The 72,089-nt window shown below is 46.2% G+C and overlaps 1 non-coding gene across 1 annotated transcript; it reads right to left on the bottom strand.

The window, feature by feature from the left end:
- Window positions 1-44,364: 44,364 nt before the first annotated feature.
- Window positions 44,365-44,487, bottom strand: LOC145540061 (small nucleolar RNA SNORA40). The gene has a single exon (XR_014078187.1). It is a non-coding gene; the product is annotated as a small nucleolar RNA SNORA40 (small nucleolar RNA).
- Between the last annotated feature and the right edge of the window lie 27,602 nt (window positions 44,488-72,089).

Genomic DNA, 72,089 nt, shown 5'->3' with positions numbered 1-72,089 from the left:
ACCAAGAAATCTGATAATGTAAATGGGAGGTTGATTAACCATGTATATACATTTTATCTAACTTAGCTTGTAAATTTATGGAAGGCACCATATCTCACTGGAGAAGGAAATGGCAACCCACTCCCATATTCTTGCCTGAAAATCCCATGGACAGAGGAGTCTGGCAGGCGACAGTCCATAGGGTCGAAAAGAGTCTGACACGACTGAGCAACTTCACTTCACCTTATCTCATTGTCCTATAGAATGGTGCTTTGCAAATAATGACAAGCCATGTTTGTGGATGGTGATGAGGATGCTCCCATATCATTTTCAAGGCCAGGTATCCAAGAGGCTGGGTGTCTGAGGACTGTCTTCTCTATGAGCACATGTGTGCACAGTTCCACATTCACACAAGCATGCATTTCTCATTTCTGAGACACCATTTGCAAGAGGCCATTTGGGTAGTGTCATGGGCTCACTGAAACCGGAAGAGATTCAAGGCCATGGGCCAGCAACACCACGGAAACCCCACATTCAGCCAAACATTCTTATTGGCAAATCAAACCTGAAAGCTGTCACCAAATTCTGCTCCCTGGCAGTCCCAGTGCAACAATGAGCCGAGAGACAAAAGAAGTAGAAACCCAAGAGAGATCCCCAATGTGTTTTTTCGAACAATCAGCAGACTGCACAGAGGGTCAGCACAGACACCGGCAGAGAAGAACATTCTTCTGGCAGGACTCCATCTCCAAATTAGACACCATTTCAGAGAATCTCAGCCTCGTACCTTATGGGATTTATTTTTTAAAAGATCTAACATTTGTTCTTAGTTATTCTTAATAAAACTCTTTCTGAGTGTATCATCATTTCTTTACTCACTCACTAACTTGTTCATATTTTGCTTCATTCAATGAAACCCTTATCATCTGTCTGCTGGGCCCTTTCTCTGGCCCATTTGATGATAAGAGCCCCAGAAAGCAGGTAAAATCTTCTCCACTGTGCATGTGAAAGATGAAGAAACCCAATTAGTTAGAGCCGTCTCCCACAGCTCATTGATACCAAAACTGAGACTAAGATTCAGATGTTCTAACTCTTTTTAAAATAGAAGTGTAGTTGATTTACAATGTTGTTTTAGCTTCTGGTGCACAGCAAAGTGATTTGATTATATGTATACATGTGTTTGTGCATGCTAAGTTTGATTATATGTATACGTGTGCGTGCGTGCTAAGTTGCTTCAGTCGAGTCCAACTCTTTGTGACTCCACGGACTGTAGCCCGCCAGGCTCCTCTGTTCATGGGGATTCTCCAGGCAAGAATACTGGAGTGGGTTGCCATTTCCTCCTTCAGGGGATCTTCCCAACCCAGGGATCGAACCAGAGTCTCTTATGTTTCCTGCATTGGCAGGCAGGTTCTTTACCACTAGCAACACCTGGTATATATTCTTTTTCATATTCTTTTTCATTATCATTTATTGCAGGATATTGAATATATTTTCCTGTGCTATACAGTAGAACCTTGTTATTTATGTGTTTTATATATAGAAGTATTTCTGTTTATCCCAAACTCTTAATTAATGTAATTTATCCCTCCTCCTTCCCTTTTGATAACCGTTAAGTTTGTTTCCTAAGTCTGAGTCTGCTTCTGTTTTTTAAATAAGTTCATTTGTATCATTTTTTGTTTGTTTTTAGATTCCACATATAAGTGATATCATAAGACATCTGTCTTTCTCAGTCTGACTTATTTCGTTGAGTGTGATAATCTCTAGGTCCATCCATTTTTGTTGCAAATGGCATTATTTCCTTCTATTTCATGGCTATTGTGTATGTATGTACCACTTCAGCTAGTCTATTACTAACTCTCAATTATGAGTAGTAGCTCCTGGACAAATAATTATTGAGAAATACTGACAGGGAAAAGTACTCTTACCTGGCAGATAATGTTATTTTAGTTTGTAACTCTCAAGATGCTGTTTCAGACGTATGTAGTGATTTTACAGGATGGCTTTGAGTTACCTCATGGTGTTACCAATAATTCCAAAATTCTCAAAAAAAAAAATACATTTTTGTTTGAATTCTGTAACATATCATGTAACTGGATTTCCTCCAGTTAGGATGTGAAACTGTAGTAGAGGACATTGTCTCAGCATCGTGGGCATGCAGGTAGGGTGCACGGCTACAGAGTTCCTGACTGGGGCCTGCACAAGAGGAGAGGTTTGATAACTTGGGGTGGACAGAGCTCAGAACCACCATTAGGAGAGCTTATTCCACAGAAAAAGAGAAACTTGGGTAATAAAGGGGGGGCGGTTATCTTAAGTGGGAAGTTACCAGAGAAGGTTCCAGGTTGAAAGGTGGATTTCCCAATTCGAATGATCATCAGAATCCCTTGGGGTTCCTTTTACAGCTATAGATTCCCAGGTCCTCTTCCTTAACGATTTTATTCAGTGAGTCCAGGTTGAGGCCAAGGAATCTGCATTTTTAGCAGAACTCCCCAGTGATCTTTTTCTACTCAAGGAAGATTTAGGTAGACCCTGGGGTTTGAAGGTGTTGCCTCTCAAACTGAAAAAGCAACTTGACAAAGCCAGGTCTCAGAGAGAGGGGTCTGCCCCAAAAGGCAGGAACCAAGACAATGTGAACCTGTTAGAAAACAGGAATTGGCAAAAAGCAGCTGTAGTCCACATTTCATGATCTCCCATAAGTTTCAGAAATAGCCGAGTCTGCAGTTCCCTGTTCTCAGGCAGGATGAGTGGTCTGTGTGCTCCAGGCCATCGCAGTACCCACATTATTATCAAGGTCACCAAAATCCCAGGCTGGGTTTTTCTTGGACTCTCCCTTCTCAGGGACCGACAGTCTGCAAGAGCTGCTGCTTACCCTCCCTCTCTCTTTCATTCAAGTCCCAGCTCTACAGACTTCCTCTGGATTAAATGACTGCATTTCCCTGTCTCGAGTCCTCCTGGAGACCTGGCTCTGGGCCTTCTGTGGGGAAGCCAGAGGCTTGAGCTTGTCTGGGATGACAGAAGCTTAATCTCCATCCTCATCCTGACCACACCCCAAAGCAGCTAATCCCTCTGTAGGTGTGAGGACCACCAGCCTGGAAAATTCCCAGGTTTAGTGCCGACTGGTGTGCCCAGGAAGGGAACTGGCTGCTTTGGGAAGCAGCTAAACCCAGATAATCCCAGAAGTAAACAATGAAATGGCTGAAATCCTTTAGAGTGATAACAAAGCTGCTACTGTTTATTCAGCTCGTCCTTTGCTGTCCCTTTCACATACATTATTTTATTGGTATCTCAAAGTAATCCTTTGAGATGGTTGTTGTATACCCATTTTCTAAACGAGGACAGAAACACAACACAGCTAAGTAACTTGTTACTGTCACACAGCTAGTTTTTTAAGATTGAAGTCTAATGGACATAAAGAACACTGTAGTGTGCTACTTAATGGATTATCACAAATGTGAATTCATCTGTACCACCATCACCCGAAACAAGAGCTAGAATGTTACTGGCATCAGAAAAATGCCTCCACGGCCTCCCTCTCTAATAGTCACCTCTTCCACAATGATAACCATTTTTATCATCAAACGTTCGATTGCTGGCCTGTTGATTTTGTAAAACTGTAATTGTACATCATGCATTCTTTTTATCTGGCTTCCCCTCCGCCCCCCACTCAGAATTTTGTCTGCAAATTTGATATAATGTTGTTAAGGCTACAAGTAGTTTTCTCATTTTTAATGCTTTATGAGTTTCCTTAGTATTAATCTACCACAATTTATTTATATGTTCATCTGCTGCTGGTCTTTGGATAGATTTTAATTTGGGCCTATTACAAATAATGCTCCTTGGAACATTCTTGTATATGTTTTTTGGTGTATACATTTCTGTGGGATATGTACCAAGGAATGGAATTGCTGGGTCATAGAGTGTGCTTATGTTCAGATTTAGTAGAGGCTGATAAATAGTTTTGCAATGTGTCTGTACCAGTTCATACTCCTAACAAATTCTGGTGAGAGTCTGGGGGTGAGTGGGGAGGTAACCGCATGCTCACCAACAATTGATAATGGTGGTCTTTTTTATTTTTGCCATTCTGGTGAATGTACTTTAGCTTGTATTTCCCTGATGACTAATAAAATTGAATATTTTTTCAAATATTATTGGTCATTTGAATACCTATTGCCTTGTTTGAGTCTTTTGCCCATTTTTCTATTGGGTTGTGTGTCTTTCTTGATGACATGTAGGAGTTTCTGGTATTTTCTGGATATGAGTCCTTTGTCAGTCAAATGCACTGCAAAGATCTTTTTCTTTGTGGGTTTTCTTCTCATTCTTTTTTTATTTTAATGACAAGAAGGTCCAAATTTTAATGTAGTCTAATTTCTTAACGTTTCCTTTTTGGATTCTACTTTCTGTTTCTGTTATATAAAAAAACACAGATGACATGATTACATATGTAGAAAATACAAAAGAATCTGTAAAAAAAGGCCAGAATTAACAAATAAATCAAGCAAAGTTGATGTTTTTAATCCAGCAACATTGCTTGTTTATTTATTAATTTGGACAGTTTTTCTACAAACTATTTTGTGCTTCCTACATACATAATCTTATAGTCTATAAATGATGTCAATTTAATTAACATTTTTTCTTTCTAATTCTTAAAATTTTATTTCTTTGTCCTGCTTTATTGCAAAGGCTAGGACCTCCATTATTCTAATAATGAATAGAAATAAAGACAGGGATCATCCTTCTTTTATTCTCAATATTGGGGAAAAGTATTAATATTTGAACATTAAGCATGATATTTACTGGAGATATTTTTGTAGCTACTCCATCATATTAAACTATTGCCCTTCTATTCCTAGTTTCTTAAGACAGTTCTTTTTTCCCTTTTATTATCACTAGGGGGTTTCATTTTATCAAATGATTTTTTTCTGAATCTATTGAGTTGATAAATTATTTTCTTTTTCATTTTTGTTAATTAATTGATTTTTGAACATTGAGATGATCTTTCATTTCTGAAATAAAGCCTATCTTTGTTGTGATGTATTATTTTTTTCATATATTGTTGGATCCAGTTTGATAATATTTTGTTTAGTATTAGCACCCATGTTCAGGAGAATGAAATGGCCCATAATTTTCTTTCCCTGTCATATTTTGACATTAAGGTAATATTGTTCTCAAAAATGAGTTGAGAAGCCATTCATTTTCTATTCTTTGCAATAGTTTGTGTAAGATTAATGTTATTTCGTCCTTAAATATTTGGAAGACTTCATTGGTGAAGCCATCTGGTCCTGGAGTTTTCCTTGTAGAAAGATGTTTCATTGTGGATTTCATTTATTTAATAGATATAAGACAGTGAACTGGTTCAGAACAGCCTCTTACTTAATAGATGTAAGCTATATTGTGATGTCTTCTTTTCATTCCTGATATTGATTATTTGTGCCTCATTCTTTTTCAAAAAGAAATCAGTCCTATCAGGAGCTTATCAACTTTATTAGTCTTTTTAAAAGAAAATTTTTGACTTTGTGGGTTTTGTTTTATTATTGTTTTCCACTTCATTAATTCTTGCTGTTGACTATTTCTACCCTTGTATTATCTTAGGATTTAATTTGTTGTTCTTTTACTAAAATCTTAATATAGAAACTTGGTTCATTGTTTCTTCACCCATTCTTCTCTAATGATGCATTTAAGACTACAGATTTCTCTTAAGTGCACTTTGGGTACATCCCAGAAGTTTTGATATGTTTTAGTTTTATTATTATCTTTTCATTAAAATAGTTTCTCATTTCCATTCATGATTTGTTGACTCGTGGGTTATTCAGAAATGTATTGCTTTGCTTTAGATCACACTGATGTAAAATAGGATTGAGCTTTTGAAAGATGATTTGAACTTCCTGCAGGCTGGTTTCTTTCTGGATTGTGTTTTTTCAAGGAGTCTCAGCTGCAAGTCTGAGGTGTTCAACCTGGCCCTCCCCTCTTGCGGGGACCCTGAATTCCTTTATCTTTTTTGTCACCCCAGCCCCATAGATTCCTAGAAACTGCTCAACTTTTCAGATACTGCTTAGGAATTGACAAATCCCAAGGAGAAAAGTGGCTGAGACTCCTGTCTCAGCTCATGCATTGTTTTTGGGATCTTGGCTCCTTAGTTTGTAATGCCCTGGTGATTTTCTGGTGGCTTGAAGTAGATTAAAAAAAAAAATGTGTCTTGTCCATGTTTTCTAGTATTTTCTGCAAGAGGGTAGTCTGTGATGAGCCAGTCTGCCATTACCACCAGAGAAGCTGCCCTGGAGGCAGGATTTGGGTGTTGGTCCCCACGTGCCCAGACCCAGAGCTGAGGCTGCCTCCTGGCAGCTGGAGGAGCTGGGGGAGAGAGCAAATGTGGAGTTCAAAGACAACGTTAAGCCATCCTTGCTGCCCAGCTCTCTCCTTTATCTTCCTCATTACTATTGATCTAGTCCTTTGGATTAAGCATTGCCATTTATTGAACATCAGGGTTTTTTTAATTTATTTATTTTTTATTGAAGGATAATTTCTTTGCAGAATTTTGCTGTTTTCTGTCAAACCACTACATGAATCAGCCATAGGTATACATATATTCCCTCCCTTGTGAACTTCCCTCCCTTCTCCTTCCCCATCCCACCCCTCCAGGTTGATACAGAGCCCCTGCTTGAGTTTCCTGAGCCATACAGCAAATTCCTGTGGGCTATCTGTTTTACATATGGTAATGTAAGCTTCCAGGTTATTCTTTCCATACACCTCACCCTCCCCTCCCCTCTCCTCATGTCTGTTCTCTATGTCTGTTTCTTCATTGCTGCCCTGTAAGTAAATTCTTCAGTACTGTTTTTCTAGATTCTGTATATATGCATTAGAATACGATATTTATCTTTCTCTTTCTGACTTACTTCACTCTGTATAATAGGTTCTAGGTTCATCCACCTCATTAGAATGGACTCAAAGGCATTCCTTTTAATGACTAATATTCCATTGTTTATATGTACCACAACTTCTTTATCCATTCATCTGTTGATGGACATCTAGGTTGCTTCCATGTTCTAGCTATTGTAAATAGTGCTGCAGTGAACAATGGATTACATGTGTCTTTTTCAATTTTCGTTTCCTCAGGGTATATGTCCAGGAGTGGGATGAACATCTGTATTAAATGTGCTAAATATGAATTTTCTAATGTCTTAACAAAATTCATCTTTTCTGGTTACTTCCTTTCTCATGTTTGTTCACAGGGTCTCTGCTATGTCTTTCCAACATTCATCCTTTCCTGGTCTGAAACCAATATAGAAAGGAAACCAAAGCAGAATCAAATTGTTCTGGAAATTTTTGTCTCCCTTGGTAGACCTAGCTGGCCCTTGAGTGGAATCTTCTGTACAGGTTCACAAGTCGCTGTTCTTAAGGCTTTCCCACGGGGTTTCATTTCTGTCAATGTGAATGCCATGACTGGCCACATCTCCCTTTTTCCTTTGGCTGCCAGGAAGCCCAGAATGTAGAGTGAAATTTGTGGTTCAAGGTAGTAGCTACATCAGTGCACTGAGACTGAACATGACTTTTCCTCCCTGGCTGCACTTTCACCTCTTATTTCTTTTTTCCCTTGCTCTGGTTTTCTTTACTTCTCTATATTTATCATGTGATTGTTTCTCTTGATGTGTCTTTATATGAAACTTGAGTTACTTCAATTCTGTCAATCTCTTCTGTCAAACTTCGAGTCTTTATTTGTGTTTAAAATTTTTCCCATATGGAGACATTTGGAAGAGAGTGGAATGGATTTTAGAGAAATAAAGATGTGGGCAGTACTGCAATTTCTAGAATTTATGGTGAATTTTTGTGACTTTTTGCCATGTATATTTTAAGAGCTTTCAATATCTCTATTGCTTTATAGGAAAGATACTTTTTAAAAAATATGTCCTTATTTGGTTGTGTGGGTCTTAGGGCTTCCCCAGTGGCTCAGCCATAAAGAATCTACCTACAATGTGGGAGTTGCAGGAGAAGTGGGTTTGATCTCTGAGTCGGGAAGATCCGCTGGTGGAGGGCAGGGCAACCCACTCCAGTATTCTTGCCTGGAGAATCCCATGGACAGAGGAGCCTGGCTGGCCACAGTCCATAGGGTTGTAAAGAGTAGGATACAACTGAAGCAACTTAGCAGGGCATGGCATGGCCAGGTCTTAGATGCAGCCCTTGGGATTTTCAATCATCATTGTGGTATAAGGGGTCTTTTGGGCTTCCCCAGTGGTAAAGAATCCACCTGCAATGCAGGAGACACAGGAGACACAGGAGACACAGTTTCAATGTCTGGGTTGGGAAGTTCCCCCGAAGGAGGAAATGGCAACCCCCTTCAGTATTCTAACTAGAAAATTCTGTGGACACAGGAGCCTGGTAGATTATAGTCCATGGGGTTGCAAAGAGTCAGACAAGACTTACGTGACGGGCATGCATGTGAGGGATCTTTAGTTGCAGCACGTGAGCTCTAGTTCTCCTACCGGGGATTGAACCCAGACCCCCTGCATTGGGAGCTCGGAGTCTTAGCCACTGGACCAGGGAAGTCCCTGGAAAGACAGTTTCCAAAATTAAAATTAATAAATGATATTCTTTCATTAACCAGGAGTAAAAGTAGATGGACAAAATCTGGCTATCCTGTCCACTGAGCATGAAAATTTTAAAATCAATTTTTCAAGTACACGGTCAAATGAAAGAATCTACCCATCAAAAACAGAAACTATGTTATTCCTCATTTTTGCAATAGAACAATCTGGAAGTAAGTTTTTCCTTTTCCCCAAATAACACATTCATGTAACTAAAATGTAACTAATGTAATTATAGGGACTAATCCATTGCATTTGCTTGGTACTGAAATATTTATTATATTTTCTATTTTTTGGATAGGCATGACCATCTGCAGGAAAGGTCAGAAAAATACTATCTGCTTTTCTTTTCTAACCATTACTGTTATTGCATTTATGATTATTAATGACAGTGACGTTGTCATATAGGAGCAGGGGTGAGGCAATGTCCTCTCTGGCAGTCAGCCCACAGGCGTGCCACGAGGCACCCGGTAAGGGCTGAAGAAATCATTGGTAATCTGAGTTCTGGTGTCTTAATGCCTGTCCTGCAATGTGGTCAGCATTCTGCTTTCTCAAGGAGAAGGCAGTTCTCTGCACACGTTTCCTCAGGCTGATGCTTTTAAATTTCATCTGCACTGGCCTTTGTTATTGAGTTCAGTGTCCTCACGAGTCCCCCCCAGGGCCCGGCCAGGACAGGCTCTGTGCAAGATGCTTTCTGTGTGCCATCTCCCAGCTAAGGAGCTCCACTCAGCTGCCTGGGCCCCAGGCTCAGCCCAGCCCCTTCTTACTGTGTGGTCTTAAAGCAGGTCACCTCTCCGTACCTCTCTCGGTCAAACCCAGATAATAACACTTCCCAAATAAAGAAAGGGTTTTCTTTAAGCCCTTTGAGCTCCTGGGATGGACCGCACCGTGGAAATGCCCAGCACGGCCTGGGGATGGTTTGCTGCCACCATGTGATTAGGTAATTTGAGATGATGCTCATTACTCTTTGTCTGGACTGAATGCAAGGCTGTCACAAAGCGCTGAGAAATCTCCGTTACACCGAAACCCCGCCGTAAACTGGGATTGTCTTACACTCTCATAAAGCACACCAGAAAAGAGCAACCGCGTCAACTAACCCAGTCCTCAATTCACACTCTCATTTGATTTCTTCTGCAGAGTACAAGACCAATAAGTAAGACGTGACCCAGTTACAGGTGGCGGTGGCAAGAGCAAAACCGATGCTCCCAGCCCACTGAACTGGGGGAGGGGCAGCTTCGGAGGAGGAGGCAAGCCAGACTGGGCAGGGCTGGGCCTTTTCCTTTGCTTTTTCAACAGCAATCTTATAGGTAACTCCTACAAGGTGCTGAGAACTATGTTAGGTATGTCTTTCTATTCTAAAACTTCCAGACAACTGTATTAAAACCTATTAATATTCTAAAGACAAAAACAAACAAAAACCCATCCACTCAACTTTATGTATTTTTCATCATAATGAAAGCCTATCCATTTTGGTCCAGAAGCCTAAGCCTGAAATTTTGGCCTGGGGCCTCTTCGCTGATCCCGAGGCTTTAAGACCACACAGCTTGGGTCTGCAAACTGCAAAGGGGAGGCTTACTTTTCTCATTCTAAGCCAGCCCTCCAGAAGTGTCCCTGCAGCCAGATGCAGCCTCCCTCCTCACACAGCCTTGGCTGGGTCTCTCCGAGCCTGACAACTTTTACCCATTACCCTCTGATCCTGGTTTGACTAATGAAATTCATATCCCACTGGGATCACTGATCTGGCTGCTGTATTGCAGGCCATCAAAGGTACAGTCTTAGTTGTGTTTTCTTTTGAGCTGGTTATAAACTGGGTAGGAGCAGGGCTGGGAGAAGGGGATGTAAGGGACCCTGGAATCAGAGAAGATGAAGCAAGTATCTTTCTGGCTTGGGATTCTCCAGGCACATTTAGGCAAGTATGTGCATGTGCTCAATCATGTCTAACTCTTTGCGACCCCTTGGATTGAAGCCCGCCAGGCTCCTCTGTCCATGGGATTTTCCAGGCAAGAATACTAGAGTGGGCTGCCATTTCCTTCTCCAGGTGATCTTCCCAATCTACGGATGGAACTTACGTCTCTTGTATCTCCTGCACTGGAAGTGGATTCTTTACCGACAAGCCTCTGGGGAAGCCCTAGGCAAGTATGGTGTGTTTGAAAAGAGGGGAACAGATTGCTGAGGCATTGCCTTTGAAGAGAGAAGAGGGAGGTCCCCTAGGATGAGCTACTTGTGTCGGACCCCCTGTGGCCCCCCAGAAGCAGGAGCCCCAGAGATCCCAGGTGAGAAGACATCTCTCCTGAGTGGTGAGGAATCTATTGTGTCAAGTGCTGGGAAACATGCTTAGTTGAACTGACACTGTATTGCAGTGTGTGTGTGTACATGATCCGTTGTTATGGAAACCATGGCCCGAAGAGAAGCAAAACGCTTTGGATGGGCGCGACACTCCCCTGGAGTCTGCGTGCTGTGTGCTGATTGGCTGGGCCCTCCAGACGAGGTTGCACATTATTCAGGAAACTGTTGTTGCCCAGAGAGCCCTGGGCTGACTTGCTCCCTTGGGAGCTGATGTTTAGGGAAGGGTGAAAGCAGCTGGTTTATGGAAGCATCAAACAACGTGAGCTACGGAACCCGCCAAATCCCAAACATTCCTTGCCAAGAGCCCTTTCTTCTAGGTTTCCAACTCATCTGTGTTTCAAAAGCAATTTCACTTAAATGGCTTATCCCTCTGACTCCTAATCCTTGGTAAGCTGTAACTTGCAGGCAATAAAGAGGGCTCCTCCAGATTCATTCAGTAAGTGTGCTGTGAGCTAGACAAGGGGCTGACATGGCTTGCCATCAGGGTGTGGTAAACTGAAGTCAGACGTCTGATCCCCTGCAAAGAAACCAATGTGCAGGTGTGGGCCTCTGCAATCCGCTGGTCGAGGTCTCAAGGCAGATAACTTTGCAACTTTCTGTTTCTAATTGAGCCGGCACTGTTTGTTACCCAGGATACATCACTGATGTGAGGGGCCTGGGACTGTGTGGCATTTTATCTTACCATCTTCGAGGAAGCTGTGGAGGCTCCTTCTGTAAATGCTTCTTGAACGAATGCTTGAATGAATGAATGAACGGGCTCATTGTGTTGGTCATTAGCCAATGCAGTAGTTTCCTGCCAGCCCTGCAATTTCCACAGGGAGCAGCACGATTCCTTCCTCTGCAGATTCCTTGCAAAGAATGTGGTGCTGAAATAGGCTTATCATGTCTACCTCTATCATCCTGTGTCTTGTCCAGACTCTAGGAGTTCTGTGAGAGAGCAGGGGGGAGAAAAGGGTGAAAAAAAAACTCAAGAGAAAAAAAAAAAACACTGTAGGAAGATTCTGCTGCCTCCAGATCTTAGGAAAACCGCTGGTCTAATTCATTCACTATGGTGACTGTTTCATCTGCAGGCCTGGCGCTGCCTGTTGCAGCTCAGTCCGTGAGGCCTCCCTTTCAAGTAAGCCCGCTACTTGGCGCTCCTGACTGACAATGTGGAGGGCAGATGTGGCACCCTCTTGGAGCCCACTTGTTGGTGGGCCGCAAAATCCAAAGGCAAACCCTCACAAAATCTAACCAACGTATTTATTTATTTTTTTTTAGATTTCCAGATCTGAGTGCCCATCTGGTTCCTTCCTTAGGATTCTAAGACATCTGGGGGCCTGCGCTGGAAGAGACTTGATGATGCTGAGTGCCAGTTATACCCCTGAGTTGTGTTAAGCCCTTTCCCGTATGCTGTCTCATAGAATCCCTCACAAACCCCTGCCAGGGTGGAATTATTATTATGCTTCTTACAAAAATAAGAAAACAAAAGCTCAGGGAGGCTGAGTTACTTGGCCACAGTCACAAAGATGGGAAGTGGCAGTTCCCGAATTTGTATCAGGACAGTGACACCACCAGGGGATGGTTTGGGAGGATTTCTGTCCAGCTATCATCTTTAGTAGCCGCTGATCCCCAAAACCCTCCCCGACACAAATAAACACATGATCTAAGTAAGATGAGCATGCAGGGGACAAAATCAAACTTTGATATGCCTTGCCTTGCCGGCCACCTCCCTTTCAATGAGACTGCTCCCCAAGCCCTATCTAGAGTCCACTCTGAATCAAGATCTGTCTGGCTCCAAACCCATCTTCTTCCCAACATAACCAGGATGCCTGATCTTTTAGATTCCTACCAAGAAGGCTTTTGTTTTCTCAAAAACTTTACCCAGAAGAGCCAATCAGTCAGTGGAGGATTATCCTAATGGAGCCTGGTTCCCACATTTCACCAGCTTGCCCATTAAATGCTTCCCAGGGTACCTGATACATTGCTTCCTGGTGGGTCAGCATCACTGGTGTGAGGAAGCACCCAGCTAATGGTGTGGATTAGAGTTTCAATTTTCTTTGAAACATCCTCTGGCCAAAATTAGTTGCAACTACTTTTATGTCAGTCTTTAAATGTAGATGCGAAAGATATTTCATGTGGCTGTCCAACCCACCCTGCATGTGTGAAATGGACCCAGGATTAAGGTCAGCCACGATCTTGTATTCCGGAAAGAAATTAGTTTTCAGAGACGAAATGTTCACAAGTGAACATCGTGTACCAGACCTGCTGGAAAATACAGAAACAAGTTAAGATTCCAGTATTTCAGAATTGTAAACAGGTAGAAATGTTTCTACCATCTCTGCTCCTTCCTCCAGGGAGGTTCTACCCAAGATTGCTGATAAATTACACTCAGCTCTCCTTATAAACTGCACAGCGTTTGTACACACGGAACTCTACTTACACGTGGAACTCTACTTTGACCCACAAATATTATTGTTCCATTTTATAGATGAGAAATTGGAGGCACCAGGAGAATAAAGGCCAGTAAGTCATAGATGTGACAGGCTCAGATCCTCAGATGTCACGCTCAGCTCTCTTCCATCAAATGTGAAGTCATTTATTTCACCACCCAGATTCTCCCTAAAAGGGCAAAGGGTAGATGTGATTTTTGCGGAGCCTCGTTAGTTTCATGGTCCTGGAGGGTTGCCTTTGTCTGACCAGACCTGGTGCTTCAGAGTTTAGCTTGGCGATCAGACACCACCCCTCTCTCTAGGCATGGGCATAGTTTCTAGAGAAGAGGCAGCAATTTCCAGGGACTCACGTGCCAGGTCATCTGAAGGTACCTGGTCAACTGGTGTTCGATGGGGCTGAGGGAGGAGGAGAAGAGAGAGCCAGTGCCTGGACTGAGCGATTATCTCCTTCAGCTTCTAAATTACCAGCATCCTCAATCATCCATTGGTCCAACAGAAGCCTGAGAAGGTGGCAGTCTGTGAGCTGCCACTGAGCAAGTGGGGAGCCTCCCAGACCAGCTGGCTTTCTGCTGAGGCTGTGAGCTACTTGGAGCATCATCTCAGGAGGCATCAGTGCAGCCAGGGAGCTTCCTGAGCCACCCAGTGGGCTGCTTTCAATGTGAACCCACTCTTGGTAGGGGCCTCTCCAGGGCTGGTGGCTGCGGCTACTAGGACAGGAGTTGAATTAGGCTGCATGCTGGGTAGGGCAGGGTTCGTCTCCTCTCTGCATGCCAGTCTTGACCAGCTGAGACTCAGGGTGCAGTCTGCCATCTCAGAGGCTGGCCACAGGGAGCTACCTGAAGGTAAGCAGTAGCCCCAGGTGCAGACAATCCATGGCACCCCAAGGTTGTGGGAGGCCACTGCTTCCTGCACTTTTGACTGCTCAGGCAGAAGCCCCTGGAGACTCTCTCCTTTGCCTACAGATTTGCTCCTCAGACTAGCAGCCCTTCCTCCTCCCAGCCCATGGTGTGCTCTTCTGATTGCAAAACACTTTCATTTCCAGGACTCCATGTACAATGAGTGCTCAAATATTCCGCGAATCAATGAACCAGTAACTCAGATCACACCCATACACCTCTGTGGCTTGGGTACGATTATCTTCATTTTTCTGAGGCAGGTGGCAGGCTCCTGGTCTTACAGGCTGCAAGTTGCAGACAGGAATCAAACTGAGATTTCTGCTTTCTAATTACACTGCGCCTCCCCTACCGCCATCTACCAGGTATCAATCAGCTCAAAGTCTCATTGGCTCTGCAAGGACAAGATGCATTCTCGGCCATCCTGCCCCTGATATGCCAAATCAAGATACACAGTAGATTCTGAGAGGCTGGTGAAACAGCCCCGGGAAATAGCAGGGGCTCCCGGGAACGCTTCTAGTGGGTCCTGTGAGAGTGAAGCCTGGCTCGGCTCATTGGAGCTGGGATAGGTCACCAGCTGAAGGCAGAGGGGACTGGCTGCAGCACTGGCTGCAGGCTGCTAGAGGCACACGTAGAGACCTGAGAATTGTACCTGGGTGTTACCTAAAACCGTTCCAGGGGCTCCAGGTGGGCTCTTAGGAAGTGCTGTGCTGTTTAGGGTGGGACTCAGCGTCTGGATCAGCATCCCTCCCTTGCTCCTTGGCAGCCCTCCCTGCTGTTTCTCCCAAGAGCCACCTCAGCCCGGAGCACCTCGCATCCTCCAGGAGACAGCCCCACTCCACCCCACCCTTCTGGTCCTCCCAAGACTCCATCTGCTCTGGAGCTCCCTACACACCTGCACGTGGGGTTGGTCAAATGTGCTTCTCCCTGATGTGGTTTCCTCTTCTGTTTGCAGTTGGAAACCCTGACCACGAAAGTGACTGCCACAGCTCACTACAAGCAGCACTTCTGCGCCCAGTGGGGCAGAGGGACAGGGTTTGGGGTGGCTTGCTTTCCCAACACTTGTGCGATTCATTTGGGTGGAGCCAGAGGGTCTTGGCAGGTCCTCTCCAAGGTGGAGAGAAAGTATTTGCTGGGAGGGAAGCCAGTTTAGAAACCTGACCTGTCTTGTTCACCTGTCCTTCCCCTCTGCCAAAGGGAGGCTGTTGACATCTTTAGATTCCTCTTTCTTTGCTTTGCAAGATGTCCTGTTTTTATTCAGCTTGGTGCCCAGTGCATGTCCAGTGCATGGTCCTGGGAGACAGCAGTGTTCCCACCACAGGTCAGACTAAGTGTTCAAAGCCCAGCGTCATCACATATGAACTTTGTTTAACCTGCCTCAGTTTCCTCATTGTAAAACAGGGGTAAGGACAGCATGCAGCTTGTTAGATTGTCACAAGGATTAAATGAGTTTGCTCACATGAAGCTCTTAAAACACTGCCTGAGGGATTTCCTGGTGGTCCTGTGGTTTAGACTTTACCTTCCAATGCAGGGGCCGCAGGTTCAGTTCCTGGTGAGGGAACTAAGATCCCACATGCCTCATGGCCAAGAAAACCAAAACACAAGACAGAAACAATGTTGTAACAAGTTGAATAAAGACTTAAAAATAGCCTACATCAAAAAATAAAAAATAAAACACTGCCATACCACTTGCTCTGATCAGCTTAGCTTCTCTTTTGGGTGGTGTCCATTTGCATGATTATTTGACATTTGAAATTGTCAGATTCCCAACAGCCAGGCAGCCTGATTCGCCGGCAGGGTATGTGTTCTGTGCCTTTTCCTCTTTCTGGAACTGAGTGATGTCCCCCAAATTTGCCCTCCCCCAGTTAATGTAGCATCTTACCTGCCCACTAGAGAGAGGCATTTAGCAAACTGATTCCTGAGACCCTCACAGACACCTGTGGTTTGCAATTGCTTGCAGGAGTAGATGTAGTCACTTGCTAGTTGTCTCAGGCTATCTTGTGGCTTCCTGCAGCCATCCTGAGTGCTGCCTAGGTGGAAGGTCAGGGTGCCCAGTGCCCTGCATGGAAAGTTTCCCAGGGGAGACCCAGGGCTCCCTGGCTTTCCCACTCTTTTGGCATCACGTGCAGCCACTGCTGGTGAGTCAGTCCCTGGAGCCTGGGCTCAGTTGTCCCCGGCCACTCATCCAGACCAAACTGGGCTGTCCTTTATTTTATTTATTTTTGACAGTGTCGCACAGCATCTGGGATCTTAGTTCCCTGACCAGGGATCAAACCCGTGCCCCCCGCAGGGGAAGCGTGGAGTCTTAACTGCTGGACCACCAGGGAAGAACAACCAGAACTGCCTGTGTGCCAGGCTGGTGCTGGGGAGACTCAGGTGACTTGAACGATGATCAGGCAGCCAGGCAATTGAAAGACGTCAAAGGCAATTCTGTGAACACAGCCAGCTGGTGCTCAGCTATACAATGTGGAGCCAGGTTATGTGCTGTCAGCTTTCATTCAAACAAAGAGGCTGGAAAGGCACTCCCCTGATACATAACCCCCAGATGCCCATGCATCTGTGGTGGCCTCTCTCACGGGTCCCCAGCACTGACCTCTCCACGACACAGGTGCCTCCCCTCTGGGCGCTCCATTGGTGAGCGTGGATCCCTCTGACCTGCTTGCTGCTGGTCCCAGGGTGTGAAAGGCCCCTGGGAGGGACAGGCTCCAGGCGACATGGATATTGCTGCTGTGCTATCTTTCGGGACCATGGGCCAGGTGATACCCGTGATGAACTGAGGCCATGTTGTATCTGCTACTGGGCTGTGCAGAGCTCACTTGTCCAAGTCATGCAGGTGGTCCCTCAGCCCTACAGCCTTGAGAGAATTGTATGAGGAGCATGAGTGGTCACAAAGGGTCTTGCTCTATAGACGACCTCTTAAGAAGGCCAACTTGATAACCATATTGATGCCAGGAGTAATGACGTGTAAGATGACAGTAATAGTAATGACCACGATGGAGGTCCCCTAGACCACCAGCTGTCATGTGCTTCACAGCACGATCATTACATCCCAGCTTCCCCGTGATGTCCGGTCCCAACCAATCACCTTCCCTTTGCAGTCAAGGAAACCGAGGCTCAGCTAAGCTGAGCACCTTGTCAGAGCCACGAAGTGAGTGAGCAGCTGAGCTCCGTTTCAAACCCAGGCCTGCCTGAGGCCACAGCTCACTCCTTGCTCCTCTATGACAGGGGGCCTCCTTTCACCCCCAATGCTCAAGGTTCTGATGACAGTCAAATTTCCAGGGGAATTTCATGAAGATGGCTCTTCTAGTTATTTGAGGGGAGAATTGGCTCCATTACCCGGCATCTCAGGGCTTGGGTGTTAGACCTAAGGGTTCTCTTCCTTTGACACTAGACTGTTTCCCCTACTCCTGCTGGCCTCCCTCCTTGGAGAAGAACCATCTTTCATCCCCCATAGCTGCTATTTTTCAAACATCTGTTTCAATTTGGGGCACTCTCTCTCTGGGAGATTGCAAAAATTAAATCGTTTTTAAGCAACCAAACAACACTTGTGGGGTTTGTAACAAACTTGTGAAATTTGCGGAACTTGGCAGTGGAGGTTCTCTTGGCTGATTTCCCTGGGCCCTTGAGGACCTTCATGTTGGGTCTTATTTCTGTCTGGTTTGGGGTTTATTTTGCCAACTAGGGCCCGGCCATTGCATCTTAGACCAATTTCTGAAAACATCAAGGGGCTGGGGGCAACTCCCAGTCTGGATGTCCAATTCTGCCTTGTGTCTGTCATTGTGGCCAGTCAAGAAGACATTGGTGGGTTGGGGGACCATCTGCGGGGGCGGAGGTGGTGGTGGTCACAGGGCCAGGATGAGGAGGGGAACACAATCTCCCCGCATGAGTGTGCACGCTTTCCCCTCCAATCCCATGGCTCCAGGGTCCCCTGAAGGGTGGGACCATGTTCCAATTTAATGCCAGTTCCCACTCCTCTGCAGAAGGTCCTCTCCACTCAGGAAAAACAGCAGCAAGACGATCTTCAAGCCTCAGCTGTCACCAGCTTGTATTGTCATGGTCTAAGCCAAGTATGCAAGGCTGCAAGTGCTTCTGGCTCCTCCAAATTCTTAGCTGGAAACAGCTTCAAGTGGTCAGGACATGGATGGTGTGAGGCCAGCAGGATGAGCAGAACTTTATAACTCACCTTCTTTGCTGGGCTGGTCCTCTGACATAACAGGGAGCCCTCTCTCTCTGCAGGAGGACTTAAAGGGAACAAGGGGCCAGGAGGACTTGCCCTGGGGGTTTGGAAGGTGATGTCCCAGGTGGCTCTAGTGCTAAAGAACCCACCTGCCAATGCAGGAGATGCAAGAGACGTGGGTTTGATCCATGAGTGGGGAAGATCCCCTGGAGTAGGAAGTGGCAACCCACTCCAGTATTCTTGCTTGGAAAATCCCATGGACAGAGGAGCCTGGTGGGCTATAGTCCATGGGGTTGCAAAGAGTTAGACATGACTGAGCAACTGAGCACACACAAGCCCTATATTTATCTAGAGAACCTGGAGTCTGGGCCAGAGGCTGGATGCTAACCATCTCCACCCTTTACCGGCCATGGACATTCTCTGTATGGTTTACTCATCTGTACAATGGAGTGAGTAATAACATCACAGAACTGTCATGAAGATTAAGTACAAGATGTACTTAGAACCATGCCAGGCAGATAGTACATGTGCATTATGTTAACTACCTTATTATGAATGAGAAACTGTGTTATGCTTAGTGAGCCTGACAAAGGATACTCCAGACCCTCCTAGAATAGTGGCCACCAAACACATCCCCACCCTCATCCCCAGAACCTAGGAAGATGTCAGGCTATTTGGCAAAGGGGAGTGGAGGTCGCAGAGGGAATCAAGTCCACTAATTGAATGACTCTGAGACACGGAGCTCACCCTGGATTCCCCAGGTGTAATCACAAGGGTCCTGGAAAGTGGGGGGAGCGGGCAGAATAGGGGCTGAAGGATCAGGGGAATGGTGCCAAAAGGCCCCTCTGGAAGGGGATGGGCACAGAAGCTCTCCTAGAGCTTCTGGAAGAACCGCAGCCCTGTTGTCCCTTGATTTTAGCTCAGTGAGACCTATGTCAGACTTCCATCCTACAGAAGAGCAAGGTAATAGATATGTGCTGTCTAAACTGTCAAGTTCATGGTCATTTGATATAGCAGTGTTAGTGTTGGTTGCTCAGTCATGTCCGACTCTTTGTGACCCCATGGACTGTAGCCCTCCAAGCTCCTCTGTCTGTGGAATCCTCCAGGCAAGAATACTGGAGTGGGTTGCCATGCCTTCCTCCAGGGGATCTTCCCGACCCAGGGATTGAACCTGGGTCTCCTGCACTGAAGGTGGATTCTTTACCGTCTGATAGGAGACTAATCCTCATGGCTGTCTCTTGTGTGTCCCATGGACTCCCTCTGTGACTGATCCTAGATGCTTCACCCTGTCTGTGCTATGCCTGGACACCTCCCTCCCCACCGACCCCAGTCTTTCCACACTGCCCTTCTGAGGAATTCATACGTCGCAATAATATCCTCAAAGAATCCATGATGCTCTGAGCAATTTGACCTGTTAAGGAGCTGCTTGTGACAACTCCAGGATTTTCTTCTACCCAGAAAGTCCTTAGGTTCCATTAGGATGGAGAGGCAGCTGGCATTTGAGACAATAGAAATAGTGCTTCATAGCTGGGGTGCTTTTGTGGCTTACACGGTTCCCAAGCAGTTCAAGGGTCATACCATGTTCTTGTACTAAAAATGCTGAAGGCTGGGATCGCTTTTCCCAAACGACTCCACCTCTTGAAGAAAGCTGTCAACAACAGCAAAAACATCAGAGCAAAATGGATTCTTGCATGAATCTACCACTTTCCCATATTACCTGCTGGTGATATCAGAGGCCAACGTTCTGGGAAGTCTTCCCTCCCCATAGAGGAAGCCGAGGTCTCCTACCACCACCCTGCCCCCACCCTCAGAAGCTCCGTGCACCCCTCTTTGGGTCTCCTGTCTCAAGGAAGGTTAGGATTTATAACTTCTTTCAAAGCGATATCTGGCTCATTTCCACCAAGTCCTTTTTTAAAAAAATCTTTTCTCTAAAGTCATTTCAGGGCTTCCCAGGTGCGCTAGTGGTAAAGAATCTGCCTTCCAAGCAGGAGACCAAGGAAATCCAGGTTCAGCCCCTGGACTGGGAAGATCCCCTCAGGGAGGAAGGGACAACCCACTCCCGTATTCTTGCCTAGAAAATTACGTGGACTGAGGAGCCTGGCGGGCTACGGTCCACGGGGTTGCAAAGAATCAGACACAACTGAGCACGCACATGAGCGAGAGAAAGTCATTTCAGTCCAATTCTGTCTTTATTTTTTTCCCCCCTCCTGTTCTTTTGGCCTTAGGAGCTAGTGGAGGAGGGGACTTGGGGACACTCCCCACAGCTAACGACTTGGGTTAGAAGTTAGCTGGCAGGGACTGGACTTTATTTCTTGTTGGGCCACAGAGCCGCAGAGCTGGGTCCCTAGCGAGCTGCCTGAGGACATCTCATGGCTCCATCTGCCTGCCCCCTACCAACCACTGGCCTCCATTGCTGTTGTTGTTGCTGATTTTTTTTTTTTTTTAAGTTTTTGTTGATTTTGTAAATTCGCTAGCTCTGTGCTTTTTCAACTTGGCCTGCTAGCCGAAAAAGCAAAACCAGGGCAAAGAGAGCAAAGAGAGGCTGGCAGGAGCCTGGGCCACACTTAGCTGGGCCACTGAGCTTCTCTCAGGAGGGGTGCAGGCCAAGATGCAGCTGAAAACTTCTCCTGGCTTCAGGGTTTAAAATACCTACACTTCCTGCTCCTTGGAGAGGGTATGCACAGAATGTGAGTGACTCACCGCGGTGGTTTTCAAATGTGTCTGTCATAAGGAGGGAACATCAAAAGCCCGTCCTGTTTCAGATGTTATTTTTTCCACTCTCAGCTATGCAGCGCTAGAAAAGCTGAATGCCTGAAACCGGTGTTTGTTTTGAGTGCAGAAAGTGAAGGGCGAAGTCACTGCGCCGCAGCAAGTAAAACCCAACTCTTAAGGAAAAAAAAAAGAATACAACAAAAAACAACCGGCATGTCAACAGGGAGGGGATTGTGTTTCAAAGCCCTGGTTTTCAAAAAGTTTAATTATATTTCAACTCAAGGCAAACTGTCAAAACATGGGAGGGGGATCTGCCTGCTTTGAAAATGCATTAGCCCGTCTTATGTAAAAGCCCATAATTGATATCCTAGATGAAACCAGAGCTGGGGTGGGGGTGGGGAGGGGAGGACCGCAGCTCAGAACAGCTCTGATGGACTTCCCTATTGACCACGTGCAATTTTACAGGTCTCAGTTCCTGAAGTGGAAAACTGGAGAGGAGAACAAAGCACAACACCCTCTGCGAACAGAGAGGGTTTAAAACATCAGGCCTGGTTTACGCAACGTGTGGGCCCTGTGCATTGTAAACTGTCATTTACATAAGGGGAAACTTGGTAGACCGCCTCTCAAGCTCCATGACGGTTTATAAATAACAGCAGGCTGCACATTCTGCTGCCTGAGAACCTTTTTCATCTGCTCTCAGGTCTGAGGGTTGTCTGGGGTAGGGTGGGAGGGGACCTGTCTTGTCTCCAGGCAGACTACTCCCATCTGCCTTGTTTGGAGAGGGAGCACTGCTCTCCTTCCAGACTCCCCTTGGCCATCTCCTCCAGAAGAGGAAGGACCCTGGGGGATTGAGACTTTGCCTTATGGATGCCTGTCCTTCTGGAATCTTCTAGAACTTTCCAGTTTCCAGTGCAGAGATTCCAAATCTTCTCCTTTGTCTGAGCATGTTCTGTGTTTGTAAACCTGTCCTCAAATAAAATTAAACTTGAACTAAATGAAGATTAAGGCTGTAAGCCATCTAAGGCATAATGAGGTGGAGCCAGAGCAGCATCAAAGCAGACCATAGCAGGAATGGAGGGACCAAAAGGGCTAGGAATTACTGACCTAAGGCCTGCATCCCCCCACATTGGCCAGTGTCCTTCCTTCTCCTTCTCTGGTCAAGCCACTGGCCTCTGGGCAGACCAGGCTCATCCACAGGCCCTGTGGCCTGGAACCATCTCTGTCATTTTTCCCTTGCATGCTGATTTGTCTGAACAAGCCAAAGTACCTATAACGTGGATGCCTTTAGATTTGAGAAGTCTCTCTTTTTTATCCTGGTGACACAAGACAGCCATCTCTCTCTTCCCCTTGGCTTTGCTGCTGCTGCTGCTGCTAAGTTGCTTCAGTCGTGTCCGACCCTGTGCAACCCCATAGATGGCAGCCCACCAGGATCCCCCGTCTCTGGGATTCTGACCTCTCCCAAATGGGATACATTCCACACAACCCACTCTTGGGGAGAGCAGACTTTCAAGTTTGTGGTCTGGGACTCTCTGTGGACCTCAGAAAAGAGTTTGCCAGATAAAATACAGGACATCAGGTTACATGTGAATTTCAGATCACCAAAGAATCATGTTTGCAATGCAAGTATGTCCTACATGGTATATTCTTAAAAGTATACATGCAACACTCAGGACATACTTACACTGAAAGTTATGCGGTGTGTCTGATGTTCACGTGAAACTGGGTGCCCTGTATTCTTGTTTGCCAACCCTGACAGCCCTACTGAAGCCCCTCTGTTCTAAATGGACATGGGCTTCAAAAGCCATGTGAGGAAGTGAGTTCTAACTGGGATCAGAGCCTGGTGCCACTATATTCTCCCCACAGGGGTTCAGTGGTAGAAGAGCCCATGGGATGGGGAGGAGAGAATTAACAGCAGAACCATAGGCCACGTCTGGACAGTGGAGTCCTCCCTTTGACCACCTCTAAATGATTGCAGAGGCAACAGAAGCCACCACGCAGCTCACATAATGATAGCTTTCTCCTTTCCCATTCCAGACAGTTTGGATTCTTTTTTAAAAAAAAAATTGCTTTTGGGAAGCAGCAGAGGGTGCGGGGAAACTCAGAAACTGGCCGCCAATGGGAAACAGGAAAGCAGTGCCTCTAATTAAAAGCAGCCAGCTCCCTCCTCCATCTGCAACGCTGGGAACCCAGCTGACAAGGGAGGCTGTTCCCTTGCTGGCTGGCGCTGTGGGCAGGCGACCGGGACAGACCCTACCGGGCAGCACTCGGGGCCCTGCGTAGAGGAGGGTCAGGGTGTTGTCAAGCCCTCTCCACAGGATGCTTGCATTCTCAGACCCCTACCAGATTTCTTCCTCCCCCACCAAAAGGTGACACTGGGCTCCAGGCTGGATACTCAGATACACAGAGTTTGCGTGAGCTTAGATTTGCTCAGAACCATCTTCCGTTTCTTCCATCACAGACAGAAAAGTCCCCTTTCAATTTCTCCAAGAAAGGCTCTCAGCACCAGGTGTGTCTACTTGAGCACCATTCCTGGAGTCTGCATTTCCAAAATCTTTCTGCAGTTATATATACATTAGAATACAGCCACATTGCATACAGGTCAGCATATCATATTTATTCTATAGATCCAAAAGAAGGCCCAGAGATGGTGAATAATTGGCCTAGGGTCACACAGAAATTCTCTTATTACCATAACACAGGAGTGTTAAATACCATGGAGGTATTAGAGAAACAAAGATTATGAAAACGATAACCCTGGTAAAATTGTAAGGAAGGCAAATCGTGGTGGTCAAAGGGCAGCTGGTCTGGGGCATGTGGTATAGACAGAGAAGTACAGGATAAGCTGTCAGGAGAGCCAAGCTTCGTGTAGTCCCTGACATTAGTAAAATTTGGGCTGGCCATCTTACCTCTCAGGGCCCTCACCTGAGTTACAGACCTGAAATTGTCAGGTGTGTGTGTGTATGTGTGTGCGTGCATGTGCGTGCTGCATTTGATGATTTCTAAGATCTCTTATGGGCTTCCCAGTTGGTGCAGTGGTAAAGAATCCATCTGCCAATGCAGAAAATGCGTGTTTGATCCCTGGGTTGAGGAGATCCCCTGGAGGAAGAAATGGCAATCCACTCCAGTATTCTTGCCTGGAGAATCCCTGGTGGGCTATGGTCCATAGGGTTGCAAAGAGTTGGCCATGACTGAGTACACACGCACAAACACACACACACACACACACACACACACACACAAGCTCTCTTTAGCTCTAACATTCCAAAATTCCCTGTGAAGCTCTTGACCCCATCCATCACACTGACTCAACAGCTTTGGGCTCAGCATGATTGATGAAGTCGATCATTCAGTGACTCAGCTGAAATTTACTGAGCACCTACTATGTGCTGGGCTGCAGTGGTGTTGAAGCACCCCTGACAGAGGTTGTAGCCATCAAGCTGTAGAAAGCCCTCTTCTTCGGGCTCAGGTCTCGCTGGTCTCTGCATGTCCGCTCACCATCAATCTGCTCACCTGGCAAGCACAAAGGGATCGCTGGGGAGTTGTAGACTTGAAGCCTCAGCCAGCTCTCGCTTTGATCTTAGCAAAGTTGCATTCTGCAGCTCTGGTGCTCTCTGCTCCTCCTCAAGGTGTGGGAACAGACCTTTATAAGAGACCAGTGTAAGTGGGACCCTGCTGAAGAGATGTTTCCAAAGCGTGTGGTCAGGGACCTAGGGCAACACCAGCAAGGCCAGGCTCCCTCACCAGACAGCCAGCTCACTGCAAGCAGGCATTCATATAACACCCAGAAGGGGTCATTTCAAGGGGCCATGCTGTGGAAAATCTGTGGGGATCAGGAAAGAGTGGTTGAAATTGGCATTCCTCTGCTGATATTTGAGGCAGAAGACTCAAAGAATAATTTAGACCTTTAAGGAAAGGGATTAATTAGACCTGGGCATAGGGAAGGAGCAGAGGGTGGCAGAGACACCAGCAACAGTGATGAAGCTGTACCCTCTGGTGAGGGCAGGGCTGAGAATTTCACTTCCTTATTTGGTGCATTAAAATGCTAGATCATCACTCAACTCCTCATGGTTAGAAAAGACAGCAAGGAGACTGTGCATCCTGTTAACCCCAACAGTCCAATCCCCACTGTTGTCCCAGAGTAACTGTGAAGTGTGTGCGCGTGCACACTCAGTCATGCCTGACTCTGCAATCCCACGGACTGCAGCCCACCAGGCTCCTCTGTCCATAGGATTCTCCAGGCAAGAATACTGGAGTGGGTTGCCATTTCCTTCTTCAGGGGATCTTCCCAACACAGGGATCGAACTTGCGTCTCCTGCATTGGCAGGCAGGTTGTTGACCAGCTGAGCTACCAGGGAAGCCCCTTATTCTCAAAAGCACACTTGTTTGAACAACAAATTATAGGCTCACTCTTGAAGAGATGAACCCAGTGACTATTAGAAAACTCAAGCGGGACTTCCCTGGTAGTACAGTGGATAAGAATCTGTCTGCCAATACAGGGAACACGGGTTTGATCTCTGGTCTGAGACGATCCCACATGCTAAGGAGCAACTGAGCCTGTGTGTCACAGCTACTGAGCCTGTGTGACCTAGAGCCCGTGCTCTACAAAAGAGAAGCCACTGCAATGAGAAGCCTATCCATCACAATGAAGAGTAACCCCCACTCGCTTCAACTAGAGAAAGCCCTCACACAGTAACGAAGACCCAGAGCAACCAGAAATAAATAAATCTTTTTTTAAAAGAAGAAAACTCAAGCAACTTGCATAGGGGAGACTAGGCTCTGAAAGAATAATGCCCAGTTCTGGCCTCATTCAAGTTCTTTTGAAGAAGCTCAAAGTGCTTCTCAGTTAGGATGATTTGTCATCAGGTCTTCCCACTTGCCGATGTCAGGTTCACACTGAAGTTCTGGACCTTAGGACAAAGATTTTTCAAACCCCAAATAGCTTCAGAGCACTTTGGAAGCCATTTCTGATTTTGCTTCTCCAGTCTCTGCCCCCTCCACTTCTTTCTTAAGCATCTCTCACTCCACTCCTTATCTGGTGATCTTAGTGCTCTGAAGAAGACAGTTCATGAGGGAAGTGCTCCACAGAGCTAGCTCCAAATACTTATATTCAAAAGGAGATCAGAGGGCCTCAGTCAGTTCAGTTGCTTAGTTGTGTCTGACTCTTTTCGACCCCATGGACTGCAGCACGCCAGGCTTAGGGAAGCTTGTCCGTCACCAATGCCCGGAGACTGCTCAAACTCATGTCCATTGAGTCAGTGATGCCATCCAATCATCTCAATCCTCTGTCGTCCCCTTCTCCTCCTGCCTTCAATCTTTCCCAGCATTAGGGTCTTTTCCAATGAGCCAGAGGGCCTCAGGAGGTGGCCTAATCTGGTGAAGAGAACATGGACCCTAGATCCCCAGTCCTGCTACAGTGGCTGGGTGACTGAAAGCCACCAATATGTTAGTTAGGGTCTGGAGCTGTTTGTGGGCCTGAAACCTTCCTAAAGCACTGAAAATCATCTCTGTGTGCACTCTGGATTCTGTAAGTTAAAAATCACAATTGAATATTACTTGACCATAAAAAAGAACAAAATAATGACATTTGTAGCAACATGGATGGGCTTAGAGATTATCATACTGAGTGAAGTAAGTCAGACAGAGAAAGACAAACATATGACATTGCTTATATGTGGAATCTTAAAAAGGGTACAAATGAACTTATCTACAAAAGAGAAATAGAGTTATAGATGTAGAAAACAAACTTATGGTTGTCACGGGGTGGGGGAGGTGGGATACACTAGGAGATTGTGATTGACATATACACACTACTATATATAAAATAGGGAACTAATGAGGACCTATTGTATAGCACAGGGAACTCTATTCAATACTCCATAATGGCCTATATAGTAAAAGAATCTAAAAAAATGTATATAACTTATTCACGCCGTACAGCAGAAACTAACACAACATTCTAAATCAACGATACTGCGTAAGTTAAAAAAAAAAGGCACTGGGTGCAGGATCTGGGAACCCCAGAACCCTAAATCTGCCCAGGTGTCAAGGAAGTGGATTTCAGCATTTTCTCCTTTCCTGGGTCCTCAGAACTGCACTGCCTAGAGACAGAGATGTGCTGAGGCTAATGGGGAGGAGGGACACTATCCTGTGCCCTAGGGACATGGCAGCCACCAAAGCCTCTCCCTGTCCTCATGGAGCTTACCCTCTGGAAGGAGGGATAGAGAATCAGGTACTATGCTAAGTGTATGAAGAGGGGTGAAGTTGAATTAGAAGACTGGGAGGTAGGGCTGTTATCACAGATAGGATCATTATGGGGAGCCACTTAGAGGGGCTGGCATTGGAACAAGCTGTGTTAAGAGTTATGGGAAGCATCTCCCAAGGTCAAGACCCTGAGGCACCAGCTAATCAATGTCTGAGGAAGAGTCAAGGCCACATGGGTGGGTAGGGCAACAGTGGTGGGATGGGAGGCCAGGCGATGGGCTTTCTCCTATGCCAGCGTAATGATTTTGGTGTGGGGCAGTGTTGGTTTTTTCTAATTATGATAAGAAGCCTTTGGAAGTTTTGATTAGAGGAGTGATGCAATCCAACTGATGTTTAAAATGAATCCCTCTAGCAGCTGGATGAAAGTAGCGAGGTAGAAGGACAAGAATGAGGACATCTTGGTACTTTCCCTTGTGGTCCAGTGGCTAAGACTCCACACTCCCAACGCAGGCACCAGGGGTTCGATCCTTGGTCAGGGAACTAGAGCCCACATGCCGCAACTGAGCGGTTGTAAGCCACAACTGAAGATACTGCATGCCACAGCAAAGATCAAAGATCCTACCTGACTCAACTAGGACCCGGTGTGGCCAAATAAATAAAGATACTTTAAAAGTGAGTGAGGACGTGTGGGATGCTATTGTAACAGTTGGGTTGAGAGGCAGTGATGGGATTGACCCAGTGGTAGCAGCAAGACAGCAGGAAGGGGTTTGGTTTGGGCCCTGTTGTGAGAGTAGAGCTTACAAGGATTCCTTGATGGGTTAGCTGTGGAGAATGAAAGAAAGAGGGGAGTCATTGATAATGCCAAGTGTTTCAGCCTTGGCCATCTTGGTGATTCCATTTATAGAGGTGGGGAACTCTGGGGAGGAATAGGACTGGGGGAAAATCCAGGCTTTGGTTTGAGATATTTTGCCTTTGAGATGCTGACTAGAAAGCATGTGGAGATGTTGAGCAGCACTTGTATTTGTTTTGTGACAGGTGTGCTATTCACAGCATTCAACAGTTGCTTAAAAATTAAATATAGAATGACCATATGATCCAGCAATTCAACTTCTGGGCATATACCCAGGATCTCAAACAGATATTTGCACACCTAAGTTCATAGCAGCATTGTTCACAATAGCCAGGGAGTGGAAGCAACCCAAGTGTTCACTGCTACTCTGGAGTTACTGGTCACAATACCTGGGGAGAGAGTGTAGACTAAGAGGCAAAGGAGATGCTCTAACCTCCCCATGATCAAAGCTCATGAACATGAAGCTCTAAAATGAAGCAGCTGGACTCCATTCTCCTCCAAGTGCACACATCCACCAACAAGTGCATCAATTTATACTTTGTGTGTCGCTCCACCAGCTAAACCCACAAATATTCTTCCTTCCATCCTCTTTGCTATCTGAATACACTTAGCTTCCAAATCAGCTGTCTCTCCCCTTGGTCCCCTCCAAGCCATTTCCAAGGTTACCACTCCATGGAGACCCTTTGCTTCTTCCTGGAATGAAGCCACCACATCCTCTTGCTTCCTGGTCTGAGAAGACTGACAGCAAGAATGTTGGCGGAGGAGAGGTTGATTAGGACCATGGTTGCTGAGAGTTGGTACCTGGAGAGGATCATGACAGTCTGCAGAGCACAGTTCCCAAGATCTTGACCCCACAAGGTAAAGCTGGATCATGGAAAGATCCAAGGGTTTACAGGGTCAGAGCAGGAAGAAGCTTCAGCACTCCCCAGGACTGATGCCTAGTGAGTCAAGTCACTAGTGAGTCAAGGAGTATATGTTTCTGTCAAATGTCTGTCACAAAGAATTCTAAAACACAAGACATGGAAGCTGATGCCTCTGAGTTGGTCTCCCTGCCTCCCATCCACCCCATCTCAAATTCAGTTTTCCAGAGTTTGACTCTGAGAAGGGCTGTCCCCAGCCTTGAGTCTTGGGCAGATCTTCAAAGCGTCTTGCTGTACAGTCGACATCAAGATGTCTCACTCCAACAGTTGCAACCCTTTGTGATTTGCACTTGGCCTGCCTTTCAGATATTCATTCTCTCCACCCTCTGGCCCACAACTTTTCCCCAAAACAAACTTCTGCTCACCACACAGTCCTGAGCATTCCACATCTCTGCTACATCTTTGCTTTCTGCTGGAATACTTGATTTTCTTTATTCCTTTTACCAACTGTTGCCAAATTATATTCTCAGAGATGGGTACCAACAGGTTAATAAAGTTTAATCTCAGGCTCCCTCACTCACACCATCTGTTCTGTGGACCTTGAGGCACCATAATAATCAGTTCACATGGGCATGTGCTTTGTAAAGTTTGCAGAAGCAAGATAAGTAGGTTAAGACTTTTGTCTTTTTCCAACCCTACTTTGCCTTGACTCACCTTACTGGTTTGTCATGGTGTTGAAGTGGCTTTGAGTATTTTGGGGATATGATGAAGGGAAAATTAAGTTGGGAAGATATTGAGTTTGGACTGAGGGGTATTTATTCAGTTTGCAGTCTCTTTCATGTATATCAAATGATTCTTAGCTGTTCTGATGTAGAAATGGCTTCCAGGGTTACTCCTCCCAGTTCCCATCCTGGCTCAAAGGGCATCATCATCTAGAGGTACAGGGCCTGGGGTCACATCATCATATAAATAGATCCTGTGGCCTCTGTGTCCAGAACCTGATCCACAGGAAAGTAGAAGCAGAATTTGCAATATGTGGAGCAGAATCTTGTCAGCACAGAGTTCTTTCAGTTACCAGATATGTAAAATCATAAGGAGAAAATTCTGTTTTCACTGACAACTAAACAGAATAGAAGTCCTCTCCTCTTAGGAAAATGCCCAGTAATGTAGCAGATACCATTATGAATGCACAGAACTGAGTTACAGAGGCCAGGAGGACCTCAGGGAGCCTGCAGCTGTGGAGACTTGGGTGGCTGTGAAGTCCTTAGAGGATTGTGGTTATGTGGTGGGTGTGAGTGTGTGGGTCTCTGAGTTGGAACACACCATCCACATTTTGTATATATATGTATGTGTGTATGCTATATATATACACATACATACATATGTTCGCCATATGTATAAATGAGGATCTGTATACCTAATGGATATATAATGAATTATGTTCTACAAAATTGAAAGAACATGTTGTAGAAACAAGGGAACCAAAGGAAGCCCGATGGTTTGGCACAGAAGCTGTAGAATTTGAGATTCTTGGTTCAATCCATCCACAGGTAGGGTTTTCCATACCCCCGGGGCAGGCTTTAGAAGCCATTCTACCTGCCTTGGAGTCAAGAAGGGGCTTACAAATGAGGGTGAAGGAGTCCCTCTTGTTGATTGCTCCACATGACAGCCCTCCACCTGCCCCAGGTGACCAGTGAGGGTGGCAGAGGGAAATGGGGTTTGCGCAGAGCTCTGTGACCAAGTCATGGAGCAGGGCACATGGAAAGGAGCGAGGAGTAGGCAGCATTCCAGTACATTTGAAGGCAGATCTGCACGCACATTCAAGAGCATCTCATCTACCTGAAGGCTAAAGTGGGTCAGGAAGCCACAGGAAATGGGAGAAACCACGGGGGCAGGGACACAGTCCCGCCTGAGCTCCAGAATCCCAAGCCTCTCCTAGGAGGTAGGCGAAGGCTGGAATGATTTTAGCTTCTGAAAACTGTCAATCTGCCCAAGTGTTGGTTTGGCTGACAGGCTGGAAAATTCTTAGGGTTAAAATTCAAATGAGAATAATAGCATTGGAATCATGAGTATAGCTTTTATTGAAATTATGTTCCCAGACCTCTGTGAAGTCAATCCAAAACATAATTAATACTGTTTTTTTTTTTATTTACTACAGAGGATAACTTTTTCTTATAAGGACACACATGCACACACACACACATACACAGATGAGTGCACTCATGATACAATGTATACACATGTATTTGTCATGAAGAAGTAATTAGAAAGATGAAAGATATCCCTGAGTTGATGGTAAATGTCAAGTAAAGAAAACTGGTGACCGTGTTCCAGGTGTGGGGCGCCTCTGAGCAGCCCACATGGAGTGCCCTGGCCTGGGAAACATGCAGGAACCCCAGATCCACATTGCCACAGCCTTAGCCTTATAAGCCCAGCACACCTCCTCCCTCCTCTGTCTTCCAAGTTAGAAAGAAGTCCAGCTCCAGCCCTGTACCGCCATTCGCTCTCTCTCTGTGTCTCTCTCTCTCTTTTCCTCTTACCCATCTTCCTAGACCTGCATCCTTCTGGTTTTGAAAAATAGGTACCCAGCATTTATACCTGCTTGTCATTTGGAAGGAAGGAAGGGATGTGGGAGAGAAGCATCTTAAGATCTGGGATGCTCATGGAATAGGAGCAAAGCTTCAAAAGGGAGACACAGATGAGGAGACTGGAAGAGAGAAAGCATTTGGGGGTGCTGAGTGGCTGGAACATCTTAATCTTTGTGCGTCCTGGGGAGCTGCCAGTCCTGGGGACTGAGAGAGAGCTTGCTTTTGGGTGTGATTGCCTTTCACGGGCAGTGGCGTCTCTCTCTATGCTGTTCCATACAACCCTGGGGAGAGCAAGCAATCTTGTGTTTCTGGTTACACTAATGCACACAGCTCTGGATGGGACTAGGGGTGAAACTGAGAAAGCAGGATGCTGGAGCCCAGGGACCCTGGAATACCTTCTGGGGCCATTATGTCCTGGAGCAGCCAGCCTTTCCCTGGGTCCAGGATTCCTCCTCATCTGACAACCTTCTTCTCTCAGCTGTAGCTCTGTCCTTGGAGAGCTTCAGCCTCCATAAGTTTGTACCCAAAGTGGGTCCCCCTACTTGCCCACCTGGCTCGACTCCTCAACTACCCAAGCAAGAGCTGAAAGGCAGTAATGGGAAGCATTCCCACAGGAGAACATGAAATTATGGCTAGATGTGCTCTTTGGAATATGGTCTGTGAAACTCCTACATCCCTGCTATTGGAGTGCCCCCAAACTGGAAGGGTGTATAACTCAGTCTCTCATCAGAAAGAACCATCGTCCTAGTCCAAGTGAAGTGAAAGTCACTCAGTCAAGTCCAACTCTTTGCGACCCCATAGACCACCAGGCTCCTCTGTCCATGGGATTCTCCAGGCAAGAACACTGGAGTGGGCAGCCATTCCCTTCTCCAGGAGATCTTCCTGACCCAGGGGTCGAACCTGGGTCTCCCTCATTTCAGGCAGGTTCTTTACTGTCTGAGCAACCAGGGCGACCCAAAACCCAAACAAAACCACAATCATCCATGTTTCAGAGCTCTTCTCAAATCACCTTCCAGCCAGAACCCTTCCCAGCTGGGCACCCAGAAATTCCTCATCTGGTCCACCTCCTAGGTTTCACCTGTTTCTGCTCCTTCTGGTTGACGTGGCAAGTCCCCTTCTTCTTGATCATCCCAGTCCCCAGAGACTGCCCAAACACCAGGGCAGTCACCTTTGTGAGATGGAACTTCCTGCCACCAAGAATGAGGCTAAGGAGTTTCAGGGGGAGAGGGGCTGAGGGCCAGCCCATCTCCTAAGGATGCAACTGGGATGAGTGAGTTGTGCCATCCAACAGGAGAACAATTTTCAGGGATGCCAACTCCTCCTGGCATGGCTGAATTACTTCATCATTCTTCCCAGCAGTGCCTGAGGAAGATGGAGCCCTGGGAGGTTACCTTCCAACTCAAAATCTAAAATGATTTTAGAAGACAGTTAAAATGTTCTATCTGTTTACAGCACAGGTTTCCCTTTAGCCTCCACACAGCATTTAACACCCAGATTGTGAGATCTGAAAAGGAAGGGGGTCACAATTAATCACCCATCATGACTCACACATTGGGGAAGTGACTGGGGGGTCCCCGGGTTGGGGAAATTGCCATTATGGTCTAAGGCCAAGAGAAGGAAGGGAAAATATAAAGAGAGGAGAGTAGGAAAGAAAACAAATGGGATGAGGTCACCAACATTTTCTGATCACTGGCTATGTGCTAGTGTTAGTCGCTCATTTTTGTACTGTGTTTAATTCACACAGCTGCTCTCGGGACCCAACAACTCTGCTCATTTTACAAACCAGATGAGGAAATAGTTGCAGAAGGAGGTGTGTCTCAAGGTCACCCAGCAAAGCCCGGTCCCTCAGGATTAGCAGAGGGGAGGAAGGTAGGAGGCAGACAGGAAAGATGGAAGGAAGAGAACAGGCCAGGAGCATTTGCTGGAAACCTTTCAGAGAGCAATTGCGCTCCAGCCTAAGCAGCAGCATCAGATCCACAGCCTGTCTAGAGAGAAGATGCTGCCTGTGGTTCGGGGTCACATGTGAGGGGCGATCCTGCTGAATGTTTTGAGGTTCTGGACAATCAGCCACAGCACTAACCTTCTGTTTGCTGTGTGTTTCCTGTTGTTATGTCTTCCAGGTTCCCTCTACTGTGGAAGATGCTTTTCTGCTACTCCTATCTAGGACTGAATGCAGGAGAGGCTTAGAACCTTTCAGAAAACAATTTTGTGTGTGTACAATGGAGAGAGTAGGAAGAGAAGTTTTGATATAAAACAGGCTCAGGTCTTGGCCCTGCTGCTGACTGTGTGACTTTGTGCAACTTACTTAACTTCTCCAAGCCTCAGTTTTCTCAATTTCAAAACAGGGAGAATAATGATATCCCCCTCCCAGGGCTCTTTTAAAGACAAAATGAGGTCCTGTATATAAAATACTTGGCACCAAATATGGCATGTATTAAGCGCTCAATGTCCACTGAGTTTTGTTAATTTTAGTATATCCTGATGAAATGGGCTTGTTCTAAGGAGCATCCCATCAATAAAAGTTTCCACAAAAGCAGTATATATGGCTGAGTCCCTCAGCTGTTCATCTGAAACTGTCACAACATTGTTAATCAGCTATGCTGCAGCGGCTGTCATTTCAGTCGTGTCTGACTCTGTGCCTGCCAGGCTCCTCTGTCCATGGGATTCTCCAGGCAAGAATACTAGAGAGGGTTGCCATGCCCTCCTCCAAAGGATCTTCCCGACCCAACAACTGAACCTGTGTCTCTTATGTCTCCTGAATTGGCAGGCAGGCTGTTTACTACTAGCACCACCTGGGAAGCCCCCTTAATTGGCAATACCCCAATACAAAATCGGAGAAGGCAATGGCACCCCACTCCAGTACTCTTGCCTGGAAAATCCCATGGATGGAGGAGCCTGGTAGGCTGCAGTCCATGTGGTCGCGAAGAGTTGGACACGACTAAGCAACTGCACTTTCACTTTTCACTTCCATGCATTAGAGAAGGAAATGGCAACCCACTCCAATGTTCTTGCCTGGAAAATCCCAGGGACGGCAGAGCCTGGTGGGCTGCCGTCTATGGGGTCGCACAGAGTCGGACACAACTAAAGCGACTTAGCAGCAGCAGCAATACAAAATAAAAAGTTCAAAAGGAAAAAAACCTAAAAAACAAGCAAACAAGTTTCTACAAAAGAAGCCCCCATTTGGGATTATTTGGTCAAATGTGCCAAGATCTGCTGAGGTAGGTGTGAGGCGCTGTCCTTGGCTAGTCTGCATCAAAAGTGTCTGGGGAATTGGTGAGGGGGAGGGTAAGAACAGGCTTGGGGGCCCCAAGAGGAAGCTGTATTTAGGTGGCACGATCTGATGACAGTAAGGACGCAGGCGGATTGTAGGCAGCCACACCTGGAGCTCTGTTCTTCCTACAAATGGGTGCTTTGCCTCCCTGCTCAAGATGGACTTCAAATCCTATTGAGATACATGTGGTTGGGATTGCCAAGTCTCTGGGGGCTTCAAAAAGATCTGGAAAGAGTAAATGCCCTAAGCCACTGTCGCTTCCATCAGAGAGCTGACAGGTAGCTGCCTCCTCCCCCGCAACCTACACAGCAGCTGGGGGGCAGGAAAGTGTTGAAAAGAGTCTGCCAATGGAACTGTTTAGCCAACAGGGGTACAAGTCTTGCCCATTTGAAAACTTTTCCCAGAGTAATCCCACTGGCCAGGCATGACCCTCCCCACCTCTATAGCCCTTAGTGTGTTCTTCCTTTTGGTTGTAGTTACGATAGAAAGAAATTATTTTCTATGTGGTGGCTTTCGGGTGGAGAGAGAAAGTGTATGTGGTGTGACGGATGTGAAAATAGACGGCCTGAAGTTGTGGGTCGTATTTTGTGGTTAATTCCCCTCATATCTCTAAACAGTGAGCCAATGTTTATAAACAGGAACTCTTGGTCTTGGTGATGAAAGCTCTGCCCCTCGCCCACTCTGGTTGCTTGCACACACACGCACACACACACACATGCATACACACACACATACACACCCTCACCCTGTTTTTCTCTCTCATACATACAGCTGCGTGGTGCAGCTGCAAGAGATGTTAGGAAACAGGGATCAAACTCCCCTTCCCATCCCCCCAAACTTTCTCTCACTAAGACCCATCTACCTGGATAGCACACTTGAGGACTCAGGTGATGGGGCAGCCAGTAACTGAGGCAGAAAAATCCCATGGGAAGCATGGGGAAAGGAGAGATTCTAGAATAGAGGGCTGGAGAGGCTGGGAGGTTGAACTGGGGCAGCATCTCCTGGGTGGGTTCAGTGGTAAAGAATCCTCCTGCCAATTCAGGAGATGCAGGAGACATAGGAGACACAGGTTTGGTCCCTGGGTTGGAAAGATCCCCTGGAATAGGAGATGGCAACCCGCTCCACTATTCTTGCCTGGAGAATTCCATGGACAGAGGAGCCTGGTGGACCCCAGTTCATGGGGACACAAAGAGTCGGACACGACTGAGCGCACACACACAACACATACATGGGTTCACCGCTGGATCTGAGGACTTTTTATTTCTCCTCTACAGAGAGAGAAATCTCGGCTAAGTACCATTCTTGGCTTCTCTATGTGCCCTTAGCTTTCTTCACTTAATTTTGTCTTTCACTCCTCTCTTTGCAGGAAGACAAACTTTCCAGGCCAAAAATACATGGCCTGATGTTCCTGTCCCAATAGGCTCCTTCCCAGAACAAGGATTCCTAACCTAGAACCAGCAACTCTTTGCTTTTTCTTTAAATGTTTATTCTTATTTATTTATTTATTTGCCTGTGCCAAGTTTTAGTTGTGTGTGGATTTTGTTGCAGCATGCTGGATCTTTAGCTGTGGCATGGGGATCTTGTTCCCTGACCAGGGATTGAACCCACACCCCTTGCATTGGGAGCTTGGAGTCTTAGCAACTGGACTACCAGGGTAGTGTTTCTGAGTAGGCTGCATGCATTTTATAGGGTTTACTGCCTTCATTTTTGTTGATAGTGAAAAAGGCTTATTTCACATGGCAGCACTATTTTTGTAAAATATGATACCTTCCAATTATTTTTGAAGCATAACTGACTTACAATAGTATATTATGTCATACTTGTGGACAACATACCCATTTGATATTTTATATGTATTATGAAATGATTGTCGCTGTAAGTCTAGTTACCATCTGTCACCATACAAGTTTATTATAGGACTATTGACTATATTCCTGATGCTATACATTACATCCCTTGGACTTATTTATTTTATAACTGGAATCTGTACTGCTTAATCCCCTTCACCTATTTTGCCCATCACCTCACTCCCTTCCCCTGTTCATTCATTCATTCATTTGTGGATGGACACTTAGGTTGCTTTTGTATCTTTGTTATTGTAGATAATGCTGCTATGAACATTGGGATGCATAAATCTTTTTCCATTAGTGTTTTCATTTTCTTTGGATAAATACCTACAAGTAGAATTCTGGATTGTATGATAGTTCTATTTTTAGTTTTTTGAGGACCCTCCATACTGTTTTCCATAGTGGCTGCACCAATTTACATTCCCATCAACAGTGTACAAGGTGCACACCAGTGCACACTTTTCCACACATCCTCATCAATACTTTTTTCTGGTCATTTTGACATAACTGTTCTGTCAAATGTGAGGCAGTATCTTATCATGGTTTTGATTTTGCATTTTCCTGATGATTAGTGATGTTTAGCATCTTTCCATGCTCTTGTTAGCCATCTGTATGTCTTCTTTAGACAAATGTCTGCTCAGGTCCTCTGCCCACTTTTTTAATCAGATGTTTTATATTTAGTTGAAGCAATTCTTTATCTATTTCGAATATTGCAAACAGACATATCATTTGCAAATATCTTCTCCCATTCTGTAGTTTGCTTTCTCAATTTATTGTTGGTTTCTTTCACTGTGCAAAAGCCTTTTATATTGATGTAGTCCTATCTGTTTGGTTTTGCTTTGTTGTCCTTGCCTGAAGAGACAGATCCGATAAAAACATTGCTATGATTGATGTTGAAGAGTGTACTGTTCATGTTGTGTTCTAGGAGTTTTATGGTTTTGGGTTTTACAAGTCTTTTATCCATGTAGAGTTTATTTTATTTATAGTGTACAAAAGTGGTCTAGCTTTATTCTTTCACATATAGTGTTTAGTTTTTCTAATACGATTTATTGAAGAGACTGTCTTTTTATCCCATTGTATATTTTTGCCTCCTTTGTTGTAGGTTAATTAACCATATAAGTGTGAGTTTATTTCTGGGCTTTCTATTTTGTCCCATTGACCTATGTGTCTGCTTTTTGGGGCCAGTAACATACTGTTTTGATACCTATAGTTTTGTGCTATATTTTGGAATCTGGGAGATTCCTCCAGCTTTGTTCTTCTCTCTCAAGATTGTTTTGGCTATCAGTATTTTTTGTGGTTCCATACACATTTTAAGATTATTTGTTCTCATTCTGTGAAAAATGCCAATGCTTACTTTACTAGGGATTACACTGAATCTGTAGAGTATGGTCATTTTAACAATATTCATTCTTCCAGCTGAGCTATTTCAAATCCTAAAAGATGATTCTGTTAGAGTGCTGCACTCAATATGTCAGCAAATTTGGAAAACTCAGCAGTGGCCACAGGACTGGAAAATGTCAGTTTTCATTCCAATCCTAAAGAAAGGCAATGCCAAAGAATGCTCAAACTACCTCACAATTGCACTCATCTCACATGCTAGCAAAGTAATGCTCAAAATTCCCCAAGCCAGGCTTCAACAGTATATGAACCAAGAACTTCCAGATATTCAAGCTAGATTTAGCTAAGGCAGAGGAACCAGAGATCAAATTTCTAACATCTGTTGGATCATTGAAAAAGCAACAGAGTTCCAGAAAAACATCTACTTCTGCTTTATTGACTATGCCAAAGCCTTTGACTGTGTGGATCACAACAAACTGTGGAAAATTCTTAAAGAGATGGGAATACCAGACCACCTTACCTGCCTCCTGAGAAATCTGCATGCAGGTCACGAAGCAATAGTTAGAACCAGACATTGAACAACAGACTGGTTCCAAATAGGGAAAGGAGTATGTCAAGGCTGTATATTGTCACCCTCCTTATTTAACTTACACGCAGAGTATATCACGCAAAATGCCAGGCTGGATGAAGCACAAGCTGGAATCAAGATTGCTGGGAGAAATAACAACCTCAGATATGCAGATGACACCACCCTTATGGGAGAAAGTGAAGAAAAACTAAAGAGCCTCTTGATGAAAGTGAAAGAGGAGAGTGAAAAAGCTGGCTTAAAACTCAACATTCGAAAATTAAGATCATGGCATTGGGCCCCATCACTTCATGACAAATAGGTGGGGAAACAATGGAAACACTGACAGACTTTATTTCCTTGGGCTCCAAAATCACTGCAGATGGTGACTGCAGCCATGAAATTAAGACGCTTGCTCCTTGTAAGAAAAACTATTATCAACCGAGACAGCATATTAAAAAGCAGAGACATTACATTGTCAACAAATGTCCATCTAGTAAAGCTATGGTTTTTCCAGTAGTCATATATGGATGTGAGAGTTGGACCATGACGAAAGCTGAGCACAGAAGAATTGATGCTTTTGAACTGTGGTGTTGGAGAAGACTCTTGACAGTCCCTTGGACTGCAAGGAGATCAAACCAGCCAATCCTAAAGGAAATCAGTCCTGAATATTCATTGGAAGGATTGATGCTGAAGCTGAAACTCCAATATTCTGGCCACCTGATGTGAAGAACTGACTCACTGAAAAAGACCTTGATGCTGGGAAAGATTGAAGGCAAGAGGAGAAGGGAATGACAGAGGATGAGATGGTTGGATGGCATCACCAACTCTATAGTTATGAATTTGAGCAAGCTCCAGGAGTTGATGATGGACAGGAAAGCCTGGTGTGCTGCAGTCCATGGGGTTGCAAAGAGTTGGACACGACTGAGTGACTGAACTGAACTGAATCTGTTAATATGGGATATCTTCTCACTTGCTTGTGTTGTCTTTAATTTCTTTCATCAACCTCAGAGTTCAGGTCTTTCATCTCCTTGGTTAAATACGTCCTTAGATATTTTATTCCTTTTGATGCAATTGTAAATGAGATTGTTTCCTTAGTTTCTCTTTCTGATACTTCGAAGTCCCCTCTGAGGTCTGTAGCTAGTTGTCTGTGGCTCGTGGATTTTGGGTGAGAATTGGGAGGTTAACTCAGAAGGCATGGGAAATTGGAAGGTGGTGTGAGTATTTAATAAGCAGAGTAAGCCCTACAGTTCATTTAGGAGAGACACTCTGGAGATGGGTTCTCAGCTTTACCCTCCAACATCTGCTAAGATGATTCAACAAGCTGTGTCTGGATGCCAGAGAGGAGCCCATGCAAGGTCTAGAAAGCAGGTAGCCATCCCGTCATACTATCATCCAGGCCAATGAGCAGCCTTTTGTTACGGGGTTACTCAGGGTCAGAATTATCCCAGACTGCGTCTAGACTGTGTTCAGGTAAATAACCAGAAGAGTAGCCCTCTCGATCTCCCTGCTCACTCTGAGTCCGCTTGCCTTCCTCCTACGTGGCACTTTTATTCCTGGCTTAGACCAGAAATAGATATTGTGTTTGTCAGTCAATTTGCGAAAATAACAGAACCATTATCCCCCACAGAGTAACTTCTTACAACACGAGTCGATTTTTTTCTGTATAAATTGTCTGTTGACAATTTTTTCCTGTGTCTGTAAAGTGCTTTGAGCTCCTCAGAAGAAAGGTGTTACCCAGACACAAAGTATTATTATTTTTGTCATTATCATTGTTTCATGACACGGGACCCTTTTACAACAGAAATAAGTATGGAAAGCAATTATTTTGTTTGCTTTGGTACATCTAGGTCTTTTGATAGTAAGATGTGACATCCAGAGAACCAAGTCACAGGAGGAAAAGAAAAGCATTATGTATTTATATGCTTGCTGTCATCTGCGGGTTTTACAGCCTTCATAGCCTTGAATTCGTTAATTCCCCGGGGTATTAAAGAGATGAACAGTATTGTTCCAAGTTTTAAAGACAAAGAGCCCTTGGAAGACCCAGAGTTACTAGAAGAAAGAAACTGAACCTGCAGAACTCATTTGAAACCCCTTTTGGAATATACTGCAAATTCCCTTTCCGGTCTCATCACAGGATCATTGAAAACCAGCACACTTTGTTGACCAGCACCTGTAGGAGAAGTAGGCATGATGGTGTCCCTTTTGACCCCTTCTGTGAGAACTTCCTTCCACACTCTCCCCTCCAGACACACTGACACAACCCTTGGTGCTGCTGGACACTGGGTAGGTACCACACATCTGGGTTAATTATATCACATGGGAATGTGCCAGAACTAAACAAGGTAACAACTTCCAGGCTAATCAGATGAGTACCACCTTCCAGGCTATGAGAAAGTGCATGTCTCTCAAGGTTGTGTCAGGAGTTCTTGGGCAGTCTTGAATCTTTCACTGGACACGATCCTGCTTGTCTGGTCTTGCCAGGATTTATGACTAGTGGGCCACTGCATTCACCCATTTGTTCACAGTATGTCAAGGAAATGTGAAGTTCTGGGAAGACTGTGAGTTTGGAAGTCATGCAGACCTTGGTTTAAACCCTAAGTCACCTCTGACTAGCTACGTATGTGATTTGGGGCCAAGTGTTTTCCAAGCTTGTTTCCTCACTGACAGCGTGGGAACAATATCTTTCTTGTAGGGTTGTTGTAAAAATTATTGCTAATCCTGTACTTATATAGCTCCAGCCATAGAAGGGGAGGTGGATGGGCAGCTCCTATTGGACTGATCATGTGTTCAGTGATGTCATGTTGGAAGCTTGAAACTGACCACTACAGTATTTCCTTCATGGAAATCAACAGATGCTACAAAGAAGGGCTTTTCCCCCCACTAAAGCCTATTTATCAATACTTCTCTACTTAGTAGGTACTCAATAAATGTAGCTATTATTAGTAAACTCAGGTAAAACTCACGTTGATTCAAGATGTAGAAATAGAATTACTGGGAACATAAAATCACTACTTGTTTTACAAGAAAAGTGATACTGCATCTGCCCTGAACTGATCCCACAGAAAGATGAATGTGTGGTTCTTTGGATACGTAGAGCTTGTCATTTAGACATATTGCTTTTGCTTATTGAACTTGGGAGCATATTTTGTGTTGCTTCTAGTAACTCAAGCCCTTGTTTGGCTTATAAGAATGCACTGGCTGAAACCCAAAGCGACAGAAAAAAAAAAGAATTTGGGAAATAGTTTTCACTGTTTCAAAACTGGAGAAACAGCTTGTCAATCGACAAACATCCAACACTGTGCTTGATACTACAACTGCAACATGATTATTGGCATCATGAAGCCCACAGTCTGCATGGGGTGTTGAGAAAGACAGTACCTGTATTTGAAGTAATATAAAAAATGAAAACTTTTTGAAAACATGTATGCTTCCACATAGGGGAAATTCAGGCACAGGGAAATAAAGTCCAGTTTTTCAGGTTACAGACTAGTAAGAAACAAAGCTGGAGTTTGAACTCAGATGTAGAGCCAAGCGTCTTTCTAGAAATAGATTGGGATCAAGTGATAGCATTCTATGTCAAAATAAAATGGGCCACTTTTGTATGTAGATAATTAGAGAATTTGTTGTTCAGTCGCTAAGTCGTGTCTGACTCTGCAACCATGGACACCAGGCTTCCTTGTCCTTCACTGTCTCTTGGAGTTTGCTCAAACTCATGTCCGTGAGTCAGTGATGCTATCTAACCATCTCATCCTCTGCCTCCCCTTCTCCTTTTGCCTTCAGTCTTTCCCAGCATCAGGGTCTTTTCCAATGAGTTGGCTCTTAATAAGAAGCTACTTATGTGGTCATGAACAACAAGCACAAGAAGATCTGAACAATTAACAGGCAGCAGGAATCACCTGGGCAAATTGCTGATGGGGGAAGTCTATGGAAAAAGACAGTTTGTACAGGGTGACAGATAGTCACACATTTTTGTGATATTTTGCTAAGCAATGAACACAACCAAGCCTTCATATGTTTGCCCTAAAGGCAATAAACCATCTGATGAGATCACCATGACCAAGATGAAAGGGGTGAACCCCACGGGAAAGGGTGCAGAATGGTGATGAAGACCTCTCCTCTCCTTAAAAGAATCCTAAAATATTAGGGAGAAGTCAGTCCAGCTGATACTTTGATATTACAGACCAGACCAAGTCTATTTTTTCTTATTGTACAAATCTTTCTTCCTTTTCTCCTTCTTCCTCCCCTTCCTTCTTGGTCTTTAAACAACAACAACAAACATTGATGGACTTTTCTGACCAGCCCAAACATAACTCCAAATAGTAAGTATTGAGACAATGGTGGCAAAGCCATTGTTTGGCTGGAAGAAAGCCATACTTCATCTCATACATCATTTACTAGTGTGCCAGGCAGCAATGCCACAAAGCCAGGAAAGATTTAGAAAGAGAAGAGAGGGGAAAAACTCCAACATCATCACTCCTCCATTATCTTGTAAAGTTTATTGATGCACAACAAAGAGGCCATTAATAATGGTGTCCATGACTGTTCTGATTTACACAAGTAAAGGCAAAATGGTGCTCAACATTGTTTCAATGATTTTTTTTTTTTTTCTGCACAGAGTGAAAAGGTTTTTTATCTTATGTGTAACATAGGCAAAATTATTTCAGTCCATAAATTTTTAAGAATTTCACACGTTCTGACTCTTTCCACTGTCAATCACCTTAGTTCCTCCAAAGTCCTAATCTTCAAGATGAGATGGCTCCTTCAAAGAGTTATGTTGCTCAGTCTACAGCTGTCATGTCAGTCAGTCCAGAATTCTTTTAGTAGGACTTCTTTGATCTCCAATGGAATATGGACACACTTTAAAATTTCCACCCATAATCTCTGGGATCCGATTTCCTCAAGCAATTTACTTTAGGACCATGTTTTGGGTCAGGAGATGGATCTGCCTAGTTTTGAATTTGACACCCTCCGAAAAGGTATTAAGTTCAAATAATGTTCACTTCTAAGCTAACACACCCTAGAACAGTACAGATCATTGGGATGTACCAGTACCTTTATTTATTTATTTTTTATATGGCCACATGGGGTCTTAGTTGTGGCATGTGGGATCTTTCACTGTGGCACATGGACTCTCTAGTTGTGGCGTGCAGGCTTAGTTGCTCAGAGGCGTGTGGGATCTTAGTTCCCTGACCAGGGATTGAACCTGTGTCCCCTGCATTGTAAGGTGAACTCTTAACCACTAGATCACCAGGGAAGTCCTGCCAATACCTTTTTAAAATCCAGACACTGCATTCTTAAGATAAGAGCCTAAAAAAGAAGCCATCTTTGCTTTGTGTCAACATTAAAATTAGAGCACTAAAGCAATATGTTGTTGTTGTTGTTTAGTCCCCAGGTCATGTCTGACTCTTTTGTGACCCCATGGATTGTAGCCCCCAGATTCCTCTGTCTGTGAGATTCTCCAGGCAAGAATAATGAAGTGGCAAGAATACTGGAGTGGGTTGCCATTTCCCTCTCCAGGGGATCTTCCCAACCCAATGGTCAAACCCATGTCTCCTGCTTGCGTCTCCTGCATCACAAGTGAATTCTTTACCACTGAGCCACTGGGGAAGCCTAAAACAATATAGCTGATAGTTTAAATGCTTAAGATATGGAGGAAATGATCAGCTCTATAGTCCTGGAAGCAATCTTTATGTTTATCAATACACCCTCTCTATTGAATCTGTTTTAGGTAACTTGATCCTTTTTATCTGTATCAAAACTCATACTGAACAATGAATTCTGGGTTGCAAAAAAGGATTTATTTTTGCACCTATCTGTAAGTCTTTGTCCACAAATTAAAAACAAACACAACTGCCGTCAATGGCATTTTGTATTGGTCACGGGCTTCTTTGGAAATGTGGTGATTTCTTTCTATGACCCAAATCTGGGTTTTCTAGAGCCCACTTTGGAGTGGAAAGCAAATATCACACACATGGGCTGTAGATATCCAAGGTGGCCCCTGAGACCTGGGGCCTCCTTGGCAAAAAAGTAATAGAAACTTACCAGCCAGCCTTGGCAGCCACTGTCCATCCAAGAGTGATGACCAAGATAGAGGAGGGAGATGCTGGAGATGCAGAAGTGGGCTGGTGGCTCTTCCATCTCACCTGATCAGCAAAGCTCAAGAATCCCTGTATATCTTTTTTGTTTCTATCCCTGTGTCTGTCTAAGGACACTTAGGTTGATTCCATGTCCTGGCTATTGTAAATAGTGCTGGTACGAACACTAGAGTGCATGCATCTTTTCGAATTATGGTTTTCTCCAGATACATGCCCAGGAGTGGGGATTGTGGGATCATATGGTAGCTCTATTTTGAGTTTTTTTAAAGAACCTCCACACTGTTCTCCAGAGTGGCTGCACCACTCCATCAGGCCAACTTCAGGCTAGTGCCATGATGTTGCCGAACATGGGGAAGGGACGCACACAGTGGGCTTTGTGAGCTGACTGCTGTGCAGCCTTGAGCCTGTCCTGTGAGGTCGTTGGATGCTTTAACACAGGGATGCACAGACAGTGTTTAGCGTTGTTTGGTACACAACCTGGCACACAGTAGGTGTACTTAGAGAGCTGTGGCTCACACCAGCCAGAACTCTGGGCTTCCGGCCTCCTGGCCCTGCAGAAGATAGCTAATAGGTCCCATCTTCTGAGGGAAGCAAATTGCTAATGATCTTTCAATAAAATGAGACTCTTTCCTGGCTTCTGATAAACTGCTCTGAGCAACTTCCTGGAAAGAACCCAGGGCCAGTGCCTCTGCCTCAGGGAGGCCCTGGAAAGGAAATCTTTCGAGGCTGTCCCTCCCCGCCCCGGGACAGCCAAATCTCTGCCTCCATAGCCATGCTCAGCTGCCTCGGCCCTTGTGCCAACATATAACCCACAAAACCCCCTTTAACTCTGAGCAAGTTCCTGATGTGTGTGTGTGTGTGTGTGTTTTCCTTTCCTAAGCAACGGCTCTGCTGCTGGCCACATCCAACAAAGGAACAAAGTCACATTGTTCAAAGCAAACAACTCCAGTATCACTTGGAACAAATATACAATCACACTCGCAGACCTCAATCTCCAAACCCAGCTGGACAAAGCAGAGTGAAAGACTCAAGACCTCAAGGCAGCAAAACACACCTTTATCTGCTTCCAAAAGGCCTTTATCAAGTGTAGTTTTCATGTGGGTTTCTTTCCCCCCTGACTGTTACTAATATCCTTTTAGAAACTTGAAAATAGCATGTCTTTCCTTACTGATGGGTTCTGTTCCAGGTGACTTTGATTGATTTATTTTTTTTCCCTCGCCACCCTGTGGGTTTTGAGGAGGACAGAAAGGGTTTCTTTGGCTTCTCTGTTGGCTTTTGAAGGTCCTCATAGTGAGACGATCATTTCACTTTTAAAATTCAGCCTCTCCATCTGTCAGACGAGATGATCATTTTAGACATGTGTACCATTAGCTATCCTATGATTCTGTGAGCGATCCCCCCTTTTCTGGTCTCCTGCCCCCCGGCAGTGGTGCTGATTGACAGGAGAATTTATCACGTGGAAATTCACTGGGTGCAGTTTACTATTTGCAGACGTGCAGGCCAACAGACTGCTCACAGCCCGCTGGGTTTGTGATGCTGGGCACTCGATGCTGGGCCCACAAGGAAACTTCGAGAAAACCACTCCTGCAGGTTACTGGGCTCCCTGTGGGCCAGGAATGTACAGGATGCAGCCAGCCTGCAAAGGTAGACAGGTGGAGGGGCTGAGTACCCCACCAAGGAGCAGGAGAGGGGGTGACAATGAAACTCTTAGTCAGCCCTGAATACATGATGCTTCCTCTTGCGGACATTAAAGAAAAAAAAAAGACAAGTTTTTTTCCTAACTAGGCAAGCTCCTAGTTAGGAATTATTCACAGACCCATTGGAGACTGCTAGCCAGGGTACAAGGGAAGAGGTTCAGGGGAACCAAAGAACTGAATCACCATGAGGGCCTGACCCAGAGAGAGCATCTGCCTGGAGCTTCTCAGCAAGAGGAGCTAAGTCTTAGGAGAGGAATAGGATTTCTCTGGAGAAGAATGGGGAGGGAGGGGTACCAGGCAGAGAGAACAGCTTGGGCAAACAGCTTGGGCACATGAAATGCCCACAAACCCATGTGGGCGTGACCCTGGCCTGGCGTGTGCCCACATTTCAGGACAGAGGGTGAAAGAACTCATTCTTCTGAGCTCATCTCTTTAGCAAAAAAATGACTTGTTAAGTGCTTTCTGGGGTTCTAGGTCTATGATGAGGGCTGAGGTCAACACAGAAGGAGCATAAGATGCTCCCACCTGGCACACACCCTTCCTCCCCTTTATCAACCTCAATGTGCTGCATGAATCCCCGCTTTAAAGACCACCAAGGGATGTCTCTGATAGTCCAGTGGTTAAGACTCCATGCTTTCAATGCAAGGGATGTGAGTTTAATCCCCAGTCAGGGAACTGTTAATAAGATCCCACATGACTCAAGGCATGGCCAAAAAACCCAAAAAGACCACGGAGAGCACACCCCCATCCCCCCGTCCCAACCCTCAATACAATTGCTGTCGATATAGTTAAGCTTATTATTAATCCTGACTTGCTTTATCTCTTCCATTGTTGTCTTGAACAGATTTTTTACATTTTAAAGTACTATTTAGTGGTGTATACAATGGAATACTACTCAGCCATAAAAAAGAATGAAATAATGCCCTTTGCAGCAACATGGATGGGCCTAGAGATTATCATACTAAGTGAAGTAAGTCAGATAGAAAGAGACAAATATTATATGATATCACTTGCATGTGGAATCTAAAATATGATACATATGAACTTATTACCAAAACAGAAACAGACTCATAGACATAGAACACAAACTTACAGTTACTGAAGAGGAAATTTGGGGGAGGGATTAGAAGATACAAACTACTGTATATAAATGACAAGGTCCTGTTGTATAGTAGAGGGAACTGTTTTCAAAATCCCATGATAAATGATAGTGGAAAAGAATACATGTATAACTGAACCACTTTGTTGCAGAAGCTAATAAAACATTGTAAATCCACGAGACGCCAATAAAATAAAAATTAAAAAAATAACAATTCAAAAAATACTATTTAGTTTTAAGTTGACTTGATTATATAATTTACAATGAGATGCATAGAATTGAAGTGTATGCAGTTTGATGATAATGTATACATGTCACCATCACCCCAACAAGATAAGAGATCCCACTGCTACAGAGAGTTCTCATGTGCCCCTCTTCCTTCACCACCACCTATCACCCACTCAGACAGCCCCACCAACCACTGATCTGATTTCTAATATCAAAACTTAGTTTTTCCTCCTTTTTTGAATCTGTTTTGAACCGAATAAAACGGTAGATCATTTTTGGAGCTTCTTCTGCTCAACATAACTTTTTTGATATTCATCAGTACTGAGTGTACCAGTAGTTGGTTAATTTCTATGACACATAGAATACAATAATTTCTCTTTTTTATCCCTTTCCTTATTGGTGGGCATTTGGGTTGCTTGTTCTGTGCATTTTTTGGTCTTGTCTTTCCAACTAGATTGTGAGTTTAAGGGCAGACATGTGTTTCACATACTCTGTCCCTACTCTGAAAGCACCTCATCTGGTGCCAAGTCAGACTGGCTCCCTCAACATGTCGGTTAATTGAATTATATTTGTGGATAAGATGTGGTACTTGCCTGTTAAGACCTTGTAACCTAATTATGGAGGCAGCTACAAATAGAAATCAGTTATTCCAAGGCAACACATTAATCCCTTCATTCAGCAAGTATTAATATTTATTTCAGAGAAAGCAGAAGACATAGTGATGAAGATCTAAGACATGGGGCAGAATGTGAAAGGTGATATGAAAGATATTCAGCAGAGTTGTGGAAACTCTGAGAGCAAAGCACTGCCTTTTGCTGAGAAGCTCAGGGCAACCCTCAGGAAGAGGAGGAGATGCCCAGGCCCCAGAACATGGGGAAGCCACGATAGACCAGAACTAGAGGGTCCAACAGAGGCAGAGCTGGAAAGGCAGGGGGAGAAAAGGAAAGGCATTTCCAGTGACAGAAGGAACATGTCTAGGGGCTGGGAAGGTGGAACAGGTTGGGACCACAGAGAGTCTTGAATGTCGAGCTTGGAAATCCATGAGCAAGTTCAAACACACAACACATGCCCTTCAAACACTTTTGTGATGATGGGGATGCTCTTACAACAACTGAGCATCTATATTCTGCATGGCAAGAACACCACCATCTCTATATGATTACATTAATGTTACAGGGGAACAACAGAAACAAAAGAAGGGCAACAAATTGACTAGTTCACAAGAACGGTGAATAGCAGAGTCACAATCCAACCCCAGAAGCAGATGGTCAATGTCTGGGAGGAGCAAACAGCCCAAAGGGTAGAGGTTTTTTTGATGAAAGAGAAATAGACGGGCTTCACTGGTAGCTCAGTGGTAAAGTCTGCCTGGCAAGCCGAAGGCGCAGGAGACGTGGGTTTGATCCCTGAGTCGGAAAGATCCCTTGGAGAGGGAAATGGCTACCCATTGCAGTATTCTTGCCTGGGGAATTCCATGGACAGGGAAGCCTGGTGGGCTACAGTCCATGGGATTGCAAGAGTTGGACATGACTTAGAAACCAAATAACAACAAAAGAGATATAGAGTTTGGTTGGCTGTTCTCAAGGGATGGGAACGCAGCGAAGTTATTATTATCAATAACAAACACTACATGACACTTTGAGAACTTTATACTTTTCAAATGATTTCATATTCATTATTCATTAGACCCTCATGGTAATCCTGATGACTCATTAAGTGAGGTGTTAATTACTATTATTATTATCACTGTTCTAGATTTTTCAGAGGAAGAAATCAAGACCCAAAAGAGTTAAGAATGTCTCCACATAATGGAAAAGAATATGAAAAAGGATATATATATATATATAAATGCTCAGTCACTCAGTCGTGGCTGACTCTTTGCAACCCCATGGACTATAGCCTGCCAGGCTCCTCCGTCCATGGAATATATGTGTGTGTGTGTGTGTGTGTGTATAGTTGTTTAGTTGCTAAGTCATGTCCAACTCTTTTGTGATCCCATGGACTGCAGCCCATCAGGCCCTCTGTCCATGGGATTTCCCAGGCAAGAATACTGGAGTAGGTGGACATTTCTTTCTCCAGGGGTCTTCCTGACCCAGGGATTGAACCCTAGTCTCCTGCATTGACAGGTGGATTCTTTACCACTGAGCCACCAGGGAAGCCCCAGCAAAGACTGTCAGATTCCAAAGGTTCAAGGCACTTTGCCAGAGCCCAAGCTTGGAACCCACACCAGAAGGAATCATATATATATATATATATATATATATATATATATGTTTGAATCACTTTGCTGTGTATGGGAAACTAACATAACATTGTAAATCAACTATGAAAAGAAAAAAGGAACTCCAAAAGAACTTTAGCTAAATTACCCAGGACTCAAATCAGCATCTCTTGAATGAATTTCTACAACCAGTTATTGGAAAATGAGGAGGTAGGATTCTCTTGGACAGAAGGGTCTTGAAGATCAGTGTATTCAAACCAAATCAGTTGGCCTAAAACTCCTTCCCTCCCCACCCCTAACATACTGTTGGCCTATGGGTGGTCTGAGAGGGGACTTGGCACAAGTCAGGACAGGGATCTGATTCAGACTTTCTATTGTGAACACAAGAATGTCAGGTGTTTCTTTTGTAACAAGAGGCAGTTGAAGGTGTAGATCACTAATCCTTCTGCTTGTGTAGACGGTTCTCTGATCCTTAGAGCCATAGTCAGAAAGTGGGTTGTCTGCATTAAAAACTGGGAGGGACGCTAAAATAGTTTCTGCAAGGATATGGGGTTTGCAGGTCTGGGTTGCCCACTCACTACCCCCAGCCTAAAGCTTCTCTCTGCTGCCTGATGTTCACAACCTTGGCTAGGTCCTGCACAGACAGGCCCCAGCAGGCTGTGTATTATGACCCAGTCCTGGCTGAGAACAAAGAGGAATTCAAGAGGGGATGGACGAGAGGAGTTCACTTATGTTGTCATTTTGCCTCAGGTAAATCCCAAACAACCAAGAACCAGAGAGACAGAGTCAGTGATCAACCATGAGAAACCATCACCATAAACAGAGCTTGTTGAAGAGGTAAGGGTGGTGTTGGGGATGGCTTTTCCAGACTCCACGGCCTAATTTGGCAACTCCTGGAAAAGTCTGTTTGCTTTTATGTGCCTGTGTGCGTGCTCAGTCGTATTCGACTCTTTGTGACCCCATAGACTGTAGCCCACCATGTTCCTCTACCCATGGGATTTCCCAGGCAAGAGTACTGGAGTGGATTGTGATTTCCTTCTCCAGGGTTTCTGTGCACATGATCGCTAAGACAGTCTGCTAAGTCACATGAACAAACCATCTCCTTCTCCTTGCATATATAACTGTTTCCATGTTAATCCATGACATCCATCAGGCCAATCAACCCAACCACCTGATACGTGATGCCCCCAGCGGAAACAATTATCTTCCCCACTGGGCATCATCACCCTCCTCTTGAAATGTACAGACACTGCAAAGGGACTCTAGAAGTAAATCTTTCCTCAGTGATGTCCTCTGCATTAATTTCCCTCCTTCTTAACAGCAGCCCGGCAGCCAGTAAATAGCAACTGCCCTTGATCACTGCTGGGAAGATAAAAGATTATTAAAAGAGGGACCAGCTGCTTGCCAATTACACCGTTTAGGCAAGGAGGGCAAAGAGGCTAGTCTGCCATCGCCCTTTGCCTTGTAGGAAGATGCTAACAACAAACTTCAGCCCTAATTACTGTCTAGTCCATTTTCTCCTGGACCAAGTTTTCATCTAAGCCTGAACGTCAAAGAGAAATGGAATCTTACCCGTAAACACGACCTTTCAGTCACATGAGAAAAGTACCTCTCTCTCTCATAAACACTGCACCCTGGCTTAGAGCACTCTGGAGCTCTGAGCTGTGAAGAGTTGCTGCAGGTAGGAAGGAACGTTAGCTCTGGAATTCAATTAACTGTCAGCACCGCTGTTTGAGAGAGAATGAGTCACTTGTCTTCAGCCAACGGGCTCAGGGGCTGGGAGCCACCAAGATGAATGGTGATTGATAAGTACTGGAGGACCAGGACTTGTAGATTGCTGGAATCCTTCTCTCACCCACACACGCTTCTACATGAAAATATAATAAAGAGCGGGAGAGGACGTGTGAGTGCATGGGAGATGCTGTCAAGAATTGGCTTATACGTTGTTTTCTGTTTGTAAGTTTCACTGGATTCTAAGCTCTCACTGTGGGGACTGTGTTGCGTCTCTCCTTTCTGTCAGTTCATGTCCAAATTAATGCTTAAGGGAGGGAAAAAGGATGCTCTCTGGTACCCCCATGCACCTCTTATAGCTAACAGGAAGTAGCTTGCTAATGAGAGAAAGGGCTCAGGCTCTGTCTCAGAAAGGCTGCCAAGAATACCTGCTCTATCCACTGGACCACACTGCCTCTTGCAAGGTGGGCACACTGTTCTCTATTTAATGTATAAAGTATAACGTAGGCCTGAAAAGGGGGAAAGCACGTTTCCCAATCTATGCAATAGTGTGTAGGCAATCTACATGCAATATACAATTCATCCAATACACAATAGTTCATATAATATACAGTAGGCAAAATGTGCCTGGACCTTTTCCTCGGTCACTGGAAAGGTTCAGGCCACGGCGGACAGTCTGGGCAGTGGTAGTCCTTGTCAGTTTCCCCCAGCTCCACCATTCATCTTCCAGAACCCTCTGCCCCTTGTTTCAGTTTTGTATTTGCAGAGATAATCTACCAAACAGTTCCAAAGGAAAAGGAAGACTTTGGTGAAGGCTAGAAAAATGAATGACACACTGGTTAAACTGAAAACTCCTTCAAGACTTGATGATGAACATTAAATCATAAGAAGAAAAAATCGAGGTGCGTCGTCCACCATGCCCAGAAGGAACGGGTCAGGAATGCCACTTGTTTGTGAGAACCAAGCTAGGGTGGCCCTGCCAGCAGAAGGAAACACATGCAAGGATGAACACAGGAGAAACACCGGCTATGAAAACTGGCCCAATTCATCACACATTTTGTAAATTTCACACAGATAAGAGACGACAGGGAGAAAGATGACCTCAGCGTGGTACCCTCACACACATTAGAATTTGGGTACCACTGCTCTGAGTGACAGAGATTTTAGGCTGGGTCCCATTAATATGAGAACTCCCCAACACATCACTGGCTCACTGGATTTTGCTTTCTTCGCCTTTGTCTTTGCTGTCGCTCCCTGTTTCCCTACAAAACCAAACATACTTGCTCGCCCAGCTTCACAAACAGAAAAACCAATTCCAAGAGGAAATCACTTCACAGCAAGCAAGCCCTGGGAAGAATTCAAGAGTGAGGAGCTCTTGTAATGAGATTAAGGGAAAAAATGCTTTTGTGCATCCAACTCAGACCCGTCCTCCGTCCGCGAAAGGAGCCAAAACAAACATAGGCATTGTTTTGGGAAGGAAAAGGTTAACAAGCTATGAAAACAAAATTAGAGATATTTTCAAAGCATGACCCTCGGCTGGAGGAGTAGAACACAGTCTGCCAGTGTGGCAGCCTCTCCCCTCCTGTCGGACGTTTCTCCTGCAGCTTGGGAGGGTGGGGGGGGGAACAGCCATGACTGTGATACTCTGAACACACCGCAGGGATGCTGCACTCCCCGTGGTGGATGGACCACATCCATAGGGCAGAGGCACAAACGCCTGGCTCCAGGGGAAAAAGACACACAGCTCCTTGGTCCCTTCTTAGAAATAAGCTTAGGAAAAATTCTCTGTGGATCCTGCAGAGCTTGGAGCTCAAGCTTTCCTCCACCCTCTGGCAAAAGCACTAGTCTGCAAAGGAAAATCCTGAGCTTATATTCAGACTTGGGTCTCAAGACCTGTGCCTCAGTTTTCCCATTCATTCAATCAGTATTTATCAGGCACTCGATGTGTACTGAACTGAGGGCTTTCGACTATGGATATAAAGTTGAAAGGCCCCCATCCTTAAGGGACACACAGTCTGGTGAGGAAAGAGATATACAAATGGATAGTTATCACTGTAGTACATGAAGCATAGTACAGTTAATATTTATCACATGTAATGGTTTTGATATATTTCCAGATATAGTAGTAATGCGAGTAATGCCAGTGGACATTTGATACTTAAGTAGAATGGTGTGTGTGTGTGTGTGTGTGTGTGTGTGTGTATGTGGTCAGAGGCCCATCACTCTCTGTAGGTAAAGCCCCTGGTTCTTTAGGAGCCTACAAACCCACTTCCCTGTTCTAAGCAGGCTTCTGGTGATGGAGGCTGTCACTCAGAAGCACATGGAACACCAGGATGATATGTGAGAGGGCCAAGATGAGGTAATAGAGGCACTTCCTTGCACTCTTCATCCAAGAACTCCAGCCAGTGCCCATGAGAGCCTGAACAGTCTTTGTTTAACTCAGTGCACACAGATCCCAGCTTTAATCATAAACTTTGCTGGGGATGATGAAGAGAGGTTTTATATATAGAATTCAGAGCCCAAGACAGAGAAACAGATGAGCACACATCTGCAGTGGGTTCCATGGCAAGGCACCCAGTTTTCTCCAGCAAGACTGAAAAATCTACCTTGTCATGTTAAAGTCTCAGCTCTGCCTCACCAAGAAGGACTCCTCTGGGCATTTTGTATGAACTTCCTGAACTTTGCTCAGACTGGGAGGGAGTGACTTCTTCTCAATGTCTCCATGATTATTTTATACCTGAAACTTCACAGCCCTGGCTGCTGATTTCCCAAGATCTGAATTGATGAGATTTATTTCCATGCACCAAAAAGTAGAAATATCAAAAGCTACACAGAGCAGTTCAGTTTCCAGGAGGAAAAGCGTGTGTGCGTGTGTGCGTATGTGCTAAGTTGCTTCTGTCATGCTTGACTCTTTGTGACCCCATGACTGCAGCCCACCAGGCTTCTCTGTCTATGGCATTCTCCAGGCAAGAATACTGGAGTGAATTGTCATGCCCTCCTCCAGGGGATCTTCCTGACCCAGGGATCGAACCCAAGTCTCTTATGTCTCCTGCATTGGCAGGCAGGTTCTTTATCATTAGTGTCACCTGGGAAGCACCAGAAGGAAAGGCAGTGACCTAAAAAGGGAACCCCAACCATTGCCCAACAGCCCTGTCCTTTTCCTGAGACTTTTAGTAATGAGCCAAGAAATTTGGTAACACTTGAAGGTAAATTTGGCATGGAGGCAGACAGAAGAACAAGAAGTCTGCTGCTCCTTCCTGCTGAATTCAGGGCAAGAAGGACCACGAATTCACCTCTGGGCCCTCTGGACCCTCTGGACCCTCTGGTGAACTTCTGGTTATTGGTTCCCAAGAGTTTTGTTAACCTGATGTGAAGTTAATCAGGCATTTTACTTCCAGATCTGTACATAAGATTTGGATTATTCCTTCAGATAAAGTGTTAGTCTCTCAGTCGTGTCCAACTCTTTGTGACCCCATGGACTGTATCCCGTTAGGCTCCTCTGTCCATGGGATTCTCCAGGCAAGGATACTGGAGTGGGTTGCCATTTCCTTCTCCAAGGAATCTTCCCAACCCAGGGATTGAGTCCGAGTCTCCCATGCTGCAGGCAGATTCTTTGCCATCTGAGCCACCAGGGAAGCCCACCCAGATAAAGTAATTGTTTTCAGTTCACTGGATTCCTCAGACATAAGGTTTCTTTGAATGCATTTGGCCAGCTTGTGATTCTCTGGAACAAAAATTACTCACCCCAGACCAGCTTCCTCTCATGCTTCTGGTTTACTTCCTTCCTTTTTCATTGCCCATCCGGGTCCATAATTTCTATTGAACCAATTACTATGACACTTCATCCACGAGGCGCCTTCTGGGAAACAAGGAGTTTGATACCTGTTTTTGTTCCCCTGATGACTGAAGCTTACCCCTAAAATCTTAATTTTTTTAATGTAAGATGGTTGGTACACAGAAGAATTTTAAATCTTTATTGAATTTCTTACATTTTTGCTCTATGTTTTGGTTTTTTGGCTGTGAAGCATGTGGGATTTTAGCTCCTCCACCAGGGATCAAACCTTCACCCCCTGTGTTGGAAGATGAAGTCTTAACCACTGGACTGCCAGGGAGGTCCTGCATGTAAAATCTTGAAAGTCATACTTTTTTATGGATGTCCTAAAATACTTCCCATGTTCAAAATACATCCAAAGGCCTTCTTGACATCTCTGTGGGGCTAACAGATGCCCTAAACTCAATATGCCTGAACCCGGCTCCTTACCCTCAGAGCCAGGCTTCCCTCTGCCCATACCCACCCCACCCCACCCGTAGTCTCCTCATCTCAGCTGGATGGGAGACAGGGGTGGTGGGGGATGAGTGGGGACTATTTCCTTCCAGCTGTTCAGGCCTCAAACCTCAGAGCCAGCCTTGACTTCCCTCTTTCCCTGATACCCTGCTTTTGAACTGTCAGGAGACCCTTGAAAATGTATTTCCTGAAAACACATCGAGGGTCCAGCCCCTCCCCATTCCCTCCACTGCTGTCACCTGGCACCACTGCCATCTCCCCCTCTACATCAGCACACTGCCAGAGGGACCCTTGGAAAATAGAAGGTAGGTGGTATGACACCTGCTCAGAATCTTGCAGAGGTTGCGGCTCACACATGGAGTAGCTGACATCATCACACCCACCTCCACTCTGTCCCAAACCATGTCTCTGCCTTCACTCACTCTGCTTTAGCCACCCCAGCTTCCTTGATGTTCCCCCAAGTCAGAAATACCCCACGGTAGGGCCTCTGCACTCCTTGATCTTTTTACCCAGAACTCTCTCCCACCTTGTCCCCAGGAGAGCCCTTCACTGAGCACTGCCTCTGACCTCCCCTCCTGGTGGGCCCACTCTGATCTCTGCTGAACTCGCCTATATCACCCGCCCCACCCTGCCTTGCCCCAGCATCTCTGGTCCTTCTTCTCCCACTTGGGTTTTAATTTTTGTTCTTCAGGATTTCTTGTTTCCATCGCACTCTCCCTCATCTCCCACGGGGTCCAGGATCTTGGTTTTATTTGCTGATCTATCCTGAGCACTGGGAGCAGTGCCTGCCATGGTAGGTCCTCAATAAATATTTGTCAACTGAATTGAGGACTCAGGGGCTTGGTGAACAGTGTTGAAAAGAGCACGGGTTTGAAACCAGGTGAACCAAGACTGACATCCTGCCACTTTCTAGCCAGTTACATAAAATCATAACTATAAAGCATCTCTGATAAGACCTGATATATATAAACACTCCATAAATGGTAGTTATGGTATTGTTATTACTGCTGTTTATGCCAGTACCTGCTGTAACATGGCTGTAACCTCAGGGAATAATCTATGTAAGCGCCCCCATCCCAGGTAGGGTCATAAACTCAGGACTGGGTGGATGGTGTTTGGCACCTGCTATGCCTCCCTCTTGCTCAGCCCTGCTGTCACTCTGTTTAGTAAGAGGGAGGTGGTGAGAAGGAATGTAACTGCCATGGCAATAATTTGCTTAGTTGCACTGAACTCTAACCCGTACCACTTAAACTGCAGTTCTGAGAGAAAACCAATACTCTGAGCATTTTTCAGAAGAAAACTGCTAAGTAATTGCAGAGCCCTTGTCTGGAGGGGGTGAGGTAACTGTCCTAGAGGTGTTCAAGAAGAAATTGGACCACCACATAATAGACTGGATGACCAGACTACGACTTAGGCCTCTTCATATCTAAGACCTATGAGGGCAATGAAGTTGCTTTCCTCAACCATCACCCCCGCAATAAACTTGACCAGGTTCTTGACATTGCAAAGACAGAGCTTGGCCTTTTCACAATGTCTGCCACCCTGGAACAGTCACCATGGGATAAAGGCACAGAACAAAGATGATGTTCAAAGTATAATTATGATGGACCTGATAAATTCATCTTATAGACGCAAAGTTAAATACAGCAATCTTGTACAGGCAAGTATAATAAAGCATGTTTGGAAGAGACATACAACATCCTCCTGCTTTACTTAGAGAAGACAGGCCTAGAGAGATACTCTGAATGATGGAAAGGTGTAAGTGTTGAAAATAAGACAGGAATATGCCTTCCGTTTTGGAAAGTGTGAGAGTTTTGGACATGCTTCACGACTGCTGAATATGCTGGGGTAAAAGAAAAAAAAATGCATCTATACTAAGAATGATTCCAGAAATACAGAAAGCCTAGGCCCAAACTCACACTGCTGTTTCCACGATGCTTCTCTGCAATTCTTTGCACCCAGCCCTCCCCAAAGTGGTCCACAACCAGAGTATGTTGCCATAGCAACAGGCTCAGTAGGGGAGCCACTCAGCAGTACCCAGTAATTCACATCTGTGCTTCTCTCTCTCTCCTCTCTCCCTTCTCTTTTTATCTGTAAATGGAAAGCAGCTTGTGAGTGATGCCACCTTGAAGCTGACAGTTCTTAGAAAAAGGGAAGAGGAGACTTGCTTTCACTGGAATATTCCTGCCCCCATGCAGAGTTCTTTTTCCCTCTCCTCAGGTGGCACGCCCTCACCTGGGAGTAGAAGGAGTCTGCCTGAGAACTGGAAGTATGTGGAGGCCCCAGGAATGGCCGGGAACCAACCATTGCATCTGACTTCTGCTGCAAGAGAGGCTCTTCTTAGAAGGCTAAGGAATTGGCCTGCACGCTTTTACAAGTTGGCTTTGACTTCAGGTGGGGTCAGGCAGATTGAGGTGAAAGGGAATCCTCCCCACCTCCCACCGCCGTGTCCTCACCCTTTACCGATGTCCTTTATTGCCAGCTCTTGCCTCTCATCTTGATCTTTTTCTTCTGGTCCTTGTTTCTAAATTCCCTTCCTGCCTTCCATACCAAGCCCAAAGCAATGGACTACAGAGGCATACTGGTCTAAGATGGGACTGTTCAAGGGTGGGCTTGGGTATGCCAACTGGGGAGAGATTGTTCAGCCCCTTGCCCCTACTTCCTCTCTGTTTTCTCTGAATTCTCTTAGGTCACAAGCAACAATTGGGGTCAACTCACCCACCTTTTCTTCACCACTTTTCCTTCCTGTAAGATTAACCATCCATCTATTCTTGTCTGTGCCCAATAGAACACGATGAAAGCACCCAGCATGTCTTAAAGAGTTGATACCTATAGAAAAAGTTATTTGAACATGCCCCCTGACATCTGAGTATGATGGGGTCCTCATTGTATGGCTTGTTTTCTAGGGAAATCGTTTGTTGATGTGGTCCAGAGCTTGGGTGGTTTCATGTCTCTATCTCTTTGCTTTTCTTGTTTTGCTTTAAAAAATATTGTATCTCTGCTTCTTAAATAAGTTATGTAAGTCATATTAGCAAGATTGAAAATATTCCAAAGCTTTACTGGGAAAAGTCTCCCTCCTACTCCTGTCCCCAGACACACGTTCCTCTTCCAAGATTCAACCAACATGACCAGTTTGTATCAGAGACACTTAATGTGCTCTCAAGCAAATGTGTTTGTGTATTTTATTTTCTCTTTCCTTTTAATATTCTCTTTCCTTTTAAGCCCTAAAAAATAGGGTTTTGGGATTTAAAGTTCCTAAAACTGGACAGAAGGGGACAGGGCACAACCTTTAAAAGAATGACATAACCCAAGGGCATGACACAAACTGATTACAACCAAATAGTCCAAGATGGCAAATGAATCACCAGACCTCTGCCTCATCCTATGTTCATTGTAATACATTAGTATAAGCTAAGTGACACACCCACCAGCAACATGACAGTCCCAAGCCTGATCATCAAAGACCAAAAAATGGGTGGTGGCCCAATTACTGGAAATTTCCACCCCGTCCCCAAAATAGTTTGAATATTCCTCCCACTCATTAGCCTATGAAATTACCCATTCCATAAAAACTAACCACCACACATTCAGGGCCTCTCGCCTTCTGAGATGGCCCATCCTCTGTCTGTGGAGTATGTTTCTCTCTGAATAAATTCACTTCTTACCCATCACTCTATCTCTCAATGAATTCTTTCTGCAATGAGACATCAAGAACCCAAGCTTCATTAAGTTCCAAGACCAGATGTGATCCCAACTAAAAGCTGGTGGGTTCAAGTTCCAATCTGAGTTACATGGTTTCAGTCTGACCCAGTGAACATATTTAGATCTGTTTTGTAGCCAATTTAATTTCCTGATGAAATCTGTACTTTGTTCAAGCATTCGTTAAAGGACCAAGTGGATAAATTCTTGGGTAATCACAGACTTCTTTTTTTTTAGTTTTACTAATCACCTTCCTCCCTGTCACTTTCCAGAAGGACAGGGAAGGGTCACAGAGAGCCAGATTGGGTCTGTTCCTTTCTTCTGGGCAAGGAGCAGATGTGCAGGGCTATTTGTCAGGTGGAGATGGCGAGAATGGTGGGAAGATGGCCATCACAAGCCTTGAGCCGGGTCTCTTTGGAGAATCAGGATCCATTGGACAGGTTCCAGCGGCAGGGAGAGTGCCAGCTGCTTTTCTGGGAGAATCTGGGGTGTTTGCAGCCTTGTCTTCCTTCATGAAGGAGAGATCCGATAGGAAGCGGACCCACATCTCCCTGGCTGCACTTGGAGCAGGGGTGGGGAGGGAGGAGGGAATCGACCAGACTGCTTATTCGGCTTTAACTGACTCTGTTTGGATTTTAGTCAAAGCTGCTCAAAATGGCTCATGTGGGCAGACAGGGCCTGAGTCAGCCCGTCAATAACATCCATTGCGTGGTCCCTGGATACAGAGCGCGGAGCCCAGAGCTGGGGAACCGGAAACAAGAAATATATGGTTCAGTCCCTCCCCCGAGGAGCTGAGAATCTGAGGCAAACAGGAAAGACAGATATGCCTGAAAAAAGACTCAAAAGCCCATGAACACAAACACAGACACCAGGACAAAGGAACACACGGGGGCTGATGCTGTCTGTGGTCCAAGCTGCCTGAGACCAGCTTCCTTCCATGGATTCTCTTTAGGAAAAGGGTGCAAAGACACTCTGACACAGTCCCACCTGTCCAAGTCATTTGATTGAACTTCTGTAAGGAAGAGGACTCAAGCTTTGCAGAAACAGGCCAGGCATGGAATTGCTCTCTGCGCACCCTGATGTGTTATCTTGATGTGTTTCTAAACCTGTCCTTGAGGTCAGCCTCCTCAATCGCCGAGTTCGGGGACAATCCCACACCTTACAATTATGGTGAGATCAGAGGATACCCAGTGCCTGCCCAGGGCTAGCACAGGATGGGCACTCAGCAAGGGCAGTAGTCATCATTATTCTATAGATCGTTCTAGATTCATAGCCTCTGGGCACCAATGTGGAAAAGCATCTCATTTTTCTCTCACCGTTCTCTTAGTGGATGGATCTCTTCCCTCCTTCTAGTCTCACCTCAACCCTTGTCTCCTGGTTTTCGGTTGGCAGCGTTCCCCACCTGTTGGGCCAGGCCTGGTGAGATCTGCCTGTGTGGATGGGACCCAGGGTGGGCACTCGGGGGCCAAGTCAAGCAGGAGGCATGTTCTGTCCCTCAAGCCACTGCACCGAGGAAGAGAGCTGGGATGAGACACATAGAGATGGAGCCAGGATCAGCTGGATGGGCTGCTGGTGGGTGGGGCCAGGAATGGAGCAGAGGCAGGAGGACCCTCAAGGATGTCACATGGAGAGGCTCCGCTCACATCTGGTGATGAGGGTCCCTGGTATACCGCACCCCAGGCCCGATGGGGTGTGGCTGAGGCTCTGTGCAGCTGCTACCATGACCCTGCCAGAGCCCTCTGTCTTGCTGGGACCCCAGAAGGCACCTCCCCGCTGGTCTTCCTGCCCACATGTAGGCTCCCTGTTGGGCACCTCCACACAGAGGCCAAAACGACATCTCACCTTGTAAACCACACCCTCACCTCCCTTCCTAAAGGCTGCTAACAATTGGGGTCCCAGCCTGTTCGGAGCCTATACGGAGAGTCTTACCTGCTCCCACCACCTCCCGCATCATGGCTCTTTCTCACATACCTTGCTCCTTGAGGCCCTAGACCAGTTGCCCTCCCTCTGAAATTCTGCTTTCCAGACCTTGCAGAGCTGGCTTCTTCTCCCTGAGTCTTAAAAGTCACCTCCCCAGAGAAGCCCTCCTTGACTGCCTGGTGCCCTCTCCTCCAGCCTGCTTCTCTGTGGGGCAGTTAGCACTAGGCAGTCTTCCCTGGCTCACAGGTGTGCTTCCTGATCTCTTCTTGATACTCCACCCACTTGAGCTCCTGGAAGCAGGCACTAGGCACTGGCTGCTGTTTCTCCAAGCTCTGGGGCAGTGGGTACTGATGAAAGGAGGCTTTTAGACTTAAGGGGCTGTAGTCCTGGGTACTCTGGGCACATGGGGAGAGCAGGATTCCCAGGGAGGTTGTCCTTGGTGGCCTGGAGCAGCAATAGCATTGTGTCCACTGTGTCCTGTGAAGTATTCGAGAGCACAGGCCAAGAAACTGGATTTCCACAAGAAGGCCTGGAAATGGGAGAGAAAGTCTGAGCCATCAGCAACCAGAAAGATGCAGGAACAGAGGTGCTGGTGAGAGCCAGACAGAATGGAGGGGAGAGCAGAGTGGGAGGACCACCCCCAATGAGGCCCTGGGCGGGGGGGCTTCCTGTCCAGGTCAGGGTCCCCTTCTGTCCCAACACCCTCAACACATGTGCACATTCGGCCATGCCACAGGCATATAGAGAACAGTTTTCCATTGAAAATTTGAAATGACCATTGACAACGCTAATCTAATTTTGTGATGGTTGATTCTAAGGATCAATCAAGTATTTAAATATTTTTGTGAGTTCTAATGAATGCCATGTGTGTGTGTGTGCTCAGCCACTTAGTCATGTCCGACTCTTTGTGACCCTTTGGACTGTAGCCTGCCAGTCTCCTCTGTCCATGACGTTTGCAGGCAAGGATACTGGGGTGAGTTGCCATTCCCTCCTCTAGGGGATCTTCCCGACCCAGGGATCGAACTAGGGTCTTTTGCATCTCCTGTACTGCAGGCAGATTTTTACCACTGAGCCATCAGGGAAGCCCCAGTGAATCCCATAGATGCTTACATATTAAAAAAGATCCTTTCTTGCATTTATTCCAAGTGAAGATGCCAGAAAGAACAACGGTGAGATTTTCATCATTTGTTACCAGTTAAGGTCACAGACCTGGGTCTTTATAAAAGTGTGACTCAGCAACGGGGAAACACTGCTAGTCTTTCCTAATCACTCTGGTTCTTTCTATTTTCCCTCCTCCTGCTGGTCATACTGCATTCCCCTTTGACAGTGAAAGAATCAGATCAAGGCAGGCATCAGAGGATTTGCCTGGCAGGGCCTTCGTCACCACCCATGTCAGAGCCGATGTGGCCTGATGTGAGGAGCTGGAGAGTGACCAATTCCTCCTTAGTTTCTGGTGATTCCTTTTGTTTTATCTTCTGGCAGTTTGGTTTTGAACATCAGGAAAGGGTGTGTGGTAAAGACGGATCCTCCCTTGATTGAGATCGCATCTTTGAGTACATTTTGGAAATAGTGACATGTGCATTGTAAGGAGCTTTGGAGGGGGTGGGTGGGAGGTGGGCTTCCTCCTGGCAGTTTCCTGGCCAGCTTGACCCATTTCTTCTCTGTGCTATAAAGATCCTAGGCATAACTGACAGTCTGCTCCAGGGCCTGCAGTCTGGGGCTTCCCCTGCCATTTCTGGGAAGGAGCCTCTGAGTGCCCGAGGCTCCTTGGCGGGAGGCGGGGGCTCTTGGGAGCCTGTGGTTTGGTGAGCCCACACCTAAGCAGGGCTGCCCCCCAAGAAAGCAAACATGCCTCAGTTTACCCTGAGTGACTAGTTCTCGGCTTAGAAGCCACAATCTCTGGTCTGTAGGAGGCCCCAGCTCCCCATGCTGGATGAACTTCCCTCACTCTAAGATACATCCATGCATCCTCAGTCCCTCAGTTGAGTCCGACTCTTCATGACCCCAAGGACTGCAGCCCTCCAGGCTCCTCTGTCCATGGAATTCCAGGCAAGAATACTGGAGTGGGTTGCCATTGCCTACTCCAGGGGATCTTCCTGACCCAGGGATCGAACCTGGGTCTCCTGCATTGGCAGGTAGATTCTTTACCGTGTGAGCCACCAGGGAAGCTCCCAAGTACATCCAGCTAACCCACAAATTTCCATACATAGCCTGAAGTATGTATGGCTTAAAACAGAGCTTCAGGGACTTCCCTGGTGATCCGATGATTGAGGCTCTGCTTCCACTCTGGGGGCATGTGTTCGATCCCTGGTCTGGGAACTAAGATCCTGCACACCCTACACAGCAGTCAAAAAGTAAAAGAATAAAATAAATGCAAAAGAGTCAGGCCCACTGTCTCTGGCTTTAACTGTGTCATGGACAAGCCCCTCCTCCCCACCCACTGCTGCCACAGGAGGGCGAGGTCTGTCCTGGAGCCAGGCAGGGCTATGTTGTCAGGGACTGTTGTGCAGGGTGTGAAATAAACGTCTTTGGGGGCACGGTTGACAAGGACCATGGTCCTGCCCTACCGTACCTGGCAGATCAGGCAGGAATCACCTGCAGACTGGATACCACTCTCCTTTATCACAGGTCACACTTATGGATCAGAATTCTCCCCAAGAATCAAGGCATGCTTCTAGCACTTTTCTTAAAGAAAGTGAAAGTGAACTCGCTCAGTTGTGTCCAGCTCTTCGCGACCCCATGGACTATAGCCTACCAAGCTTCTCCGACCATGGAGTTTTCCAGGCAAGAATACTGGACTGGGTTGCCATTTCATTCTCCAGGGGATCTTCCCCACCCAGGGATCGAACCCAGGTCTTCGGCATTGCAGGCAGATGCTTTACTCTCTGAGCCACCAGAGAAGCCCATCACTTTTCTTAGCCCCTATTCAATTTCTGAGTGGCTCAGTGGTAAAGAATCCACCGCCAATGCAGGAGCTGCAAGAGACATGGTAGTTTTCCTGAGTTGGGAAGATCCTCTGAGGAGGAAATGGTAATCCACTCCAGTATTCTTGCCTGGAAAATCCCCTGGACAGAGGAGCCTGGCAGGCTGCAGTCCATGGAGTCACAAAGAGTCAGACACGACTGAGCAACTGAGCACACACACACACACACACACACACACTCAGTTGCGTCCTCCCTTAGGTCACATTGCCTTCCCCGTGGCCTTGCATATAGGTGATGCATCATAAAGGCACACAAATTGGGCAAAATCCTGGCGGCCGAAGCCAGCATGCGACTTTTGCTGTAGCCACTTCACTCACCTGATGTAAACTAAAGTAGATTTGACACAAAGATGAAGGTGCTTTGCGACTTGGGAAACAGAACACTGGCCCAGCATATGACAAGGTGCAGAGCTGGGTGTGTGTTTCCTTGTCTGTCCACCCTTATCAGCCAAAGGGTGTTTCTAGAACTGACAGGGGAGGAGATGCCAGGGGTTGAACAGACCGCTTTTATTCTTTTTGCTTGATACTTCCGGCAGTTTTACGTTATCTCACGCAGTTAGAAGGGGATGTAGATAATATACATGTTTGTCTTTTCCTGATTACATACAGTTTCACTTGGCTAAAAATCTACACCAGCCACAAGGATACATTCTCGCTGGAATAGTAGAGACTTTTCTCATCATCTTTAAAAACAAAAAAACCAAACTCTGTAGCCTCTCGATTACTATAGCACAGAAAGTGATGTAAATGTGCTCACTGCTGCCATGAAAGCAACTGTTTGCAGAATTCACTGCTCTGGATTTGGGCCATAAGCAAACAGTGTCCCTACACGGGTCACTCTCAAGTGTTCTTGCAGGCTTTGTTCTAGCTGGAATGGTGGATAGCTGAGTAAGCCCATGGATCGCAGTTGTTCGGTGGGTAGATGTGGCCCTGTGACCACATGCATTTTGGGCCTTCTGTAAGGCTAAGCTTGATTTTTCTGAAGAACTGGAATTTGGAGCCCATTGCAGGGACCTCTCTGAATCCAGACCATGTGGCAAAGATTACATCTCATCCCTTCTCTCAATGTTCAATCCATCAAGAAGAGATTTCTGGTGCTTCCAGCCAGGATTTGTGTCCTGCCAGGTTCCAAGGAGGACCCAGGGGAAAGGTGGAAGGCAGCTTTGGCCCCCAGGGAGCTCACACACTGACTGGAAAACAACCCATCTTGGCTACACACATGTTAGCAAACCAGCACTTAGATAACTGGAAAGATGCACTTCTTTCCAGTTATTCACTTAGAGAACATTCTACTTCCATGGGATGGTGCGCTTCTGTAGCCTGGTCCTGTCTGCCCATGTCAAATGTATGGAAACCAAGCCCTTGGTCCAGCAGTACAGACTTTGAGAGGCCAGCCCCGTCACTGGTAGAGCTAGGAGGTGCTGTCCCTCCTTGGAATGTGGATGGCATCTGCCATCCCTGTTATACAGCTGTGCCATGCATCACCACGTGCTATTGGTTATTTGTTAAGTGTCTTCACCACAGCTCTCCATGGATGATGGAAACCTCAGGGGCTTTGGAGATGTCATCTACCCCAGTGGGGGAAAAATGTCTGTGACTCACCCAAGACCCCCAGGTTCCCTGTTCACTCAGGGGCTGGAGAAGCCGGCCCTGGGCTAGAGGAAGTGCAACAAGACCCTGGCGCCACACCAGGGACCCCAGCACCCCAGGAAGGAGACTGAGGAACCCCTTCAGCTGGGCCTCCAGAGCCCCATGGCCCCTCTATGCAGACAAGTGACAAAAACATTCCTTCCCCTTCAAGTCCTGTCCCAGCTTTATCACAAACAGGCCGATGCAAGTGCCGTGGGTGACCTCAGTGCAGATTTATGCCCCAGGACTCACTCTGTGGCAAGAAAGAACATTCCTGGTTTTCAGAGATGCCTTCTTGAGTAAATAGAAGAGGACCAGGAAACAGACTAAAAATTGGCGCCCAGCTGGCAGTCCCAGGGTAGTTCTGCCAGGCTTCTGGGTTGGGGTTTTGGGGGAAAGGAGCCAGGGCCCAGAAGGGTTTTGTGTGTCCCCATGGGGTCACTGAAGGCCCACCTTGGAGGTGGCCCCAGAGCCTGAAGAAGACCCTAGAGACTAAGGTCACAGGCACTGCTGCTACTCATTAGATCTTCCCTGCCCTGGCCAGTCAACCTGAACGGCCAGTTGAATGACAGCAGACATCCCTGTGGCTGCTGGGATGGTGGGAGGGTCACACACACAAGACGAGTGTGCCTCACACACCAGGCTGATGGGGCTCCTCCTCCCCCCATCTTGTGGTGGGACACCTCACCGCACAGGTAGGACAAGCCATAGAGAGAGAAATGATGAACCTGTTGACTAAAGCTAGAGGTGTCTGTGTGGCAAGAACTTAAGTTGATGGGCCAGATACACACATACGTGGGCGTCTCCTGATCCATCTTCCAATGACCGGGAATGTGCAAGTTTTATGCACATCCAAACATGAGTGCAAACCCCTGAGTCTAAAACTCCTCAACACTGGTTTTCCAAAATGGCAATTTTTCTAACCCCTCCTGCTGGAAATAGCTTCACCTGAATCAGCCTTCAAACTCTCCAAGCCCCTCTGAAAGTGTTAGTCACTCAGTTGTGTCTGACCCTTTGTGACCCTATGAACTGTAGTCTGCCAAGCTCCTCTGTCCATGGGATTCTCCAGGCAAGCATACTGCAGTGGGTTGCCTTTCTCTTCTCCAGTAGATCTTCCTGACCCAAGGATCACCCCCTGGGTCTCCCGCATTTCAGGCAGACTCTTTACCGTACGAGCCACCAGGGAAGTCCTCCAAACCCAACTGGATGGAGCTAAAAGGACATTTATGAAGGTGGCCCATTAAAGCAGCACTTTGGAGCCAGCATCTCAAGTTCAACCATTGTATTCTGATGACCATCCTAGCATCTTTCGCTTAACAAGCCAACAGGCCCTGGACTCCATATCAGAGCTTTATCTGAATTTCTGGTCCTTGACTTTCCCTAATACACAAAGGCTTCTCTCCAGCTAGAAAGCTGGTGATGAGTTTCACTTGTCTATCTACAAAGAGAAATATTTTAAATGCTTTCTATTTATAGCTGTGAAGTCTTGATACGACCAAAGGCAAAGGTGGAATCACTCTGTACATTGATTTTTCTAGTGCAGGCTTAATGTCTGTATGTGATTATGTTTACCATGCAGGTGAAGCAAAAAATTAAATTGGGCTTCTTTAATGAGGGGGAAAGACTAGCAGCAGAACTGAAAGATCACAGGAGAACTTGAGCAGGTAACCTGGTTGCAAATACTATCCTGGCTTTAGACCTCTGCGGCTGCTAAAAATGCATTCATCCCCACCTCTACACCCTCCCCACCATGCAGATCTGCTTTTGCTTTCTCCTGGTTTCTCAGGAAAAAAAAAAAAATTCCCTAGGATTCTCTGTCTCTGTCTGCCTGACAAACCCAATAGGAAACCTACATTCATCTGTAAGTGAGGGTAATAGTTTTTCTGCTATTTCACAGATACTAGGTCAAATCCATGGCTCTTGAGACAAGAGGAGGGTCCCAGGGGAAGTGAATTCCCTTTCCTCTGCAGGGCCTGGTACCCATCGGCCACTGGAGGTGCTGGAGGGGTGTCCAGGAGCCCTCTGCTTTCCCCAGAAGATATTCTGTTCCTCCTAACCCTCGTCCTTCTCTACTTTCAGACTGTAGGCAAGAAGGCCAGACCTCCAAAAACTAGGCCTGGGGAATCAGGTTTCTCCTGTCGTCTGGAGTGGGAAGGACAGGTTCAGACTTCCCTGCTAGAGGCTGGCTTTCCAGTTGGCACCCGGGGAGGCAGGCTTGAGTCCTCAGGGTCAGAGGCCATGGGGTTTCACTTGCTCAGACACACTGTGACACTAGGTCTATCTTGGACCAAAATGGACATGGAGCCCTCTGACTCAGGGAGTGTTTTCCATCATTCACAACGTCTCAGAGCACAGGGACATGGCCCGGCCAGGCCCTGCACTGGTATCAGCTGCAAACACCATGGTCTTTCCTCCCATCAGGGCAGCACCCTTGGTTCTGAGTCACCAGCTAAGGACAAGGGATAGCACAAAATTTGAGATTCAGCTCTCAAATCCAAGCGGCCCCTTCCTTTCCTAATTCGTAAGATACTGGCCCCCGATCTGCTTTCCTTTGCTCTGTCCCCAACCAGAAGTGAAAATGTATCTCTTGCAGGCTTCCAGCTCCCATGCTCCTGGGTTCTGCTGTCCTCTTGAAGCCCGAGCCCATGGGGGCTGTTTGGACAGGAGCCCCCCACCCCCACCCTAGCTCTCCTGTGGCCATGTCCTCATCAGGGGTGACAGCCAGGGTGTGTGGGGGCTGGGGGACCAGGGTGGCAGCCAGGTGTGGGACTTCTGCCCACAGGGATGGGTGAGGGTAAGTGCCCTCTGACGGAGCCTGAGTCACCCTACCTTGGGAACTTCCCGCCAAAAGACAAAGCTCCCAACCTCCCAGGGAGCCTTATGTGGCTGCCAGAGAAAGACAACCTAGCCTTGGTAAAAGCAGGAGGCAAGGAGTAGGGACTGTGGGATCCTCCTGGAGCTTCTCCCCACTCAACCTTGGGCTGTTTCCTCCCAGACACCTTTGCTTCCATCCCTGGACCGAGGAGGTGGTCACCCATGCTCCTGAAAGCCCAACACCCCTTTCAGAGGGCCTGGGGGTGGGGTGGGCATCAGAAGGAAATGGTCAGCTGTTTCACAGTGAGGCTGCTGCAGGCCCGTGAGAGCAGCCCCTGCTGTGGCCTTGCCTTCTTCCAACTAAAGGAGCCAGGAGACGGCCAAGTTGGTCCTTGCAGCAGAAACTCCTAGAACCAGAAGAGGCCCTTCCCAGCATCCTGGGGGTGGGGGTGTCAGATTTTGCTCTGGGCAGGGCGGGGGGTGGTGGCTGGCAACCAAGTCCCACTTGTATATAACCTGGCAGCTCTCTGCCTGGATACTTGCCGATGGTCACGATGTGTCACCTCCCAGGAGATGTTCCACTTTCCAAGCAGGTGGGAAATGAACCCGGTTAAAAATAGCAACACCGGACTCATCATAGAGTCCCCTTGTAAAGCAAAATCATGGGTCTCCTCCAAGTGGCACAAAGGACCGGCCGTGGCTTTTGGGTTCCCTCTAGGACTCTGGGGGCTGGGGTCCCAACTGCAACACCCCAGCACCCAGCACAGCCACCAGCAGAGCCCCTCAGCCACGGCCGCTGGCCACCTCCCCCACACTGGGTTCGCCTCGGTGACTGGGGGCCACTGTGCCCGTCCACACCCTCTCTCCGCCTTCCTGCTCCCCTCGGGGCCTGGTGGACCGGGGTTTCTGGAGCTTTCTCAGAACCGTGGACACATTCCCAGTGGAAATCATGACATTTTCCGTTTCACATGACGCACTCCACAATGCCTCAGGAAAAGAGAGAGAGAAAGACAAGGCAAACAGGGCCTGGGAGCCAGCCCCTCTCTGTCAACAGCCAGGCCAGGTCCTCTCTGTTTATCCTGGAGTCACCTCCCCGGGGCTTGACAGTCAGCCTCCGTGTTCTCTCCTGCAGTCAGAGGCCCGAAGATTAGGTTAACTGCCTTTTCTCTCTGCTCCTTGGCACATCTGGGTGAAGGCGTGCCTCCCTACTTTGTTGTGTTTTTTTTAAACTTTACTTTCGACTGCCATGGTAACTGCTGCATGTTTGGCAAAGGGAAAGAGGAAAAAAAAAAAAAGCTCGGGGAGAAGAAAAGGAGCTCTCAGCGCAGGGCTGGCGGCCGTCCAGGGTAATCATGCTGCAGAGCTGAAATGAGGCCTCTGGCGGGCAGCCAAGTTACAAAGAACAAAGCTGTCAGTTCCTAATGTTGGCGGCAAAGCCTGTTTGGCACCCTTATATGGTTTCCCAGAACTCCCTGCCTTGGCTGCCTTCCATTCCCTTCAGGGCAGCAAACAGGATTAGCCCAGCTCTGAGTTGTTTTTCTTCCCTCTCCTCCAACTGTTTCCAATGACATCATCCTCGCTGCACTCATTTGCCAGCAGGGTGGTTTTTCTCTCTCTCCTCCCACCCCCCTCGCTCCCTCCATCTCTCACACACACACACACCTCCACTCCCACTTCCTTCCTGTAGCCGCCCCCCCAATCTCCTCTGACTTGCTCGAAGCGCACTGTTTGAGGTCATGCTTCTTGTCCGGCATCTCTGTGAAATGCACACACGCCCCGGCGCTTGTCCATTTCGCTGAATCAAGCCAGACGTTGTATTTTATTTTTATAACTGAATTCCTGTGAGATAAAAATCTCATTTTCCTTCGCAGGCTGTAATCAGCACTCGCAGGGCTGTGGTTTCCAACTGCCCCATCTCGTGCTTCCTTACGAAGCACCGCTGAGAAATGAACTTGGCTGCCATTCAGGTTTAAAGGGCCCACGGCTAGTCATACGTTGCTGGTTCACACACACACACACACACACACACAAACACACGATGTGCACACAAAGACTATTGCATGCGCACACCGACAGGCACACACCCCCACACCCTCAGCTACACAGACAAAGGGTATGGAGATACCCACCAAGACAGACAGACACACAAGCAGCACCTAGGGTCATTCTTTCCCTTTCAAGAAAGAGAATAGGTGAACAAGTAGAAGCCAGAAGCTGCTTCCGAAAAGGCTGGTTTCAACCAGCAGGCAGGCAAGAGTTATGCAACTAATGTCTGGGTTCATGAAAGGAATCGAGGTTCGCTGACTGCACAAATGTGCCCCCGCCCCCGCCCTGCTCCCCCCCCCCCCCGCTCTGATTCATGAACTAGTTTTCAGATTCATGAATCACTCGGGAGCCAGCAAGAAAAAAATGAGTAGTATTGATCTCATTTCAATGGAAATGGGCTCCTTATGGCCACACAGGGGCAGGGTGCAGACAGCTTCCTACCACCAGACACTCGCCAGCATCCTAGGTCTGCAGGGAGGCTCCCCCACCTGTGGGTGGGGCAGGAATGCTTGGGGGCAGGTTGGCTTTTGCAGAGGAGAGGGTTCCCCCTCTTCTGATGATTAAATAGGCAGATCACATCTACTGGTGTGAGGAGCTGGGGCTGGACTCCTCTCTCCTCCTGCAGCAGGTCTGCAGGCTTCCTTGGGTGTTCTCCATCTATTTTTTTTCACTTTTAATGAAATCTTTTAAGAGGAATCTCAGTAGAAATTCATATATGGATTGTTGGTGGCATCTCAAGGACTACCTAAAATAGCAATTCACCTTCTACTAAGTGAATTCAAGTTCAGATCCAACTAGGATGTCTTGAAGTTTGCTTCTTTCTTTGTTTCAAGGCCAACATGTAGCTTTTGCCTTTTTCAGCCCCTTGCATTTGATTCAGCAAAGAAAGCCTGGGGAATATGGACCCTCTTGATGTGGGCCAATCACATTTCTGTAAGGAAAAACAATCCTCTAGCTGGGTGACTGTCATCACAGGGATAGGACGCTCTGGGATTTCAGAAAGTCATCCTTTT

Source organism: Giraffa tippelskirchi, chromosome 2, assembly GCF_054371585.1.
Source record: "Giraffa tippelskirchi isolate mGirTip1 chromosome 2, T2T-mGirTip1v1.2.pri, whole genome shotgun sequence".
Lineage (NCBI taxonomy): Eukaryota > Metazoa > Chordata > Mammalia > Artiodactyla > Giraffidae > Giraffa > Giraffa tippelskirchi.
This window is presented reverse-complemented; position numbering and strand designations above follow the sequence as displayed.